At 46.2% G+C, this 72,089-nt stretch overlaps 2 protein-coding genes and 1 long non-coding RNA gene across 3 annotated transcripts; all 3 read left to right on the forward strand.

The window, feature by feature from the left end:
* Positions 1-18,183: 18,183 nt before the first annotated feature.
* On the forward strand, positions 18,184-19,516 carry LOC125534189. The gene is made up of 3 exons (XR_007294416.1): positions 18,184-18,517; positions 18,699-18,957; positions 19,330-19,516. It is a non-coding gene; the product is annotated as an uncharacterized LOC125534189 (long non-coding RNA).
* A 1,082-nt stretch (positions 19,517-20,598) lies between these two features.
* LOC125534190 (cyanidin 3-O-rutinoside 5-O-glucosyltransferase-like) lies at positions 20,599-22,510 on the forward strand. The gene has a single exon (XM_048697468.1). The coding sequence runs from the start codon at positions 20,638-20,640 to the stop codon at positions 22,123-22,125; it is 1,488 nt and encodes a 495-aa protein (XP_048553425.1). The 5' UTR covers positions 20,599-20,637; the 3' UTR covers positions 22,126-22,510.
* Positions 22,511-33,623: 11,113 nt separating this feature from the next.
* Positions 33,624-47,935, forward strand: LOC125534191 (anthocyanidin reductase ((2S)-flavan-3-ol-forming)-like). The gene is made up of 6 exons (XM_048697469.1): positions 33,624-33,780; positions 33,880-34,046; positions 34,157-34,357; positions 34,444-34,603; positions 34,689-34,902; positions 47,787-47,935. Exons 1-6 carry the CDS (start codon positions 33,624-33,626, stop codon positions 47,932-47,934), a joined length of 1,047 nt encoding a protein of 348 aa, XP_048553426.1. The 3' UTR covers position 47,935.
* Positions 47,936-72,089: the final 24,154 nt, after the last annotated feature.

The following is a 72,089-nucleotide window of genomic DNA, read 5'->3' on the forward strand; positions in this document are numbered from 1 at the left end:
AGAGATGCTCCCTTTATCGCCTAGCCGAACTATCGGGAATGTAGGGTTAAGCACAGGAGCCAGGCGACCCAGCTTGGCCAAAATCTTAAGTCAAATTGATGCATATTTATGGCTTTATAACGATAATTACGGAAGGCAACACTTGTATAATGAATACAAACACTGATGATATATGTTTATTTTGACTCCGTTGTGACCGTTTATCATTTGAAAGTGGCCCATCACTGGCTTCTACCCCTTTGTAGATGCTACGTAGGGTGTTTCCGCAATAACAAGGCAACCCTTAGCCGACGTGTCGGTGCCCGAAGGCGGTTGTGCTAGCAGAAACAAGGCAATTAGATATGCGGGCTTTATAACTTTCACTTACTCATAGGAGCTAAAAGTTGGGAGGCCAGTTACTAGCCCCCGGTTATTGTTCGGCGATAGTTGAGGTCAAGCCATAAACACTTCGGCCAATGTTATGAACAGACCGTCATTTAACACGGGGTGACCTCTATCGATCTTATAGTTTAATACAGTCATCGGATCGCTGACCAGTTTACGCTTATTGTGACAGTCAGTTTTCGGCTTTCTCCACGGAGGCGCTTAACCATGCTAGCTCGAAGCACAATCGCAGTGGTTATCCCTTTGCGCACCTAGCCGAACAAAGTGAAACATAGGAGGCAAGCACAGGAGCCAGGCAACCCAACTATTGACCGAATACACAATTCGAAACTGATGCATATAAAGCAATATTCGAGAACATTTTGCCGAGGACTCCTCGGAGTACCTTGGCTTTTGGTGGGTTCAGCTCAAGTCGCAGCCCCCCGTTGATATTGTCGATGCTTAAAAAGTGTCCGGCAGTATACTGCGGGATTTATGCTCGGACCCAACACTGAGGTGCAGGCAGCAAAAATGCCGAACTATGGGTCGAAAAAGATTTCCCAAGCTAGATTATTACACAGGGTACCCCGGTCAAGAGGATGTCCCGCCTCATAAAAGAAAAACACACAAATAGATCAAAAGTGCCATAAGCTAAAACTTTATGCAGAAACTTTACGTCCGAACTATGGTAAGTTTTTTTTGGTGCCAATCTGAAAATTGGTCTTAAAATTAGTTTGTGCTTCCGTCGTGCTTTAAAATGACACATCCGATCTCAAGACTACGAGTGGTTTAGCCTTCGGCTTCAACCTCCTATCCCTAAGGCGGAGTGCTTCTCAGGCCGGTTTAGCAAACTAAACTTGAGCGGCTTTAGAGAGAAACCAGGCTATCCGGCTATTGACCACATACTCGAATCGAGGAAGGAGTGATAGAAAAAGACTTTGCAACGAACAAGAAGAAAACACATTTATTATAAAACGGCTCATATAAATTTTAAGAGCCCTTAGTTAACATGGACAAAGGGAGTTTCTTTTAACAAACAACTCACGCGAGCATGGTCGAACCGTACACAAATTAAAAAATTTAAAACTTTGAGCATGAAAGTGACTTAGCTGATTAATGTGTTCGGCGTTGATGATGCGGGCCGAGCTTGCAGCGGGTCAAGGTCCCAGCCCCCAAGCCAATCCCGAGGTGTCCGAGCGAAGAGCTTGGCTTGATGAAGTGGCGATGCCGCACGGTCGATGTGACGAGCCGAAGCCCCTGGTCCAGCCGAGGTGACGAAAACCCTCATGACCGAGGTGCCGAAAAAAAGAAGTGTTCAACAATAAATGTTTGAACAAACAACTTTATTGTTTAACACAAGTATAATGTTTGGTCGAACCAAACAAGAATTAATAAAATGAAAGAAAAAACTGAGCATGGAGGCGACTTAGCTGGTTAGTGTACTCGGTATCCTTGACGAGGTCCGAGCTCGTGCCGGGACGAAGACGTAATCTGACCAACCAAGTCGATGTCCACCATGCCGACCTGCTTCGACACCTCGCCGGATTAGTATCTGGGTTTTCTTCGGAGTCGTCCTCCGGTACGATAGTGCGAGGGGTGAGCCCGGCCAGGGTTGACTCCTGGTGTTCAGACGCCGAAGTCGGGTCCAGACTTGAAGCTGGATTCGAGATAAGAGAGGTGAGTCTGGCCAGAATTGACTCCCGATCTTCGGACGCAGAGGTTGCATTCAGGCTTGAAGAAGCAATAGTGCGGTGATGCCGATGCAGGCCGGATCTTGTGACGCGGTCAATGCCCGCTTACTGAAGTGACCATGCAGCGATGTCTGGCGATGATATTGGTGACGATTTAGCCTTCACGATCCCGAACTCTTGTTCGGCTTGTCGAGATGATGATCCGATAAGGTTGGGCCCGGTCGATGAAGCCACGATCCGTCTGGCGCAGGTCGGCAGACGTGGAGTTAGGGCTGGTTTGACACCGGCATGACGGTGAAGATTACCTCCGAAAAGGAGCGAAATTTGTGAGCATGTGTTCGGAAATAAAACACAATACCCTAGAAAGAGATTCTTCCAAATGGTTGTCCAATATCTCGTTCATGAAAAGGGATGAACTCAGGTCGGATTCGTGTTCATGCAGAAAACAGATCCGAAAAATGATGCACTAATCGGAAGGTTCCGGGAGTTTGAATGTCGGATCAAGATGAAATTTTGAGAGGTGGCAGATATGGAAATTCCACAGAAGATGAATGGTTGGATCTTCCAAATAACCTTCGAGCTAGGCTTTGGAGACCACGCCCTAAACTCATTCAGATTCCCATCCAGACTCGACAGGCCTCCGGTATATCGTAGATCACCGGAGATTCCTCCATCGGAAGGCGACGGAATTTTACAGGGTCATTGTAGCCTCAATTTCGCACAAGTCCACCAAAGGAATCATCAAAGCGATGCTCGAGGAGGTGGTGGTAGCGGATACAAGTTTGCTATTCAGAAAAATAGCACGGTCGCCCGAGGGAAATGTTGACGTTGAGCCCCCGAGCTCCATGGTTGATTCCTCCATGATCATGATAGAGATCGGAGTTGATGTTGATGAAGGCCCTCGTCTGAACATGATGATTGGAGGCAGGGCACAGTCCTCGGTCAAGCCAAGGTGACCAGTCGAGCCGACGACGAAGATGCCGATGTCGCAGTTGATCTGCAGGCGAGCCATTGATCTTTTGCCGATCACACATCAGAACTCTCAATGAAAGCACCATTGTTGGTGTCAAAACCTGTAGATCTCGGGGTAGGGGGTCCCGATCTATGGATTCCTAGATCAATGGTAACAGGAACGAAGGAGACAATGTTTTACCCAGGTTCGGGCCCTCTTGATGGAGGTAAAACCCTACGTCCTGCTCTTATTTATATTGATGGAGTATCAAGTACAGAGTTAATCTACCTCGAGATCATATGTTGTGGTCTAAAACCTCAGGGTATGGTGAATAATGTCATAATGATCTATCGACTAGCCTGGCCTCGGCTTATATAATGTACTGGAGGCCTAGGATAACGAGAGTCCTAGTCGAAAACGTTGGCGAAGAGGAGTCCTTGTCTTGATCACCAAGCCTTGTGGAATCTTCCTCTTGTGCGGCATGGGCTGCCCGAAGTGGCCCATGAGTGAATCGCCATGGGGGTCCTCGGCCCGATCCAGCTGGTCGGGAGACGACGTGGTGAGTACCCCCTAGTCCAGGACACCATCAGATGCCACCATCATTCTTAAGGCCGTGGACAATCAGGAGACATGGATTTGGCATGCACATTTGGCGATGCAGAGATCTTGCAATGATGTTAATGTGCTCCAGCGGCCACCTCTTTTTGCCAAGGTAGTCAATGGAGAATCATCATCGGTGAAGTTCATAGAAAATGGCCGCACCATAACAAGGGCTACTACCTTGCGGACGAGACATATCCAAGGTGGTCTACTTTTGTGAAGCCAAAGTCCCCAAGGTAAGAAAGAACTCTACTTTCATAATGCTCAAGCAACCGCTAGGAAAGATGTGGAGAGGGCTTTTGCAATTTTGCAAGTCGAATTTGCTATTGTACGAGGACCGTCTAGGTTTTGGGATCAAGCGGTCCTCTGGTACATCATGGCGGCGTGCGTGATCATGCACAACATGATCCTTGGGAATAAGCGTGATGAAGATTTGGATTACACCTTTTATGAGCTCATGGGGAAACCCGTGAAGCCGAAGGGAGGATCAAATCTGATGCTTTGTTAAGACGTACCATGAGATTTGAGATGCCAATACGCATGATGGTCTTTGAAAGGATGTCATGGAGTGGTGGAAGTGGCATGGGGAACAACAACCCTAATTTCATCTTCTCTTGCGATGAGTAATTTGTGTGATGAACAATTTACGTGATGTGTGATGACCAATTTTTGTAATAACTTGAACAATTTGCGTGATGTGTGATGAAAAAATTATCTGTAGTGTCTGTGATTCATTTGAGATGAGTTTGGTATGAATATGTTCAATATGTCTGCAATTGTTGTGTCCAATATACATCACCTATTGGAGCAAAATGGTGCTCTATTTTATATCATCTGTTATAGCAAAAATCTTTCAGGTGACGTATAATTTATTTTTAATGATGTAAAACTATTTGTGTATTTAAGATATATCACCTGTTGAAGATGCTTTTATCCATTTATCTGTTATCAACTGAGCGTAACTTAGATGGTTATTAGGTTTCTTGTGATGGAACCAACCCACTAGAATTCAAATCCTACACAACATTGGTGGTCGCATTTTCCTGGATTATTTCTGATGTGCCGGCTCAATCTCTCGGATGTGCTCATAGGGGTAGGATGTGCATGAGTGATTTCATAACGGTGAGTGTATGAGCGTGTCTGCATCTATAGTGTGTTAAAAGTGTGTGTGTAGGGGGGGGTTATCATTTATGCCACTGCTTATGTCGCACTACTTAGTTTTGCCACTAGAAATTTAACTTCTCAAAAATGCCATCGGACACCATTACTATTAGCTCAAATCTCATTTGACATGTTATAATGAACAAAATACCTATGGACCAAGCTCTTCTTCTATCTCATTACAATAAAGTATGGGTCTCACTTGATCCCAACAGTGTTCTTATTTTTCTCTAAAATTATTCGCTTGCTTACTCTAGACAAGTGGGGCCCACACTTATAATTGTGAGATAGAGAGAGGTGACATGTGGGTCTAGTGGTATTTTTGACATGTGGGTCTAGGGGTCTAGACAATAACAATGTTAATGGCATTTTTGAGCAAACATCTAATGGAACGATGGCATTTTTGAGATATCTAATGGCATTTTTGAGGAACCATCTCAAGGAACAATGACATTTGTGATGAGTTGTAATCTCTAATTGCAAAACTGAGTAGTGGGAAACAACTAGTGACATAAATGATTAAAACCCTAAAAAATATGACTCTCATGAATCCAATGAACAGAGTGAAACAGTGAGAATCTCTACTATTAAAGGAGAATCAAACGTCGTGATGGTTCGACCTCCTATCCTATCGATACCCCTTCCCCCACCCTTCGCACGTTAAAAAATCAGGAAAACTACCCACTGCTTCGAAAAAATAGCACAGAGAAAGGAAAGAAAAACAAAGGCCATGACCCACCCACGAACACACGTCCCATCCTCCATCTCCCCTCACCCCAAAGAAAAGAGAAACAGCCCAACCAATCTCTCCGCTCACGAGAAATTCACTGTCGCTGCTCCCATCATCGTCCTCTCCTGGTTGTCATGGCTGCGGTCTTGGCCGTGGACGTCGCTGCCGGCCCCGCACTCCCATCTGCATGAGGATCATCTATTCTCTGTCTCAATCCCCTCCACCCCCCTCGATTCCAATCTAATCTCTCTCGAGAAACTTCACTCGACTCGGTCGTGGCGAAGATGGCCGACGGCTCGCCGTCTGGCTTTCTCGCTGTTGAGCCATGTTCCGCCTCCGCCCTCCATCCACTTGCTCCAAGACGTCTTCCGCGGCCATCAGCTTCCATGATTTGGGTGTGCGTCCTCTATGTGAATTCGACGGATCATCTTCATCGCAGGCGGCCATGGGGAGGACACATGTGGCGGAGCAGATGGGGTACGAGTGTTGGAAATATGCCCTAGAGGCAATAATAAAATGGTTATTATTATATTTCTTTGTTCATGATAATTGTCAATTGTTCATGCTATAATTGTGTTATCCGGAAATCGTAATACATGTGTGAATACATAGACCACAACACGTCCCTAGTGAGCCTCTAGTTAACTAGCTCGTTGATCAAAGGATAGTCATGGTTTCCTGACTATGCACATTAGATGTCATTGATAACAGGATCACATCATTAGGAGAATGATGTGATGGACAAGACCCAATCCTAAGCTTAGCTCAAATATCGTGTAGTTCGTTTGCTGTAGCTTTTCTGAATGTCAAGTATCATTTCCTTAGACCATGAGATTGTGCACCTCCCGGATACCGTAGGAGTGCCTTGGGTGTGCCAAACGTCACAACGTAACTGGGTGACTATAAAGGTACATTACAGGTATCTCTGAAAGTGTCTGTTGGGTTGGCACGAATCGAGACTGGGATTTGTCACTCCGTATGACGGAGAGGTATCTCTGGGCCCACTCGGTAATGCATCATCACAATGAGCTCAATGTGATCAAGTGGTTGATCACGGGATCATGCATTATGGTACGAGTAAAGTGACTTGCCGGTAACGAGACTGAACAAGGTATTGGGATACCGACGATCGAGTCTCGGACAAGTAACGTACCGATTGACAAAGGGAATTGTATATGGATTGATTGAATCCTCGACATCGTGGTTCATCCGATGAGATCATCATGGAGCATGTGGGAGCCAACATGGGTATCCAGATCCCGCTGTTGGTTATTGACCGGAGAGTCGTCTCGGTCATGTCTGCATGTCTCCCGAACCCGTAGGGTCTACACACTTAAGGTTCGGTGACGCTAGGGTTGTTAGGAAGACTTGTATATGTGATTACCGGATGTTGTTCTGAGTCCCAGATGAGATCCCGGACGTCACGAGGAGTTCCGGAATGGTCCGGAGGTAAGGATTTATATATGGGAAGTTGTCATATGGTCGCCGGAAAGTTTCGGGGCATATCGGTATTGTACCGGGGCCACCGGAGGGGTTTCGGGGGTCCACCTGGAGGGTCTACCTCTTCCGGAGGGCCTTATGGGCTGTATGGAGAAGGAAACCAGCCCAAGTGGGCTGGGGCGCCACCCCCCCTAGGGCCCATGCGCCTAGGGTTGGGGGAAACCCTAAGGGGGGCGCCCCCTTGCTTGGGGGGGCAAGCCCCCTCCCCTTGGCCGCTGCCCCCCTCTAGATCTCATCTAGAGGGGGGCGGCCCCCTTCCCCTTTCCCCTATAAATAGAGGGGTGAGGGGAGGGCTGCACACAACATCCAAGGCGCATCCCCTCCCCAACACCTCTCCTCCTCCATAAGAGCTTGGTGAAGCCCTGCCGGAGTACTGCAGCATCATCACCACCACGCCGTCGTGCTGCTGTTGGAGCCCTCTTCCTCAACCTCTCCCTCCTCCTTGCTGGATCAAGGCGCGGGAGACGTCCTCGCTCCGTACGTGTGTTGACCGCGGAGGTGCCGTCCGTTCGGCACTAGGATCTTCGGTGATTTGGATCACGTCGAGTACGACTCCATCCGCCCAGATTTTGAGAACAATGAAGTTGTGATGACAGAGAATGAGCCATCGTCTGCACAAGCATATGCAAAGAAGGAGAAGGCGGAGAAGGAAAAAGCTGCAAGGATGCCTACTCAAGAGGAGGCATCTGACTATTTCTTGAAGACCAAGCAAGAGCAGCTCAGTTACTTGATTGCATCCTCGCTGAGAATTGAGCAAAGTCTAGCCAACCTCACCAAAAATCAGCAGAGCCTAGAGAGGATCATGGAACAGAAGTTCTATGACTTGGATGTCAAGGTAACAGAAGTCCAGTCTGTAGTGGAGCAGCTCCAGGAGGACATGAACGAGAGGAGAGGCAGGACCACAACTCATGCTTTTTCTAGAGTGCCACGAGGTCCAAGGTCGTCTGCACTGCCAGTTGCTGACACCAGAGCCACAACGTCTGCACCAGCCACAGCCTCAGCTCCAGCGTCTACCTCAGCTCCAACTCCAGCGACTACTTCAGCATCTACAGAAGCCTTCGTCCTTGGAGTGATCCGGACTCCACCACCACCTGAAGATCAAGCCTGAGCGATGACTTAGCACTATGCATTTTCTAGGAACTTTTTGGTAACTTGTTGCCAAAGGGGGATAAGATGTATAGATCATAGGCTTCGAGAGAGAGAGAGTGTTGCTTTTCTCTCTTGTTTTATTTGGTGGTCTTTTCGAACCTTTTTCTGCTTTTGAGTGCTTGATACTATGTCAGTATTTGTGAGACATCGATGATCATGTGTTTGATCATAAGCTACACTTAATGTTTCCTTAATGCTTGCTTAAATATTATCATGCTACCTATCGCTTGTGATCATTCACTATTCTTGGTGATGAGTGCATGTATTTCATTCTTATCATTTTGAGCGCTCCACCAAGATGTATGTGACACGGAAGAGTAACCCATGACTCTAACTCTTTGTGCATTTGCAGTCCAAAGCAAATTTTATATATGCACAAATTTAGGGGGAGCTCTTACTTATCACATACTTCTCAAAGCGACGATATACTCATGCTTATTATCATTTGTCGAAGCTTTGATCTATATGTTGTCATCAATTACCAAAAAGGGGGAGATTGAAAGTGCAAATATCCCTAGGTGGTTTTGGTAATTCATAACAACATATAGCTCATTGAGCTAATACTATTCCAAGATGATTATTTCAGGAAAGCTCAATGATTGGCATGGCGTGGATGTGAAAGTGGAACCCTCAAAATGTTAAGGACAAAGGATTGGCTCAAGCTCAAAAGCTCAAGACTCTTCATTTTATATTTTAGTGATCCAAGATCACATTGAGTCCATAGGAAAAGCCAATACTATCAAGGAGGGATGAGGTGTTGCTTAATGAGCCTCTTGCTCCATGTGCTTAATGATATGCTCCAAAACCCTCAACTACTTTCCCATATCCACATTTGACCTAAACTCTAAGCCAAACTCGGTCCTACCGATTTTTCCTATCCGGCGCCACCGAGTTTCAATTGTCATTAGCCACTGCCAAACCCTAGCAATTTGGTCCTACCGATAAGGATCTCGGTCCCACCGAGATGGGGTTGCAAACTGTCTGTTTCCCTTTCGTAACTTTTCGGTCCCACCGAAAGAGCGAATCGGTCCCACCGAGATTGCAATGTAAACTCAGTGTTTCCCCTTTGTAACTTTTCGGTCTCACCGAAAGAGCAAATCGGTCCCACCGAGTTTGCCTGACCAACTCTCTGGTTAGCTAATTACCACCGAGTTTGTGTAATCGGTCTCACCGAGATTACGTTATGCCCAAAACCCTAACCGAATCGGTCCTACCGAGTTGCATGTCAGTCCCACCGAAATTCCTAACGGTCACTAGGTTTACTACTTCGGTCAGACCGAGTTTATTTATTCGGTCCCACCGAGATTGGAAATCTGTGTAACGGTTGGATTTTGAGTGGAGGCTATATATACCCCTCCACCTCCTTCTCATTCAGTGAGAGAGCCATTAGAACACACACATCATTCCTACTCATATGTTCTGAGAGAAAACCACCTACTCATGTGTTGAGTTCAAGACATTCCATTCCTACCATATGAATCTTGATCTCTAGCCTTCCCAAGTTGCTTTCCACTCAAATCTTCTTTCCACCAAATCCAAATCCTATGAGAGAGAGTTGAGTGTTGGGGAGACTATCATTTGAAGCACAAGAGCAAGGAGTTCATTACCTACACACCATTTGTTACTTCTTGGAGAGTGGTGTCTCCTAGATTGGCTAGGTGTCACTTGGGAGCCTCCGACAAGATTGTGGAGTTGAACCAAGGAGTTTGTAAGGGCAAGGAGATCGCCTACTTCGTGAAGATCTACCGCTAGTGAGGCAAGTCCTTCGTGGGCGTTGGCCATGGTGGGATAGACAAGGTTGCTTCTTCGTGGACCCTTTGTGGGTGGTTGCTTCTTCGTGGACCCTTCGTGGGTGGAGCCCTCCGTGGACTCGCGCAACCATTGCCCTTGGGTGGAGCCCTGTGTGGACTCGCGCAACCGTTACCCTTCGTGGGTTGAAGTCTCCATCAACGTGGATGTAGGATAGCACCACCTATCCGAACCACGGGAAAAACATCCGTGTCTCCAATAGCGTTTGAAATCTCCAAACCCTTCCCTTTACATTCTTGCAAGTTGCATGCTTTACTTTCCGCTGCCAATATACTCTTTGCATGCTTGCTTGAATTATGTGATGATTGCTTGACTTGTCCTAAAATAGCTAAAATCTGCCAAGAACTAAAATTGGGAAAAGGCTAAGTTTTTATTTGGTCAAGTAGTCTAATCACCCCCCCTCTAGACATACTTTCGATCCTACAACTCCTCTTTCCCTCGTTGCTATATGACTCCATAGATTGATCTTGGTGATGCATAGAAAATTTTAAAATTCTGCTATGTTCCCAACAGTGGCATCATGAGCTAGGTCTATGCGTAGTTACTATGCACGAGTAGAACACAAAGTAGTTGTGGGCGTCGATATTGTCAATTTGCTTGCCGTTACTAGTCTTATCTTGATTCGGCGGCATCGTGGGATGAAGCGGCCCGGACCAACCTTACACGTATGCTTACGTGAGACCGGTTCCACCGACTGACATGCACTAGTTGCATAAGGTGGCTGGCGGGTGTCTGTCTCTCCCACTTTAGTCGGTTCAGATTCGATGAACAGGGTCCTTATGAAGGGTAAATAGAAATTGGCAATTCACGTTTTGGTTTTGGCGTAGGTAAGAAACGTTCTTGCTAGAAAACCTATAGCAGCCACGTAAAAACTTGCAACAACAGTTAGAGGACGTCTAACTTGTTTTTGCAGCAAGTGTTTTGTGATGTGATATGGCCAAAGGTTGTGATGAATGATGAATGATATATGTGATGTATGATATTGATCATGTTCTTGTAATAGGAATCACGACTTGCATGTCGATGAGTATGACAACCGGCAGGAGCCATAGGAGTTGTCTTTATTTATTTATGACCTGCGTGTCAACATAAACGTCATGTAATTACTTTACTTTATTGCTAAAGCGTTAGCCATAGTAGTAGAAGTAATAGATGACAATACAACTTCAAGAAAACACGATGATGGAGATCATGGTGTCATGCCGGTGACAACGATGATCATGGAGCCCCGAAGATGGAGATCAAAGGAGCAAATGATATTGGCCATGTCATGTCACTATTTGATTGCATGTGATGTTTATCATGTTTTACATCTTATTTGCTTAGAACGACGGTAGCTTAAATAACATGATCCCTTGTAATAATTTCAAGAAAGTGTTCCCCCTAACTGTGCACCGTTGCGAAGGTTCGTTGTTTCGAAGCACCACGTGATGATCGGGTGTGATAGATTCTAACGTTCGAATACAACGGGTGTAAGACAGATTTACACACGCAATACACTTAGGTTGACTTGACGAGCCTAGCATGTACAGACATGGCCTCGGAACACAGAAGACCGAAAGGTCGAGCATGAGTCGTATAGAAGATACGATCAACATGAAGATGTTCACCGATGTTGACTAGTCCGTCTCACGTGATGATCGGACACGGCCTGGTTAACTCGGATCATGTTATACTTAGATGACTGGAGGGATGTCTATCTGAGTGGGAGTTCATTTAATAATTTGATTAGATGAACTTAATTATCATGAACTTAGTCTAAAATCTTTACAATATGTCTTGTAGATCAAATGGCCCACATTGTCCTCAACTTCAACGCGTTCCTAGAGAAAACCAAGCTGAAAGACGATGGCAGCAACTATACGGACTGGGTCCGGAACCTGAGGATCATCCTCATAGCTGCCAAAAAAGATTATGTCCTAGAAGCACCGCTAGGTGACGCACCCGTGCCACAGAACCAAGACGTTATGAACGCTTGGCAGACACGTGCTGATGATTACTCCCTCGTTCAGTGCGGCATGCTTTACAGCTTAGAACCCGGGGCTCCAAAAGCGTTTTGAGAGACACGGAGCATATGAGATGTTCGAAGAGCTGAAAATGGTTTTTCAAGCCCATGCCCGGGTCGAGAGATATGAAGTCTCCGACAAGTTCTTCAGCTGTAAGATGGAGGAAAATAGTTCTGTCAGTGAGCACATACTCAAAATGTCTGGGTTGCATAACCGCTTGACTCAGCTGGGAGTTAATCTCCCGGATGACGCGGTCATTGACAGAATCCTTCAGTCGCTTCCACCGAGCTACAAGAGCTTTGTGATGAACTTCAATATGCAAGGGATGGAAAAGACCATTCCTGAAGTATTTACAATGCTGAAATCAGCAGAGGTAGAAGTCAAAAAGGAACATCAAGTGTTGATGGTGAATAAAACCACTAAGTTCAAGAAAGGCAAGGGTAAGAAGAACTTCAAGAAGGACGGCAAGGGAGTTGCCGCGCCCGATAAGCAAGCTGCCGGGAAGAAGCCGAAGAATGGACCCAAGCCCAAGACTGAGTGTTTTTATTGCAAGGGAAGTGGTCACTGGAAGCGGAACTGCCCCAAATACTTAGCGGACAAGAAGGCCGGCATCACGAAAGGTATATGTGATATACATGTAATTGATGTGTACCTTACCAGTACTCATAGTAGCTCCTGGGTATTTGATACCGGTGCGGTTGCTCACATTTGTAACTCAAAGCAGGAGCTGTGGAATAAACGGAGACTGGCGAAGGACGAGGTGACGATGCGTGTCGGGAATGGTTCCAAGGTCGATGTGATCGCCGTGGGCACGCTACCTCTACATTTACCTACAGGATTAATTTTAAACCTCAATAATTGTTATTTAGTGCCAGCTTTGAGCATGAACATTGTATCAGGATCTCGTTTAATACGAGATGGCTACTCATTTAAATCCGAGAATAATGGTTGTTCTATTTATATGAGAGATATGTTTTATGGTCATGCTCCGATGGTGAATGGTTTATTCTTAATGAATCTCGAGCGTAATGCTACACATATTCATAGTGTGAATACCAAAAGATGTAAGGTTGATAATGATAGTCCCACATACTTGTGGCACTGCCGCCTTGGTCACATAGGTGTCAAACGCATGAAGAAGCTCCATGCAGATGGACTTTTAGAGTCTCTTGATTATGAATCATTTGACACGTGCGAACCATGCCTCATGGGTAAGATGACCAAGACTCCGTTCTCAGGAACAATGGAGCGAGCAACCAACTTATTGGAAATCATACATACTGATGTGTGCGGTCCAATGAGTGTTGAGGCTCGCGGTGGCTATCGTTATGTTCTCACCCTCACTGATGACTTGAGTAGATATGGGTATGTCTACTTAATGAAACACAAGTCTGAGACCTTTGAAAAGTTCAAGGAATTTCAGAGTGAGGTTGAGAATCAACGTGACAGGAAAATCAAGTTCCTACGATCAGATCGAGGAGGAGAATACTTGAGTCACGAGTTTGGCACACACTTAAGAAAATGTGGAATAGTTTCACAACTCACGCCGCCTGGAACACCTCAGCGTAATGGTGTGTCCGAACATCGTAATCGCACTCTATTAGATATGGTGCGATCTATGATGTCTCTTACCGATTTACCGCTATCATTTTGGGGCTATGCTTTAGAGACTGCCGCATTCACTTTAAATAGGGCTTCGTCGAAATCCGTTGAGACGACACCGTATGAATTATGGTTTGGGAAGAAACCTAAGCTGTCGTTTCTAAAAGTTTGGGGATGCGATGCTTATGTCAAGAAACTTCAACCTAAAAAGCTCGAACCCAAGTCAGAAAAATGCGTCTTCATAGGATACCCTAAAGAAACTGTTGGGTATACCTTCTACCTCAGATCCAAAGGCAAGATCTTTGTTGCCAAGAATGGGTCCTTTCTAGAGAAAGAGTTTCTCTCGAAAGAAATAAGTGGGAGGAAGGTAGAACTTGATGAAGTATTACCTCTTGAACCAGTAAGTGGCGCAGCTCAAGAAAATGTTCCTGAGGTGCCTGCACCGACTAGAGAGAAAGTTGATGATGATCATGAAACTTCAGATCAAGTTGCTACTGAACTTCGTAGGTCCACAAGGACACGTTCCGCACCAGAGTGGTACGGCAACCCTGTCTTGGAAATCATGTTGTTAGACAACGGTGAACCTTCGAACTATGAAGAAGCGATGGCGGGCCCAGATTCCGACAAATGGCTGGAAGCCATGAAATCCGAGATAGGATCCATGTATGAAAACGAAGTATGGACTTTGACTGACTTGCCCGTTGATCGGCGAGCCATAGAAAATAAATGGATCTTTAAGAAGAAGACAGACGCAGATGGTAATGTGACCATCTATAAAGCTCGGCTTGTCGCTAAGGGTTATCGACAAGTTCAAGGGGTTGACTACGATGAGACTTTCTCACCCGTAGCGAAGCTGAAGTCCATCTGAATCATGTTAGCAATTGCCGCATTCTATGATTATGAGATATGGCAAATGGATGTCAAAACGGCATTCCTTAATGGTTTCCTTAAGGAAGAATTGTATATGATGCAGCCGGAAGGTTTTGTCGATCCTAAGAATGCTAACAAGGTGTGCAAGCTCCAACGCTCGATTTATGGGCTGGTGCAAGCATCTCGGAGTTGGAACATTCGTTTTGATGAGATGATCAAAGCGTTTGGGTTTATGCAGACTTATGGAGAAGCCTGCATTTACAAGAAAGTGAGTGGGAGCTCTGTAGCATTTCTCATATTGTATGTGGATGACATACTGTTGATGGGAAATGATATAGAATTCTTGGAAAGCATAAAGGCCTACTTCAACAAGTGTTTTTCAATGAAGGACCTTGGAGAAGCTGCTTATATATTAGGCATCAAGATCCATAGAGATAGATCGAGACGCCTCATTGGTCTTTTACAGAGTACGTACCTTGACAAGATATTGAAGAAGTTCAATATGGATCAGTCAAAGAAGGGGTTCTTGCCTGTATTACAAGGTACGAGATTGAGCACGGCTCAATGCCCGACCACGGCAGAAGATAGAGAAAAGATGAGTGTCGTCCCCTATGCCTCGGCCATAGGGTCTATCATGTATGCTATGCTGTGTACCAGACCTGATGTAAACCTTGCCGTGAGTTTGGTAGGAAGGTACCAAAGTAATCCCGGCATGGAACACTGGACATCGGTCAAGAATATCCTGAAGTACCTGAAAAGGACTAAGGAAATGTTTCTCGTTTATGGAGGTGACGAAGAGCTCGTCGTAAAGGGTTACGTCGATGCTAGCTTTGACACAGATCTGGATGACTCTAAGTCACAAACCGGATATGTGTATATTTTGAATGGTGGGGCAGTAAGCTGGTGCAGTTGCAAGCAAAGCGTTGTGGCGAGATCTACATGTGAAGCGGAGTACATGGCAGCCTCGGAGGCAGCACAAGAAGCAGTCTGGGTGAAGGAGTTCATTACCGACCTAGGAGTCATACCCAATGCGTCGGGCCCCATGACCCTCTTCTGTGACAACACTGGAGCTATTGCCATTGCCAAGGAGCCCAGGTTTCACAGGAAGACCAGGCGTATCAAGCGTCGCTTCAACTCCATTCGTGAAAGTGTTCAAAATGTAGACATAGATATTTGTAAAGTACATACGGACTTGAATGTAGCAGATCCGTTGACTAAACCTCTTCTAGAGCAAAACATGATCAACACCAGAACTGCATGGGTGTTCGATTCATCACAATGTAACTAGAATATTGACTCTAGTGCAAGTGGGAGACTATTGGAAATATGCCCTAGAGGCAATAATAAAATGGTTATTATTATATTTCTTTGTTCATGATAATTGTCTATTTTTTATGCTATAATTGTGTTATCCGGAAATCGTAATACATGTGTGAATACATAGACCACAACACGTCCCTAGTGAGCCTCTAGTTGACTAGCTCGTTGATCAAAGGATAGTCATGGTTTCCTGACTATGGACATTAGATGTCATTGATAACGGGATCACATCATTAGGAGAATGATGTGATGGACAAGACCCAATCCTAAGCTTAGCTCAAAGATCATGTAGTTCGTTTGCTGTAGCTTTTCTGAATGTCAAGTATCATTTCCTTAGACCATGAGATTGTGCAACTCCCGGATACCGCATGAGTGCCTTGGGTGTGCCAAACGTCACAACGTAACTGGGTGACTATAAAGGTACATTACAGGTATCTCTGAAAGTGTCTATTGGGTTGGCACGAATCGAGACTGGGATTTGTCACTCCGTATGACGGAGAGGTATCTCTGGGCCCACTCGGTAATGCATCATCATAATGAGCTCAATGTGATCAAGTGGTTGATCACGGGATCATGCATTACGGTACGAGTAAAGTGACTTGCCGGTAACGAGACTGAACAAGGTATTGGGATACCGACGATCGAGTCTCGGACAAGTAACGTACCGATTGACAAAGGGAATTGTATACGGATTGATTGAATCCTCGACATCGTGGTTCATCCGATGAGATCATCGTGGAGCATGTGGGAGCCAACATGGGTATCCAGATCCCGCTGTTGGTTATTGACCGGAGAGTCGTCTCGGTCATGTCTGCATGTCTCCCGAACCCGTAGGGTCTACACACTTAAGGTTCGGTGAAGCTAGGGTTGTTAGGAAGACTTGTATATGTGATTACCGGATGTTGTTCGGAGTCCCGGATGAGATCCCGGACGTCACGAGGAGTTCCGGAATGGTCAGGAGGTAAAGATTTATATATGGGAAGTTGTCATATGGTCGCCGGAAAGTTTCGGGGGCATATCGGTATTGTACCGGGGCCACCGGAGGGGTTCCAGGGGTCCACCTCTTCCGGAGGGCCTTATGGGCTGTATGGAGAAGGGAACCAGCCCAAGTGGCTGGGGCACCACACCTCCCCTAGGGCCCATGCGCCTAGGGTTGGGGAAAACCCTAAGGGGGGGCGCCCCCTTACTTGGGGGGCAAGCCCCCCTCCCCTTGGCCGCCGCCCCCCCTCTAGATCTCATCTAGAGGGGGTCGGCCCCCTTCCCCTTTCCCTATAAATAGAGGGGTGAGGGGAGGGCTGCACACAACATTCAAGGCGCAGCCCCTCCCCTCCCCAACACCTCTCCTCCTTCATAAGAGCTTGGCGAAGCCTTGCCGGAGTACTGCAGCTTCATCACCACCACGCCGTCGTGCTGCTGTTGGAGCCCTCTTCCTCAACCTCTCCCTCCTCCTTGCTGGATCAAGGCGCGGGAGACGTCCTTACTCCGTACGTGTGTTGAACGCGGAGGTGCCGTCCGTTCGGCACTAGGATCTTCGGTGATTTGGATCACGTCGAGTACGACTCCATCAACCCCGTTCTCTTGAACGCTTCCGCTCGTGATCTACAAGGGTATGTAGATGCACTCCTCTCTCCCTCGTTGCTAGATGACTCCATAGATTGATCTTGGTGATGCGTAGAAAATTTTAAAATTCTGCTACGTTCCCCAACAACGAGGACCCGTAGAAGGCAAACAGCTCAGACTTAAGCCCTTTGCCCCCATCAGGACTCTGTCACAGGTGCGTGCATCTCGATCCTTTCCTTCGTTCTGGTCGGTTAATTAAGTGCCCGTGAACCAATATTCCTCTTGCCCGACGCTTTCGGCCGATGGCAAAACGAACACAGAGCAAACGTGGCTTGCCTTGGGATGGACTGAATCAGCTAACAACGTAGCTAGCTAGCTTTGCCTTGAGATGGATCCAGTCGATGGATTGATTGGTCGACTAGCAGGTGGATTATGTTGATGGACTAGCTAGCAACACACACACACACACACTGGCATGTAACGCTATTTGCTGTTTATACTTCTTCAACTCACGTTGATACAACCTAGGAGCTACATGTATCACCTGGCTAGGTAGAGTTACGATTACTGCTCAAAGAAAAGTAGAGTTATGATTTCTTTACTACTTGGACAAGCAATCGTTGGTGAACTCTAACAATCTGTGAGATCTGTGGGCAACCAAAAGAGAGAACTAGCAAGGCTGGTGAGTTCTCTTTCACTATTTTATGTAGATTCACCGTGCTAATTTAAGTAGTTCTAAGCTATCATGTAAATGTAACATAACTATTTTAAAGGTTATTGATATAATCCATGTTTTGCTTTTCCATTTTTAGCAAATAGAGTGGATTCTGAAGTCACATATTTGAATTAGCTTTTGGTCGGTCGACTTGAGTAGGAATTCCTTTTATTATCCCAGTTGTTATTTCTACCTTGCTCTGCTGTATAAGATACTCCATATAGGAGGTCAAGCTTGAAAAATGTATAATACCCGACTTGTCGAGACTCATGTTAATAAAGTTGTCATGATATTTTCCCTGCTTCAAAGTGCTCCCTGAGGTATTAGTTAACGGTAGTCTGTATTGATTTTTTTTGTACAGAATTTGACCATTTGTGCAGTCTTTGGTTCGTGATGGATCGACCTTATAAAGTCTTAATGATTACCCTTTCCAACAAGCAACAGTGGGGTTGTTCTGCTCAATCCTGCTATTTTTTAGTCCATTAATTTGTATGTGTTCTTCGCCTCAGAGATTTTATTAATTTCGTTTGGGTTCTAATTAGAGATGCATATAAATAACTTTGTTCTGGTTTTCATAAAAGTGATATGGCACACACCTAGAAGGTTATTGATTATACGTTGCAACCCATTTTATTAAGTTGGGTTTTCTTGACACCATTTTCTATTGCAGGCTACTGAATATATACAGTTCTTGCAAGAGAACGAACATAAGTGTATTTGGGTGAGGCACCAGATACAACATCTCACTTTTCGTTTTGGAAGTTATTTTTATTTAACTCCAAGAGGTCACCAGCTGAAGGTATGGTACATTCTGATCTTTTTGTTTGTCACTAAGCTTGACAACATCTCACCAACTATAGCAGTAATGTGATTCATTCTTTAGGTTGTGTTTGGCAATGAAATAGTAATTTGGCTGCTGAGGTATCAAGGTAAGGACAAAAATATTTCCCATTTTTTTATTTCTATGGTTGTCATAGTCTAATTTAAGCCCGTATTATTTTTGGTGATTGCGAAATGTATTCAATTGCATGTAGAAATAGAAGATAAATCTTGTTTCAAACTTTGAGTGTATACTGAAGTTACATGAAGCCTTCGGCACTCCTTTTTAGTTATTGCTGATTTAGTTCAAGTACTAAATCAACCACAACTAATATCGATCAGAGGGAGTATATTATGACCTCCTCTTAACTTGCCTTTAGTAACAAACATGCTAGTACCAAAATTAGTTCTAGGAGGATAGTACTAAAACTCTCGTGCCATTGAAAAACTGTTGAGAAATTTTAATTTAATGCATAGTGCAGGCGGAAAAAGTTTAATTCACCCCGAGAAGAGCCCTCCGAGAACAATTGTTTTGGACTTTTGTGGTACTCTCAAGTGAGGGGGCTTTTGTGGTCTTGCTAATATAGATAAACCATAACCATATTTTATATGATTCTCAACATCCTTGGAGCGAAAGACAGTAACTGCATAATGAAGTTTAAATCATATTCATTTATTTGTTTCAGTGATGAGTTTTTTTTTTGTTTGCTTCTTTGACCGGTTTGTAACCAGTCTTCTGGATCAGAGTAACTGAAAGTTGATGTGTAATATTAGGGTTGTGATTGCAATGTATCAAATGGGCTAATTTTTATATTTGACTCATCACATATAAAATTTGTATTTTTTTAAATCGGGAACAAATATAGTTTAAGTATTTTGAAGTGAGATGTGATTTTTCAGTTGTTTTCCACATGGTTTGTTTCAGCATGGGATAATGAATTGGTAAAAATCACTTTCCTTTGTTGGTACCAATACCAATGCCACCAAGTGCAGTCACATTGACGACAGTCAAATAGCCTTGCAGAATGGACAATGTTCAAAGATAGCAAGCATTATGTCGTGTCTAGATATGAGTGGAAAACGTGCTACATGTGTACTGCTACTACACCAGCCCAAGTACTTATGTACAGTTCCTCCTGAATTCAGACACTAAGAAGCTAAGCTTTTGCAAATGAATCTACTTATCCAAGAGGCTGGCAACAAGATCGGGTGTTCAATAACTAGAGGAGCAACACTCGATCGACAGGAAACTATGAGCATGCATATCATCAAGTTTGCCGGTTCTACATTTTAAACCTTAGACAACTACCTACTTTCTAATTTTCTTGCATGCAGCGAATTGACTTCCCAAAGAACTACATGGAAGGGATATATGTTTGATTTGTTTTGAATTGATTGCAAGAAATACATGTATGGCACATACAACTCTATTCTCAAAACATATACGAATGAAAATTTATTTGATTTTTTTAGCAATGTCTCATGTCTAAGTTTATTGTTCCGTGGCAACGCACGGGCACTCAGCTAGTATTAGGTAAGGAATAAACTCCTGATTTCCTGAAAACAAATGTACGGCTGACTTCCAAATGGGATGGCATACCGTCAGTGCCGACGTCACGTGTAGCTCTCACCCATTTGGAAGCAAGTTGTTGATGTTCGCCATTCGGCGGCTTCAAGGCCGGCACAGGGCAAAGATACGGCACAATGACACCAATATATAGGGCGCGTCAGAGGTTTCACATCACAAGCAGACACATCTTCATTTCACATCAAAGTTTCTCATCTCATCCATGGCCACGGACGCACAGCACCGGCAGCAACACAGCCGCAACGGCGGCGCGCGCACCGGCCACCACTTCCTCATCGTGGCCTACGGCATCCAGAGCCACCTCAACCCGTGCCGCGTCCTCGCGCACCGCCTCGCGCGCCTCCACGGCGTCGACGGCTCCGGGCCCGTCCTCGCCACCATCTCCGTCCCGGTGTTCGCTCACCGCCGCTTATTCCCTTCGTCCGGAGACGTCAACAACAACAAGGATGCCGCCACCGACGGCCTCGTCTCTTACGCTCCATACTCCAACGGCCTCGACGACGGCTCCATGGCCAGGGACGGCGAGGCGAGGGCGCGCAGCCGCCAGGCGACCTTTGAGAGCCTGTCGGCCGTCGTCGCCACCCTCGCCGCACGTGGCCGGCCCGTCACGTGCGTCGTTTGCAGCATGGTTCTCCCCGCGGCGCTGGACGTCGCGCGTGAGCACGCCATCCCGCTCGCCGTGTACTGGATCCAGCCGGCCACCGTGCTCACCGCGTACTACCACTACTTCCACGGCCACGGCGACCTCGTCGCGTCCCACGCCGCCGACCCCGCGTTCGAGGTGTCCCTGCCCGGCATGCCCCGCCCGCTCCGGATCCGCGACTTCCCGTCCTTCCTCGTCGACACCACGGGCAGCGAGCTGGCCAAGCTCATGAACGAAGCGGCCCGAGATGTGTTCGAGCGCTTGGGTGATCACGGCTGCACCAAGGTTCTCGTCAACACTTTCGACGAGCTGGAGCCGGCAGCGCTGGCGGCCATGAAGGAGCGCCTAGACGTGTTCGCCGTGGGGCCGGTGATCGGGCCCTCCTCCTCGGCCGAGCCGCGCATCCACCTGTTCAACCACGCCGGCGCCGACGAGAAGAGGTACATGGAGTGGCTGGGCGCGCAGGCGGCGAGGTCGGTGGTGTACGTTTCGTTCGGGAGCGTATGGACGTACACCGAAAAGCAGATGGAGGAGATTGCCAACGGGCTGCGCCGGTGCGGGCGGCCGTACCTGCTCGTCGTGCGCAACGATGGGCGGCAGGAGGACGTGAGCCGGAGCCTGGACGACGTCGTGCTAGAGGGGCTGGGCATGGTGGTGGAGTGGTGCGACCAGCCGAAGGTCCTGTCGCACCCGTCCGTGGGATGCTTTGTCACGCACTGCGGCTGGAACTCCGCGCTGGAGGCCATGTCGCTAGGCGTGCCGGTCGTCGCCGCGCCAAGCTTGTTCGACCAGCCGACGAACGCGTTCCTGATAGAGGAGGAGTGGGCTGCCGGCGTCAGAGGGGAGCGCAACAGCGAGGGCGTCTTCACTCGGGAGGAGCTCGCGAGGTGCGTGGAGCTGCTCATGGGTCATGGCCCAAGGGCCATTGAAATCAGGGAAAGAGTAGAGGCTCTGAAAGGGATGGCGCGAGAGGCCGCGGCTTCAGGCGGGCCGGCGGAGCGGAGCCTCCGAAGCTTTGTCATGGCGGCCGGTTCAAACATCGGATGAAGTTTGCACGACGATGCATTTCCAAATCGATTAAGTTGATGCATGCCAGCTGGAGTGCATGGAACAGCTAGCTCTCTCCGTCTCGATCGGGCGTCGTTTGCAGCCACTTAAGCTAGGTTTATTAGTCTTACCTGAATTATCCGTTAGCACGGCCGAACAACATTTGAATTGTGCCCGCCATACCAGAGAGGCGCACACTAAGGTCTAGCAGAAATTCGTATCAGTAGTATATTAAGAAGCATGCTACATAGACAATACTTTTGGTACGATTTTTTTGCGGCGATTTTGATCTTAAAGAGCCTATTTTTTTATTAAAAAAATCATACCAAGGCATTATTTATAAGTTGAAGCAATGTTTGGAATATGCACCAAGTCGTGAGAAAAATATCAATAAAAGATTATATTAAATATGTTTTAGGCCATCTTTGAATACGCTTGAAGATTAATAGAAAAATTGTCTATGTCTGAGCGAAATGACCCTAGTTCGTTGCATGCAACTCGACGCTCACATAGCATCTCTCACTTTCCCGTTCTTCTTTTATCCCCATTGATTACGCCCTTTATTCTCGCCTTTCTTTATTACTCCTATATGCCCATTAAAACCGATCATTCATACTCCCTCAAATTCATATAGCCCCCTCTAACATACTTCATACTAATAGTAATTATGTACATGCAATGACGTGTTAGGTAGGATATTAGTGGCACGTTATATTAGGTAAGGTATGTTTGTGGCACATTGATATTTGGTAAGATATTAATTGCTTTCTTCGCCGGAATAGTAAGATATTATTTACATGGCAGATTTCATGGGATATCGTTGAGTCTAAACATGTTTATAACCAATGCCAGTGGTGGGTAATTAGAGCGTTAAACGTGTTTGGTGCTCAACACTGGAGCGATTTGAACCACTAGATCACATGATTTGACGGTTAAGATGGTTTGGATGTGCCCCTTTGGGTCTTTTTATATTGGTATAGATAAGGGCTATATAAAATTTATATTGTGTGTTAGCATTTCTGAAAATACATCATTGCAATTAATTAGGTTATTAATTAAAGCTATACCCTAAACGGAATCTTAAAGTGGTTAGCAGGTACAAATAATAGCACGGTTGAAAACTACATATTTTTTTTATCCAACTACATATACAAATTATTTTAGTCTGAGTTACGGTTGCAAAATTATATCATAATCATGTTTAACATATTCTCTGTAAATAATAAAAGGCTATGGACCTAAACGGGCTGAGTGAACTAGAAAACACGGAATACTAAGCAGCGCCCAAGAGCGCAAGATAGTGGCTACCACAGTAGAGTCAAAGCCCAACAAAGAAAAGGCACTTAATGTGGGACCGCGGGTTACTTAAAGGAAAAAATCATGTTCGTTTTGTAAATCGTATGACGGACGTCGAACGGGCAGAAGCACTCCATACTTCATTAGTAGGTATAGATTGTCATATTTTTGGTCAAAGTTGCATCACATATTTGACTAGCAAAATATTCTTGCATGTCATAAAAAAATTACATTATTGAATTTGTATTTAAATATAATTTTCAATGATATATTTTTTATTACGTATAATTTATATTTTTTAGTTAAAATCATGGTTAAAAAAGCCTCAAAATAAGGAGGCGGCTAGTAAACTAAAACGAAGCTGGTAGACATTAACTGTGGGAGACTTGTATGAGATCTCAAATTAGGTAAGATCATGAGATCAACCCCTAAAATCATATTTAGATATTTTAGAAATATCTGAAATTATTTGACAACATCCATATGAGGTATGTCTACAACTCCGAAAAAATCAGCTCAAAAATCAGTGCACATGTAGAGATTCAAAAAAAGACAAATTCAAATGTGAAAAATGGCAGCTTTGGGTGAATAGTACTTTAACACTATATTCATATCTGATTTTGTCTTTTTTTGATTCTATTAATGTAAGTCGAATTAGGAGCTAAAACATTTTGATAGTCTGTACATCAAATATGATGTGTGTCCATAAATTTTTTGAGAATGTTCGAACACGTATTTATTTATTTTAAAAGCCAATCACACTAATGTGAGATCTCATAAAAGTCTCCCCGGTAACTGCTTATGTGGCTACAACTCAATGAACAAAGGACTTTTTCTAGGCAAACTAAGGACTTTGTTAAGTCTCAATCAGCTGTGATCAATTTGTAGTCCAGTCCATTTATACCATTCGTTCAGTTTTCGCATGCTTGCCTTTGTACTTTTTTAGAGAGCAACTAATCAAGGAGTACTCCTTCACGAGCCCCGTAAGGGTCACTTGGGGTGGGTTGGGAGCACGTCACTTGGCGTGCTCTCAGCCGTCGTCACTTATCGCGCTTTGGGCGCTCCCTTCAAAATTTCTTTCCATTTTTTCATACACGTTTTCGGCTTTTAGATAATAAAAAAATCATTTTTTTCGCTTTTCTCGGTTTTTTCTTAGGTTTTGAACAGCAAAAATTAGAAAACGTATTTCCTTTCGCGAGAGGCACGGTCTTGCCTCTCGGAAAAGGAGAAAAATGTGTTTTCCTTTTTTCGCGAGAGGCATGACCGTGCCTCTCGCAAAAACGCATCTTTTTTCCTACCAAGAGAGGCACGGATTTACTTTCGTGGAGGCACAGATTTGCTTCCGCCATGCTTCTCGGAAAGAAAAAAATACATTTTTTTTCCTTTCACGAGAGGCACGGATTTACTTCTCGTCGAGGCACGGATTTTCTTCTGCGGTGCTTCCCGCAAAAAGGGAAAAGAACATGTTTTTTTCCTACCACGAGAGACACGGATTTACTTCTCGTGTAGGCACAGATTTGATCGCTTCTGTGCTAGTGGACTTTTTTTTGACAGAATTTCTCCTCCTTTATTCAGATACGAGAACAGTGTTATCACTTACAAGTACTGAAAGCACCTCAGGAGGCGCTGAACCCAACCAACAACTAGGAGGGAAAAACTTAACTAGCCTAGCAAGTTCATGGGCTACTTTATTACTCTTTCTATTACAATGATCATAAATAACATGGTTGAAATCAGAGGCCATGAAGAAGCAATCGTCAATAATAGCAGATGCAACTGAAGAAGAATTGCCGTCTTTTAGGGCTTCTACTATCTCCAAACTATCCGAGTTTACCACGATCCTACTGCATCCGACAGTTCTTGCGAGGTTCAGCCCAAACCTGACGGCCAGAGCCTCTGCTGTGAAAGAATCAAAGCAAATGCCTATTTTTTCGTTCGCCGCTGCAATGAATTGTCCACTCTGATCGTGAATGATTGCCCCCACGGATCCTTCAAGTAGATCTTGATCAAACCCCGCATCAACATTTAATTTCATGTATCCCTTTGGTGGCTTTTCCCAACCTCCACACCGAAGTTTGGCTTTTGGTGAACATGCGATACTGAAATTTGCCGCTAGTCCGCGTACAGCTAGGGCGATCCGAGTGGATGTTTGAATTTCTTCACCATGGTATACTTTACGATGTTCGAACCACAAGTACCAAGCTGCGGTGACTACCATCTCTCTCATTTTTGGAAGCCCCAAGATATAGAATTCTGTATCTTCCACATGCAACAACTCGTGCATCACTTCCTCTCCAGACTTGTATTTTGTTCACTTTTTCTTTACTATCTCATACAACCCCAATTGTCTCCAAACCTCTACTGATCTTGGACATTCAAACAAGAAGTGGCGTATACTGTCAGGTTCCAACCTGCATTCTGGGCATTGGATTTTAACCTTCATGTGTTTAGAAGCTAGGACTGCCCGACATGGAAGAGCGGCATGTAGTACTCGCCATATGAAGATTTTAATTTTTGCTGGGCATTCTAAGCTCCATATCAAATTTCATTTCTCATCAGGTGATGAAGGGCCCGCATTAACTTGAGTCAGGTCACCAAACTGAAAATTCCATTCAATTTGATAGGCTGATCGCACTGAGAAAAGCCCATTCTTGATAGGGCTCCATGCAATAAAATCAGACATTTCATGTAAAGGTAAGGGTATAGCCAGAATCCTTTGAACATCCACATTCCAGAACGTTTGGTTCACCAACTGTACATCCCAATCTCCAGTCACTGGATCAATGAGATCACAAACTCGGGATATTAAGTTACTACCTCTGATAGTTAACACTTTTTTTGTTGGCGCTTGAGGAATCCACGAGTCCTCCCATATGTTCACCTTTTGACCATCTCTAATCCTCCAAATATATCCACGTCTCAACATGTGTACCCCAGCCATAATGCTCTGCCATGTAAAGGATGATTTTGGCTTTAAGGTGGCGTCCAATAAGTCTCTTTCTGGGTAATACTTAGCTTTCAGAATAGTTGCACATAATGAAACTGGGCTATCAATAAGACGCCAGGCTTGTTTTGCTAGAAGTGCAAGATTGAAGCAGTGGATGTCCCTAAATCCCATACCTCCATATTTCTTTGGTATGCACATCTTCCGCTACGCGAACCAATGCATCTTTCTATTCGTTGCATCATCACCCCCACCAAAACCGAGACATCGCATTTGTGATTCCTTTACAATTTTTTTAGGAATTTTGAAGACGGACATCGCGTAAGTTGGTATGGCTTGAGCCACTGATTTCAAGAGCACTTCCTTTCCTCTAGAAGATAGGCATATCTCCTTCCATCCCATTAATCTTTGAAACAATCGATCAATCAGGTATTGAAAATCATCACTTTTATCAACACCCAGATTGGATGGGAGACCCAAGTATCTATCATTCAAGGCCTCTGTCATGATATCCAGAATTGAGCAAACTTCGGCCTTAACATTAGTTTCTGTACTTGGACTGGAAAAAATACTCGATTTCTGCACACTGACAAGTTGGCCCGAAGCAGAACAATAGAGATCCAGGATTGATTTTAAGCAAGTTGCATTAGCTGCATTGGCCTTCATCAAAATAAGTGAATCGTCCGCAAACAAGAAACTTTTTACTACCGGTGCATCACGGCAGACTTTGACTCCCACCAAATCACCCTCCTGTTCAGCTCTTGATAGTAAGGCAGTCAGTCCTTCTGTACAGAGAAGGAAAAGGTACGGCGATAGTGGGTCCCCCTGACGGAGGCCTCTAGTTGGTCTGAATGCTTCTGTCTCCGTCGAGTTATACCTCACTCTATATTCAACCGAGGAGACACACAACATAATCATGTTCACCCAGTTTGCATGGAACCCGAGTTTTAGAAGAATAGCTTCCAAGAACACCCACTCAACTCGGTCATATGCTTTATGCATGTCAAGTTTGACAGCGCACCAACCATCTTTGCCTGTCTTCTTATGCTTTATTGTGTGCAAGCTCTCATAAGCAATAAGAACATTGTCCGTAATCAATCTTCCTGGGACGAAGGCACTTTGGGTTGGGCTAATTATTTCCGGCAAGAGATACTTCAGTCTCGTGGCAATCATCTTAGATATGACCTTATATACAACATTGCATAAGCTTATCAGCCTAAATTGCGAAACTTTTTCCGGAGCATTTACCTTGGGGATCATAACGATTGTGGTGTCATTCCAACCTTGAGGCATGATCTGAGAGTTTACTACATTCAACACCTCTGCAACAAGATCATCTCCTAGCATGGACCAAAATCGTTTGTAAAATATTGCATGTAACCCGTCTGGCCCTGGGGCCTTAAGGTCACCAATGGAAAATAACGCTTTCTTCACCTCTTCCTCTGTGTACGGGGACATCAACACATCATTCATAGCTAAGGTTACCTTAGATTACACCTGGTTCAAGACATTAGCATTCGGTATGGCAACCTGAGATGTGAACAACTCAGTAAAGTACCCTGAAATAATAGAGTTTATGTCATTCATATCCTCTCTCCACACACCTGTATCGTCAAGTAATCTCTTAATGCAATTCCTTTTCTTACGTGCCGAGGCAGCTTTATGGAAGAACGAAGTGTTCCGATCACCATGCAGCAACCAGTTTGCCCGTGCTCGCTGTAGCCAAACAATCTCCTCCTGATCCAGTAAGTTTTCTATCAAGATTTGAATCTCCTTCATTCTGTGTCTGGCTTCACTTGTGGGTTGTCTCCTCCTCAACTTTTCTAATTCTTTTTCCAGTTTATGAATTCTTCGCTTTGGGCCTTTTAATGTTTCTCGATCACACTGAAAAAGATCCTCTTTTATTGCTCGTGTACGTTCCGACAGTGACGGCCCAACTCCGGACAGATGGGCACGCTGCCAGGCCGTTGTGACAATCTCATTTATTGTCTCTTCGTTCAGCCACCTTGCTTCAAATCTCCTCTCGCCCTTTGGCTGCTGTGAAAGCACATCGGCAAAATAGTTTGTATCCAAGACTAGGGGTCGATGATCTGAGTGGGTATGGTGTTCATGAACAACAGCTGCAAAAGGAAAATTTTCAGCCCACTTCTCGGTACAAAGAGCTCTATCAAGGCGTTCCCTTATCACTCCTCGACTCCACGTAAATTGGTCCCCGATATACATAATTTCCTGCAATCCACACTCCTCTATACAATCTCTGAAACTTTGCATAAATTGTAAGGGCCTGATATTTCCACCATCATTTTCACTTGCTACTAATATCTCATTGAAATCTCCTATGATCATCCACGGTCCCTCGGTGTTGTTATGCAATGTCCTCAGATAAGTCCAGGATAGGTGCTTCAAATCCCAACTGGGTTCTCCATAAAACCCCGTCAAGCGCCAAGCCATAGCATTGCCATCCATCACAAAACCATCAATAAAGTTAGGCGATGAATAATTCAAAACCACTTCATTTGAGTTATTATAAAAGAGTACAAGCCCTCCAGACCGACCATCACTTTCTACGACATGTAATTGATCAAAACCTAACTTCTTCCTAATCTCATTTGCCTTATCTTTGTTCAGATGTGATTCAGACAAGAAAACCACATCCGCTTTCACACGCCCTTGCAGATGCAAGAGCTCGCGAACTGCCGTGGGCGAAAGCATCCCGCGGCAGTTCCATGCAAGGGTTTTCATTGCTCCCGGCGGTCCTCCGCCGAGGAGGCCGCCGATACAACATTGGGGTCATTTGCAATCGCTTCACCATCCACTCCTTTCAGCTTTTTCTTATTGGCATTTTTCTGTGGGGTCCCCATCGGATCAGTGCTAACAGAACCTCCCCCATCAAAGTTATCCACCTTGTTTGCTGTGTTGCCCACTGGTACAATAGCTCCAGCGTTCTCTTGTTGTATCGCTTCACTGTTACAAATCACAGTAGCACCCGACTCCTCTGCAGTACGTTTCCTTAGGACATTTACATGATCTGCCACCACAATCTGCCCTATGGTCTCACCCAAATCCGGATTTCCAGATTTCTTAGTCATCAGGGCTTCCTTGTTAGCAATTTCAGGTCCATGTGAACTAGTTTTTTCTCCCAGGTTACTGGCAGCTTGCTGGTTGTAGGCGCTGTTATAGCGCCAATTTGCGAACTCATGCATCCCACGTCCTCTTCCTCTTCCAAACTCGCCTGCCAAGTCATCCTCCTCATCACCATTCCATTTACCATTGGAAGGGCCGAAGGAACGTGTGTTTCTCCCTCGGCCACCATTACTTCGACCTCCACGACCACCTCCTCTTTCCCGTCTCGGAGCAAGGAGAAAATTCCCCCATTCAAATTTGCTTACATCGTGCTCTCTCGTGCCGCACTCCTCATACCAGTGCCCCATCAAGCCGCAAGCATGACAGAAGGTGGGTAGCTTTTCAAATTTCACCAAATATTTCTCTGTTTCTCCACCCTTTGTGATATCGACCACCCGGGTAAGTTTTTTGTTCACATCTAACCTAACTCTGATGTGAATAAATTCACCTGCAAAGCCATTAGGGAGTGTAACCTGAACCTCCTGAACCTCACCAATCCTTTGAGCTAGGTTTTCAAGTGCCTTCTCTCTTCTAAGCACACCATCAGGTAATTTATGGATTTGGCACCACGTCTCAAGCTTATCTAGTTTGACCTTCTCTGGATTGGTGAACCCATCGTATTCTGCCAGAATCACAGCGTGTCCTTTGAAGTCCCACGGCCCCTGATGTATAGCCTTATTCCAATCTCCAAGGCAGTTAAACTGAATCGAGAACAAATTTGCATCAATCCTTCTCCAAACCACATTCAAGGCAGGATTCCATGCAGCCCTCATATCTGCAATCAAAGCACTATGGCTGTAAGTTTTCGTTGTGAGCAAGCGCCCCAAGGCTAACCACTTAGGTTTGATTTCCTCGACATCAAGTTCTTCTTCCCAGATCAGATCGTCAGCCTCATCATCTTGCAGCGTCAACCTCTCCAGCAAGTTGCTTGTCTCTCCCACTCCTGCATCCTGTTTCTCCAAACTTTCCTGCGATTCCGACATGATCGGGTTGCCGGTGCTGACAGATCGAGAAACCCCTAGCCCCTAGCTTTTGTCGCCTCACCTCCAAGGCCGGGAAGAACCACAAGGGATCCCCTGGATCAGCCCGAGAGGGAGAGAGAGTTGAGCGGGGGGAGGAGGGGGACTGAAGGGCGGCGGAAGACTCGCCGGGCAAAACTCACGACAGCAGCGCCGTCGGAGGACTAGAGAACCCTAATCGTGAGAGACTAGGGGAAGAAAAAAGACTCAGCTTTTCAGCTTTGTTCGATTCCTTCTGTGCTAGTGAACTTTGTTGTGGTGCACTGGTCATGATAGTCGGTTGTTCGTTCAATTCGTCCTAACATGGGCCCTTTCGGCCATTGTCCGGCTTTCCTTGTTCAATTTTTCCATCTTACATCTTTTTTCTTAAAAGACGTAGAGATTTGTCGTGATATTTGATAAAAACGTGTTCGCATTTTGGAAACATTCATTTTATATTTGAAGCATTAATGTGCCATTGGGAAAATTTCAAGGTTATTTAAATATATATATATATTTCAGAAGAAAATGAGCACCAATGAGGCAACAAGACCACATCAAACTGTTAATGGCGCTCAGACCGAGCCAAAGTAGCTGAGCCAGAAACTTGAACTCCCACACACAAGCCACACAGGGCAACTAAGGCAGAGGAGAAGAGGAAACAACATATTCACGCTAAACTTACAAGGCTGAATTCATTTGTCACATGTTAGCTTGGTTCGGAGAGAATTGCATCGGTACATCATGCTCGGAGAGAATTGCCTTTTTCTCCAACGGATCATTTAACCAATTCAATTTGTAATAGCTGACCACACCTGACGTGTGGTTGGAGAGAATTGCATCTTTTAGGGCATGAACTATGGTGGTATGTGAACACACTGCCTCACGAAAAAAAGTAACTTGAGACATCTATATTAATTTTTTCTCCCCGGTGCAAGCTACCACTAGTGAGCATCATCAAGAAATGAAAAGTAAAGACTCTAATGCACATGCATCTCTACTCTTCACTCCATCATTTTCAGCTTTTTACACCGGATCATACTTTTTCTCTTGAAACACCCGCCTCCTGAAGAGGATCCGGCTTCTTCTTCATAATCTGTTTTTCCTGACATCCGATCCTACATGACATGTGAGCATCACCCTGAGGCTATGCATTGGCCATGCCCTTAGGCAGTTTGCAGCACTCGTCACGGCGGGACTCGTTACACACTGACTTTAAAGAGTCTTTTGGTTCCCTGCAGAAGAAAAAGGAGACGAGTGTATAGGTTGGTAGCACGTCACGTACAGGCTGATACATCATTATTACAGCAAAACTTTGGAGATATGGGACAACTTTTGCGCAAAGAAAAGGGATAGGAGATAAATGTATAGTTACCTCGTGCTCATATATAGTCCTCGACATCCTTTAGTTGCAGGTCTCACGGCCCCAACGATTCCTTGTCGAATGTGGAGTCGTGCGTGCTCACAGTCGCACTGGTAAATATCTGTACCTATCGACCGATTTGCGTGGCTGGAGTTGAACGCGCGTGATGCACGTGCAGGTGGGAGCATATATATACAGTTACATCGGAGCCGCGTGCACCACTCACAAGAGCAGAATTACTACCTCGTTGGCTTGAGTTGCCAAAGAACTGTAGTAGTGAGTAGCTGAGCTAGTGACAGGGAGGATATGGCGCCCGCGGAAGGGAATGCGAGTAGGAAGACGGCGTGCGTCGATGCTATGCCGATCCCCCCTCCCCCCCCCCCCCCCCCCCCCCCCCCTTGGGCGACTCGGGGGCGACTAGGGTTTCCCCGGCGCCTCTACCCCCTCCAGCCCCTCCTCCCCTTGCTGCCGATGAAGGTGGCGGCGAGGCTCCCCGTCGCTTCGTCCTTTGGCGAAGGACCCTGGACGCCGGGGCGGCGGGCCCGGACGGCGAGGCGGCGCCACCTTAGCGGTAGGTGGCGGGCGCGGGATGCAGCGGACGGCCTCCTCGGCAGCTTGGGCAGCGAGGAGCCGGCAGGAGGTGGTCGTGGTGTGGGCTTCTTCCACTCCAGATCTGAAGGTCGTGCTTCTCTCCCCCTCTGCTCCACTCCCCCCTCTGGCGGTGTTCGATCTGTGGCTTTCGCTATCAGATCCGGTGCTGGCGGGGTGATGGTGGTATATGACTGCGTCTGGGGTAATCCCATGGCCGGTTCTTCGGCCACGGCGGCCACGGCGCGTGCGCGCGTGGTTTTCCTCCCTGGAGGCGCCGTTGAGGACCTGTTTCTTTCCACCCCCATCCCAGATCCCGGGTGAAAGCCCAAAACCCGTCCCGGGTGGGGCGACGGCGTCGCCATGCGCGTCGTTCTCTCCTTGGAGACGCCGCCTGGGGCTCTCTGGTTCTTCGGAAGAGTGGTTGTGAGGTTGGAGAGCGCTCGTTGGCGGCGAGCCCAAGGAGTGATTTTTTTTGTGTAGGGTGTGTGTTCCTGCAGGTGTATGCCTTGACGGAGTAATGCTCTGCGGCGCCAAGGTCGTGGTGTGTCATGGTGGCTCTGCTCCTGAGCCGGGTTGGAGGGGGATAGGGTTCCTCTTCCCGTTGACAGCCCCACGACGCGCACCGCGGAAGTCTCTTCCCTTGTGCGGACACTGGAGCGGCACCTGGTGCTTCCAACTTTCTTTCCTGGTGCTTTGCATTGCTTCTTCGACGATCCTCCCGGCAGCTTTCCTTCTGTTTCTCGGTGTCCAAGGAAGGTGGCAGTGCAGCGGATGTGGTGTGTCTTTGGTGTGGCGAGGACCGATAGTTTACTTGCTCTGGTGTGTCGGCCGGCGCCTGCTCTAGCTCTCGGGTGAGCTCCCAACGATCTGATGGTGCGGCGCCTTCGAGCCTAGGCGAGAGGATAGGGTTCCTCTTCGGCGTTGGAAGACAGGTGCTCGTTTTGTCCGATGCTCCATGGTCAGGCGACCCCCGGTGCCTCCATGCTACTGACTGAACCTCGATGCTTCTTTGTTCTCCTGTCTTTGGTTCCGGGGTGCAGCGGGCTTCGACATTACTTGCAGGACTTTCTCGTGTATTTTCTTGGTGTGCAGTAGTGTGCGTTGCGTTGTAAGCTGTTCAGTCAGCTTCCATGTATCTTTCGGTCGCTCATGCTTGGTGGCCTTGTGTAATCCTGGCCGGTTGATGGCTTTGTTAATTCAAAACTGGGCTCTACTTGAGCCTTCGTTCCAAAAAAAAAAGACGGCGTGCGTCACCGGAGGGAGTGGGTATATCGCGTCGGCGCTGGTGAAGATGCTGCTGGAGAAGGGGTACGCCGTGAAGACCACCGTCAGGAACCCCGGTATAATTGCTTGCTCTAGATCTTCATTTACCTCTTGTGAAATCGTCAGAACTTACTGAATGAAATGGTCATATGCGTCGTGGTGTGTTGGATTCTCAGATGACACGGAGAAGACCGCGCATCTCAAGGCCTTGGAAGCGCTCGGACCCTTGGAGGTCTTCCGCGCCGATCTGAACGAAGAGGGCAGCTTCGACGATGCTGTCGCCGGCTGCGACTACGCCTTCCTCGTCGCCGCTCCGGTGACCCTCTTGCCGGAGAACCCTGAGGTAAGCAACCACCACCACACTACAGTTTTAACTTCACTGAGGTTATGGTTAACCCACTATCGAGTATTGAGTATTGGCAATGTTTGCTTTCCTTTCATGTGTGGTGTCAGGAAGAAGTGATCCAGCCAGCGATTCAGGGAACCCTGAACGTGATGAGGTCGTGCGTGAAGGCGGGGACGGTGAAGCGCGTGGTCCTCACATCGTCCACGGCCGCCATCTCCAGCCGGCCGCTGCAAGGTGAAGGCCATGTCCTGGATGAGGAATCCTGGTCCGATGTCGAGTACCTCAGGGCCAACAAGATCGGTACCTGGGTGCGTACACATCTATCGTCTATGCATGCATCTTCAGTCAAGTTGAAAGTAGCATAAAAAAGTTTGGAATGACGCCGTAAGTGCAGGCGTACCCTGCGTCGAAGGTGCTCGCGGAGAAGGCAGCGATGGCGTTCGCGGAGGAGAAGGGCCTCAGCCTGGTCACCGTGTGCCCCGTCGTCGTCGTCGGCAGGGCCCCGGCGACAAAGGTGACGACCAGCGTCCCCGAGATCCTCTCCTTGCTATCCGGTACGTGAGGCCTCAAACTGAAACGCGCGCACAAAAATTATGCAGTGATGCATCCGTGGAGACGGTGTGTGATGGATGATTTCAGGCGACGACGACATGGTCGACAGACTGGAACTCATCGAGCAGGCGTCGGGGTCGATCCCGTTGGTCCACATCGAGGAGGTGTGCCGCGCCGAGATATTCACCGCCGAGGAGGCCACGTCGGGGCGGTACATCGTGTGCACCCTCAACACCTCCGGCGTGGCGCTCGCCCACTTCCTGGCGGCCAAGTACCCGCAGTACGAAATCAACACAGATCAGTAAGTACACGACGTGTTACATAAAAGCTGGAGTACTAGTTGTGCGAGAAATGCTACATACTCGGGCTGCTCTTTACGGAATCAACGGAGAGGCTGAGCTGGGTTTTTTTATAATCAGAAATGATGAATCCCGAAAGTTTGGATTTTAAGCATGACAACCTAAACGTTTTTCATGGCAACTTTAATTCATGCGAGGTTGGCAAACATGGCAATTTTCTGAAAAAAAAACAAATTAAGGCAAAGTTGCCATGTCTTAACAACTAAACTTGTCATCTCGCATCAACTAAATTTGCCATGAAAAAACATTCGGGATGACATGCTTAACATCCGAATGTTCGGGATTTATTGAGGTCCTTTTTAATTGGGTAGAAATCTGATGAAGGGCCCACCCCAAGTGAGAATCAGGGGGGCGATGAGATTAGTTATCGTCCCGTAAAACCTCCGTAGTTGGGCCGTGCATCTAGAATTATCATTAATTGTGCGATGCACTTGACCACCAATAACGCTAGACCTACAAAGAAGTATAAAGATTTACTTGACCTTTCAAACTAATTCTCTCTCACCCCCTTATTTTAAGTGGAGTGGGTGATAACCCACAAGTATAGGGGATCGCAACAGCTTTCAAGGGTAGAGTATTTAACCCAAATTTATTGATTCGACACAAGGGGAGTCAAAGAATATTCTCAAGTATTAGCAGCTGAGTTGTGAATTCAACCACACCTGGAAACTTAGTATCTGCAGCAAAGTGTTTAATAGCAAAGTAATATGATAGTGGGGGTAGCGGCAACAAAAGTAAAGACAGCAAAAGTAATGTTTTTGGTATTTTGTAGTGATTGTAACAGTAGCAGCGGGAAAGTAAATAAGCGTAAACCAGTATATGAAAAACTCGTAGGCACCGGATCAGTGATAGATAATTATGCCGGATGCGGTTCAACATGTAACAGTCGTAACATAGGGTGACACAGAACTAGCTCCGATTCATCAATGTAATGTAGGCATGTATTCCGTATATAGTCATACATGCTTATGGAAAAGAACTTGCATGACACATTTTGTCCTACCCTCCCGTGGCAGCGGGGTCCTTTTGGAAACTAAGGGATATTAAGGCCTCTTTTTAATAGAGAACCGGAACAAAGCATTAGCATATAGTGAATACATGAACTCCTCAAACTATGGTCATCACCGGGATTGGTCCCGATTATTGTCACTTCGGGGTTGCCGGATCATAACTAAAAGTGCAACTATCCCTAGGTGGTTTTGGTAATTCATAACAACATATAGCTCATTGAGCTAATGCTATTCCAAGATGATTATTTTAGAAAAGCTCAATGATTGGCATGGCATGGATGTGAAAGTGGAACCCTCAAAATGTTAAGGACAAAGGATTGGCTCAAACTCAAAAGCTCAAGACTCTTCATTTTATATTTTAGTGATCCAAGATCACATTGAGTCCATAGAAAAAGCCAATACTATCAAGGAGGGATGAGGTGTTGCTTAATGAGCCTCCTGCTTCATGTGCTTAATGATATGCTCCAAAACCCTCAACTACTTTCCCATATCCACATATGACCAAAACTCTAAGCCAAACTCGGTCCTACCGATTTTTCCTATCCGGCGCCACCGAGTTTCAATTGTCATTAGCCACTGCCAAACCCTAGCAATTCGGTCCTACCGATAAGGTTCTCGGTCTCACCGAGATGGGATTGCAAACTCTCTGTTTCCCTTTCGTAACTTTTCGGTCCCACCGAAAGAGCGAATCGGTCCCACCGAGATTGCAATGTAAACTCAGTGTTTCCCTTTTGTAACTTTTCGGTCTCACCGAGTTCCACTCGGTCCCACCGAAAGAGCAAATCGGTCCCACCGAGTTTGCCTGACCAACTCTCTGGTTAGCTAATTACCAAACTCGGTCTCACCGAGTTTGTGTAATCGGTCTCACCGAGATTACGTTATGCCCAAACCTTAACCGAATCGGTCCTACCGAGTTGCATGTCAGTCCCACCGAGATTCCTAACGGTCACTAGGTTTACTATTTCGGTCCGACCGAGTTTTATGATTCGGTCCCACCGAGATTGGAAAACTGTGTAACGGTTGGATTTTGTGTGGAGGCTATATATACCCCTCCACCTCCTTCTCATTTGAAGAGAGAGCCATCAGAACACACACATCATTCCAACTCATTTGTTCTGAGAGAGAACCACCTACTCATGTGTTGAGACCAAGACATTCCATTCCTACCATATGAATCTTGATCTCTAGCCTTCCCCAGTTGCTTTCCACTCAAATCTTCTTTCCACCAAATCCAAATCCTATGAGAGAGAGTTGAGTGTTGGGGAGACTATCATTTGAAGCACAAGAGCAAGGAGTTCATTACCTACACACCATTTGTTACTTCTTGGAGAGTGGTGTCTCCTAGATTGGCAAGGTGTCACTTGGGAGCCTCCGACAAGATTGTGGAGTTGAACCAAGGAGTTTGTAAGGGCAAGGAGATCGCCTACTTCGTGAAGATCTACCGCTAGTGAGGCAAGTCCTTCGTGGGCGTTGGCCATGGTGGGATAGACAAGGTTGCTTCTTCGTGGACCCTTTGTGGGTGGTTGCTTCTTCGTGGACCCTTCGTGGGTGGAGCCCTCCGTGGACTCGCGCAACCATTATCGGTCTCACCGAGTTTGTGTAATCGGTCTCACCGAGATTACGTTATGCCCTAACCCTAACCATATCGGTCCTACCGAGTTGCATGTCAGTCCCACCGAAAATCTCTAACGGTCACTAGGTTTACTATTTCGGTCCGACCGAGTTTGTTGATTCGGTCCCACCGAGATTGGTAAATTGTGTGTAACGGTTGGATTTTGTGTGGAGGCTATATATACCCCTCCACCTCCTCTTCACTCGTGGAGAGAGCCATCAGAACACATCTACACTTCCAACTCATATGTTCTAAGAGAGAACCACCTACTCATGTGTTGAGGCCAAGATATTCCATTCCTACCACATGAATCTTGATCTCTAGCCTTTCCCTAGTTGCTTTCCACTCAAATCTTCTTTCCACCAAATCGAAATCCTGTGAGAGAGAATTGAGTGTTGGGGAGACTATCATTTGAAGCACAAGAGCAAGGAGTTCATCATCAACACACCATTTGTTACTTCTTGGAGAGTGGTGTCTCCTAGATTGGCTAGGTGTCACTTGGGAGCCTCCGACAAGATTGTGGAGTTGAACCAAGGAGTTTGTAAGGGCAAGGAGATCGCCTACTTCGTGAAGATCTACCGCTAGTGAGGCAAGTCCTTCGTGGGCGATGGCCATGGTGGGATAGACAAGGTTGCTTCTTCATGGACCCTTTGTGGGTGGTTGCTTCTTCGTGGACCCTTCGTGGGTGGAGCCCTTCGTGGACTCGCGCAACCGTTGCCCTTGGGTGGAGCCCTGTGTGGACTCGCGTAACCGTTACCCTTCGTGGGTTGAAGTCTCCATCAACGTGGATGTTGGACAGCACCACCTATCCGAACCACGGGAAAAACATCCGTGTCTCCAATAGCGTTTGAATTCTCCAAACCCTTCCCTTTATATTCTTGCAAGTTGCATGCTTTACTTTCCGCTGCCAATATACTCTTTGCATGCTTGCTTGAATTATGTGATGATTGCTTGACTTGTTCCAAAATAGCTAAAATCTGCCAAGAACTAAAATTGGGAAAAGGTTAAATTTTTATTTGGTCAAGTAGTCTAATCACCCCCCCTCTAGACATACTTTCGATCCTACAAGTGGTATCTGAGCTTTGGTCTCCAATTGCTTGATCTCCATAGCTTTTGGTGGTCATAGCCTTGGTTTCACAACCTAGGAGAGTATGGCGTCTAGCGAGGGAAATTATCACCGTAGAGGTCCTTACTTTGATGGTACTAATTTTGCTAGTTGGAAGCATAAAATGAAAATGCATATTCTTGGACATAACCCCGCCGTTTGGGCTATTGTGTGTGTTGGTTTGCAAGGTGACTTCTTTGACGGGAGAGAACCAAACCGTGAAGCTACCGCGGATGAGTTGAAGATGTTGCAATACAATGCTCAAGCTTGTGATATTCTCTTCAACGGATTGTGCCCCGAAGAATTCAACAAAATCAGCCGCCTTGAGAATGCAAAGGAAATTTGGGACACTTTGATTGAATGCACGAAGGTACCGACTCCGTCAAGGAATCCAAGTTGGATGTGCTTCAAAGCCAACTTGACAAGTTCAAGATGAAGGATGGTGAAGGTGTCGCCGAAATGTACTCTAGGCTTGCTCTCATCACAAATGAGATTGCCGGCTTAGGAAGTGAAGAAATGACCGATAAATTCATCATCAAGAAGATTCTAAGAGCCTTGGATGGAAAATATGATACCGTGTGCACATTGATCCAAATGATGCCCAATTACAAAGATCTCAAGCCAACGGAGGTGATTGGAAGAATTGTTGCTCATGAGATGTCACTTAAGGATAAAGAGGAACTTGACAACAAATCAAGTGGTGCCTACAAAGTCTCATGTGAAGCCCCCACATCATCAAGTGAGAAACAAGACTTCAATGAAGAATTGAGCTTAATGGTGAAGAACTTCAACAAGTTCTACAAGAGTAGAAGCAAAGATAGAAGTTCCAAGTCAAGGTCCTACAATGACAAAAGATCTTCTAGTCGAGAGCGAAACTGTTACAATTGTGGAAGACCCGGACACTATTCCAATGAGTGTACGGCTCCCTACAAGAGAAGAGAAGATTCTCCAAGAAGAAGAAGCAAAGGATCACCGCCAAGAGAGAGAAGGAGTAGAGATGATCGTTATGAATGAAGACACTCACGGAGAAGCAAGGATTCGGAAAGGAAGGAAAAATCATCAAGGAGCTACACAAGACGAAGACATCAAGCTCATGTTGGTGAATGGGTATCCGGCTCCGACTCCGACAGCCACTCCGAGAGAAGTTATCACTCCGACTCCGAAGATACTCAAGATGAAGGTGTTGCCGGTCTAGCACTTGTGTCAACCAACTCCTATGACATATTTGACTCACCAAATGAAGGAATTGGAAGATAATTCATGGCCAAAGGTCCTAAGGTAACACACCCCGAGTATGTTGATTTCAATAGTGATGAAGATGACTTGTTAGGTGATGAGTTGATTGGTGACAACTCTAGTGATGAATACTATGATGAGAGACCAATTAATCATGCTAATCAAGATAAAACGAATGACAATGATAAGGAGAAGATTGAGGCTCTAACTAAAGAACTAAAAACTCTTAAGTTAGCTCATGACACTATCTTCGAAGATCATCGAGAACTTTTAAGAGCTCATGAGAAGTTATGCTTTGAAAAGCTCAATCTTGAGCAAGAGCATGAGTTCTTAAAGGCAATCAATGATGATCTCCGTAAGAAAAGTTCTTCTTACATTGCCAAGCGTTTACTCTTATCCACTTACATGCCTCAAGTCAAATCTAACAAGAAAGATTCCTCCTCTAGTAGTAACAATGATCATGCTAAATCCAATATTGTTGCTTCTAGTAGTTCTCTTGATTCCACTAATGATTCTCTTAGCCAAGTTACACTTGAGCAAGAAAATAGCTTATTGAAGGGAATTATAGAGAAATGAGTGTACAAAAGCCTTGCCGGGAGTAAGCAATTCGAGGAAATTGTGCGCAAGCAAGGAATGCACTGGAAGAAGTATACTTCTTTCAAGGGGACACAAGCTCAAGATGATCTTCCACCACAAGACTACGAGCAAAAAGGCAAGGACAAGCTTCAAGAGGAAATTGATGCATTTGAAGAAGCTCCAAAAACCTTAGTCAAGTGGATTCCCAAGACCACTTCAAGTTCCACCTCATCAAGTAAGACTACAACTCCAAGGATTCCCATCAAGATGATGTGGATCCAAAGGAAGAAGAACTAGAGAGTTCTCGAGGGTGACTCCGCCAACATACTTCACTCTTATCATTTTGGCAAGAACAAGTGCAATCAACTTCCACATCTTGCACTAGTTCAAGGAGTCACAAACCCTCTTGTTGGTAAGACAAGGGACAAGGTAACCTAAAGTTTTCATGGACATCATCTTGTGTGTGCATCACTCTATGTCTATGGATATCCTTGTTTGTTCCTTGTGGGACTAACCCATGTAGGTATTGAAAGTGCAATTCACTCAAATGGATAGCTCCAAGAGATCTACATCAACATTGAGCATCCACATCTTCAATATCTACATGAAGTCATCATCGACAAACCCCAAGGTTAGTTCATCCCTCTTAGGGGGGATATCACATCTAGGGGGAGCTTTACTCTAAGACTTGAGCTAAAGCAACTCTAAAGATGTGAACAAAACAATGCTTTATGTAAAAGTGGTAACCCCACTTGAGCTTAAACGATGAGTATGACCTACGATCAAGTGTTCTCACTTGACTCCTAAGTCAATATACTCATATATAGATGACCTAGTCATCGCAAATTGCTTGATAGATGCTAGAATTGGTTGTGCATGCTTTTCCACATATTTCATTTGCTATCTTATTGTGTGAGCATGCCGATTGCATATTTTACTTATTCGAGGACATCCACTTGTTGTTTTGATTGTTTGGATTTTTCTTCTTTTGCCAAGTGGATGGACAAGAATGCCTAAGAACCTCCTCTAGCTATCTATGCTTTTCTCGTCTCAAACTCTATTCATGCTGCATCACAAAATTTGATCAAGTCAGATTCGAACCACTCTGTGTGAGGAGCGCTCGGAGTCCCCGATTCGTCATAGACTTAAACTTCCAAAACCTCTTTATGAATCTCGGTCTGACCGATACTCCATTTCGGTCCTACCGAGTTCATTAAGTTGATCTAGGTTTTCGATCTCGGTGCAACCGATTTGAACTTTTCGGTCACACCGAGTTGCAATAACTGCAAACAGTTTTGCATCTCGGTGCCACCGAGTCGTTCCACTCGGTCACACCGACAGGGTCGGGCTATATATAGTGACGGGCAGAATTTTGGAAATTTCTCCGAAACCTCCTCGCCCACGCGATAGCCTGCTCTGCCTTCGTGGTCTCCGGATCGTCTCCTCGCCGCCAGCAGCCTCCAGTCGCTGGTCTTCGCCGCCGTCAACGGATTTCTGCCCCGCCGTTGCCGCCTTAGCAAGTCCACGCCGAACTAGGGTATGGACTTGATCATTGTGCTATTCCTCAATCTGATTCCTAGCACATTGTGATCATCATGAATCTTGCCACGATTGATAAACTTCTATCCAGTCAAAACGCTCGTAGATTAGGCTTAATTCGAAAATTTTAGGGTTAGGTTTCCGCCGAAACCATCTCGGACCCACCGAGTTGAAAAACTCGCTCCCACCGATCTGGCTTTTGCCATTGCACAAGTTAAACTCGGTCTGACCGAGAATAACTTATCGGTGCGACCGATTTTGGAATTCTGTGAAACCCTAGCAGTCTCGGTGCCACCGAACTGTGACTCGGTCTGACCGAGTTCACCAGTTCTGGTGCCAAAACTGCTTCGGTGTCACCGAGTTTGAAAATCGGTAGATCCGAGATGCTTTCTGTGGAAAACTAAAACTAAGTTTTTGAATTAATCTTTTGCAAAAATCCCTGCTTTTTGTGATGCTTATCCACTCTATCTCTTCTATAATCTATTCACAGGGTCAGCAGTCAGTTTGCAACATGTCTGATCAAAGTGACAGCCAGAACCTCTCAGAGCAGCAAGTTGTGATGAGTGAGGGCACTAGCCCCTCAAGTTCTTCTGATGATGGCAGCAGGAGCACACCCAGCAATTTGCCTAAGGCTACCACACGTCAAAGGAAGAAGAGAACGTCTGATTCTGAGGATGAAGACTATGTGGCAGAGGAAGAGGCCACTTCCAAAAGGGTTGAGCCAGCTCAAGGCTCAAAGCCAGGCCTGGAAGTCAAGAGGCCAGCAGGGAGGCAGCCAATGTCAAAGGCTAGAGCCTCAACTGAGAAGCCTGCACCTGCTCCCATTGAGCCCATTGCAGCTGAGGGAAAGAAGTGGAAAGAGAGAGTAAAGAAGACTGTAGCCAAAGTGCTTGGGAGAGCCTCCATCATGGTAGAAGAGGAGGAGGAAGAAGAGGTTGCTGCACCAGCACCCAAGGCAGCCAAACTTATGGGAGATGCCATAAGGTCAGGGGGAGCTGCATCCAAGCCCAAGGAAGCTCCTAAGGCTGCATCTAAGCCTAAGACAGCTCCAAAGAGAAACACAAGGAGTATACCTGCTACAGAAAAGAACAAGGCCCCAGTGCCTGAAGCTATTGAAGAAGAGGAAGAGAGTGTCCTTCGCAAGCTCAAGCCCAAGATCCAAGACCACAACGATGCTCATCCTGTAGCTGAGGACATGAAGCTCAGAAGAGACTCAGGGCTCAGGAAATGGAGAGAAGCAGATCCATATGCTTCTAGGAGAAGGACTGCCGTGGATTACAGATTTCACACAAAGGAGCAACAAGACTTTTATGAGACTGTTTTGCTTGACAAGAAGCCAATTGTTTGTGACATGAGATGGGTCGACTGGACATACATCAAGGAGAATGAAGAGCACTATCCAGGAGTTCAGGACAGCTTCAGAGCGTGTGGAGTAGAGGACTTTGTTGGGCAGAAGCTCACAAAGTGGAACGAGGAACTCATCATGCAGTTCTACTCCACAGCTCACTTTTATCCGGATGGCAAGATTACATGGATGTCTGAGGGTACAAGGTACCAATCTACAGTGGCTGAGTGGGCACAGATCATCAATGCCCCAGAAGAGCAAGATGAGGACTTGGACATCTATGCCAAGAAGAAAATGGACCATAACTCCATGTCCAACATGTACAAGGAAATCCCCAATGAAGCTCTTGACACATTCAAATTTGGCTCAGTGCACTATCTGCTCTCAGGATTGCCTACTATCAATTGGATACTAAGGCACACTCTGTTGCCTAAGTCTGGAGATCATAAGATGATCAGAGGTCACGCGATCAACCTGCTTCATGTCTTTGACGTGCCTCAGAAATTCGAGGTCATGAGTCTCATTGTGGAAACCATTAAGAGGACAGCTGCAGATCAGAAGAGGAGCTGTGGATATGCCCCTCAGATTCAGGAGCTCATCAACTCCAAGATGGGCACAGGCATATATCTGTTGGATAAGGAACACCTGCCCATCCGTCCAGATTTTGAGAACAATGAAGTTGTGATGACAGAGAATGAGCCATCGTCTGCACAAGCTTATGCAAAGAAGGAGAAGGCGAAGAAGGAAAAAGCTGCCAGGATGCCTACTCAACAGGAGGCATCTGAGTACTTCTTGAAGACCAAACAAGAGCAGCTCAGTTACTTGATTGCATCCTTGCTGAGAATTGAGCAAAGTCTAGCCAACCTCACTAAGAACCAGTAGAGCCTAGAGAGGATCATGGAACAGAAGTTTTATGACTTGGATGTCAAGGTAATAGAAGTCCAGTCTGTAGTGGAGCAGCTCCAGGAGGACATGAATGAGAGGAGAGGCAGGACCACAACTCATGCTTTTTCTAGAGTGCCACGAGGTCCGAGGTCGTCTGCACTGCCAGTTGCTGACACCAGAGCTACAACGTCTGCACCAGCCACAGCCTCAGCTCCAGCGTCTACTTCAGCTCCAACTCCAGCGACTACTTCAGCATCTACAGAGGCCTTCGTCCTTGGAGTGATCCGGACTCCACCACCACCTGAAGATCAAGCCTGAGCGACGACTTAGCGCTATGCATTTTCTAGGAACTTTTTGGTAACTTGTTGCCAAAGGGGGAGAAGATGTATAGATCAGAGGCTTCGAGAGAGAGAGTGTGTTGCTTTTCTCTCTTGTTTTATTTGGTGGTTTCTTCGAACTTTGTTTGCTTTTGTGTGTGAGATACTACGTCCTTATGTTTGTGAGACATCGATGATCATGTGTTTGATCATAAGCTACACTTAATGTTTGCTTAATGCTTGCTTAAATATTATCATGCTACCTATCGCTTGTGATCATTCACTATTCTTGGTGATGAGTGCATGTATTTCATTCTTATCATTTTGAGCGCTCCACCAAGATGTATGTGACACGGAAGAGTAACCCATGACTCTAACTCTTTGTGCATTTGCAGTCCAAAGCAAATTTTATATATGCACAAATTTAGGGGGAGCTCTTACTTATCACATACTTCTCAAAGCGACGATATACTTCATGCTTATTATCATTTGTCGAAGCTTTGATCTATATGTTGTCATCAATTACCAAAAAGGGGGAGATTGAAAGTGCAACTATCCCTAGGTGGTTTTGGTAATTCATAACAACATATAGCTCATTGAGCTAATACTATTCCAAGATGATTATTTCAGGAAAGCTCAATGATTGGCATGGCGTGGATGTGAAAGTGGAACCCTCAAAATGTTAAGGACAAAGGATTGGCTCAAGCTCAAAAGCTCAAGACTCTTCATTTTATATTTTAGTGATCCAAGATCACATTGAGTCCATAGGAAAAGCCAATACTATCAAGGAGGGATGAGGTGTTGCTTAATGAGCCTCTTGCTCCATGTGCTTAATGATATGCTCCAAAACCCTCAACTACTTTCCCATATCCACATTTGACCTAAACTCTAAGCCAAACTCGGTCCTACCGATTTTTCCTATCCGGCGCCACCGAGTTTCAATTGTCATTAGCCACTGCCAAACCCTAGCAATTTGGTCCTACCGATAAGGATCTCGGTTCCACCGAGATGGGGTTGCAAACTGTCTGTTTCCCTTTCGTAACTTTTCGGTCCCACCGAAAGAGCGAATCGGTCCCACCGAGATTGCAATGTAAACTCAGTGTTTCCCCTTTGTAACTTTTCGGTCTCACCGAAAGAGCAAATCGGTCCCACCGAGTTTGCCTGACCAACTCTCTGGTTAGCTAATTACCACCGAGTTTGTGTAATCGGTCTCACCGAGATTACGTTATGCCCAAAACCCTAACCGAATCGGTCCTACCGAGTTGCATGTCAGTCCCACTGAAATTCCTAACGGTCACTAGGTTTACTACTTCGGTCAGACCGAGTTTATTTATTCGGTCCCACCACCGAGATTGGAAAACTGTGTAACGGTTGGATTTTGTGTGGAGGCTATATATACCCCTCCACCTCCTTCTCATTTGAGAGAGCCATCAGAACACACACATCATTCCAACTCATATGTTCTGAGAGAGAACCACACCTACTCATGTGTTGAGACCAAGATATTCCATTCCTACCATATGAATCTTGATCTCTAGCCTTCCCAAGTTGCTTTCCACTCAAATCTTCTTTCCACCAAATCCAAATCCTATGAGAGAGAGTTGAGTGTTGGGGAGACTATCATTTGAAGCACAAGAGCAAGGAGTTCATTACCTACACACCATTTTTTACTTCCTGGAGAGTGGTGTCTCCTAGATTGGCTAGGTGTCACTTGGGAGCCTCCGACAAGATTGTGGAGTTGAACCAAGGAGTTTGTAAGGGCAAGGAGATCGCCTACTTCGTGAAGATCTACCGCTAGTGAGGCAAGTCCTTCGTGGGCGATGGCCATGGTGGGATAGACAAGGTTGCTTCTTCGTGGACCCTTTGTGGGTGGTTGCTTCTTCGTGGACCCTTCGTGGGTGGAGCCCTTCGTGGACTCGCGCAACTATTGCCCTTGGGTGGAGCCCTGTGTGGACTCACGCAACCGTTACCCTTCGTGGGTTGAAGTCTCCATCAACGTGGATGTAGGATAGCACCACCTATCCGAACCACGGGAAAAACATCCGTGTCTCCAATAGCGTTTGAATTCTCCAAACCCTTCCCTTTATATTCTTGCAAGTTGCATGCTTTACTTTCCGCTGCCAATATACTCTTTGCGTGCTTGCTTGAATTATGTGATGATTGCTTGACTTGTTCCAAAATAGCTAAAATCTGCCAAGAACTAAAATTGGGAAAAGGTTAAATTTTTATTCGGTCAAGTAGTCTAATCACCCCCCCTCTAGACATAGTTTCGATCCTACAATAACACATAGTAGGTGACTATAGACTTGCAAGATAGGACCAAGAACTCACATATATTCATGAAAACATAATAGGTTCACATCTGAAATCATGACACTCGGGCCCTAGTGACAAGCATTAAGCGTAGCAAAGTCATAGCAACATCAATCTCAGAACATAATGGATACTAGGGATCAAACCCTAAGAAAACTAACTCGATTACATGATAATCTCATCCAACCCATCACCGTCCAGCAAGTCTACGATGGAATTACTCACGCACGGCGGTGAGCATCTTGAAATTGGTGATGGAGGATGGTTGATGATGACGACGGCGACGAATCCCCCTCTCCGGAGCCCCGAACGGACTCCAGATCATCCCTCTCGAGAGGTTTTAGGGCTTGGCGGCGGCTCCATATCGTAAAACGCGATGATTTATTCTCTCTGATTTTTTTCTCTCCGAAAGCAAATATATAGAGTTGGAGTTCGCGTCGGAGGGTTTCCAGGGGGCCCACGAGGTAGGGGGCGCGCCCTAGGGGGGGCGCCACGCGCCCCTCACCCTCGTGAGAAGGGTGTGGGCCCCCTGGTCTTCATCTTTGGCGAGGATTTTTTATTGTTTTTTCTAAGATGTTCCGTGGAGTTTCAGGTCATTCCGAGAATATTTGTTTTCTGCACATAAAACAACACCATGGCAATTCTGCTGAAAACAGCGTCAGTCCGGGTTAGTTCCATTCAAATCATACAAGTTAGAGTCCAAAACAAGGACAAAAGTGTTTGGAAAAGTAGATACGACGGAGACGTATCAGTGGGCTCCTTAATCCCACCATTACCAATCACAATCCTCTACTCAGTTTGTAGTAAAATCTTTATTAAGCAAAACCTTTATAGATGTAGCATTACTCCTTGATCACTGACGATGCATGGGCTTGTGTTTGCTTGCAGTATTGGTGGTCTTCTGGAGAAGCCCAAGGTGTGCATTTGGTCGGACAAGATCGTCAAGGAAGGGTTCGAGTACAAGTACACTAACCTCGACGAGATATACGACGACGTCGTCGTGTACGGGAGGGCCTTGGGAGTCCTTCCATACTGACATGATGGGTCTATCCATTGTGTCATCTTAGAACAAAACGATGGATGTGCTTGCAAAATAAATCCTCTACGGCGTCCTGGCCGAGGGGAGGCTAATTTTCTCTCTTTTCTTTCAGATGTGTTGTTCTTCACTGTCTCGGTTATGACTGTGACATTGGTTTGTGTAGTAGTTGTCTCAACATGGTGGCCTTACCTCCAACATGATCGAGATGTGGGGTTTGTGTCACCTCGATTTGGGGTTCCAGATTATGTTATCTGGTTAACCAGGGACTTATCTTCAGCTCCTTTGTACTCGGATGGATCTATGAACTCACTTGTCCTAGACATTAAGGTGCCATTATCTCAACGCTCGTCTTGGTCCATAATTTGAATTCCGGATACAACATGCCTTATATTACTTTCTTTCGTGATATAAAATCATAGATTATAGCTATTTAAAACTTCTTAACTAAGTCAACATAAAAGCATTGCATAAGGATAATATAAGTGTCATGACAATTCCATAGTCCATACAAGAGAAAAGATGCCATATGATAAATTTCTTCTCTCATTCTTACAAGCCTTCATTTAAAATTTAGTGATTTTCCTCAGTCATGTTTGGTTTTGTAGGACAATTTATAGCCTACAATTGTAACTCATTTGTACATTCTATACATGATTAGAGCTCATAATTTTCATCCTACATGGCAACAAACCACTAAGATGAACGTCCACACAGACATGGTCAAGCCCACTATTTATCATAGGAAAATGCTAATGTGATGCATTAGGGGTTTCATAGTCTTCAGTCTACCTTGGCTCAGCCACTATTAGGAAAAGGGCTATATATGATATGGCCACTAATGGTGCACCAGACATGTGGTGCGTCACTACTATATAGTAATGGCGCACCATGAGTCGGTGCGCCATTAGTGTGGTAGACACTAATGGAGCACCAGACCCACGGTGCGCCATTAGTAACAATTTTTTTCCAAAAATTCTAATGGCGCACCAGGGAGTAGTGCGCCATTACTAGTTTAACTAGTAATGGCGCACCTCCTACACAGTGCACCACTACTATTTTTTGTTGCAAAACTATTAATGGCGCACCTCAACCTGGTGCACCATTAGTAACAAGGGTTACTAATGGCGCATTTGTCTGTGGTGCACCATTAGTAACATGGGACCAGCTAGATATTTTGGACAGCCACACCTACACACTCACTTTCCCCACTTCATTCTCTCCACCTCCTCCTCCAAGCTTGTGTCGGCTGCCTCCTCCTCCTCACCTCATTTGCATCATAGATTCATCAAAATTAAGTGGTTAAATTACCTTTTTTGATAGGTAAGTAAGGGGAAAGCTATCTTTATGTTGTAGATCTACTTTTTTTTCTCCCTAGCTCGCTCCAACAACGTGCACATGCACTTTTTATGGCCTTGCTAGATCTATGTATGTTTGTGGTGTTGCATATATGTTTGTGTTTGCAGGTACCGGTATTTGAAATGCGATAGTTGCCAATATTTTGCCGGAATGTTGATTCATTTCCGTTTCAGCGAGAATTTTGGCACTAGGGAAAGTCATGCCAAATTTTTTTTCTTGGTTCTAAAATATTGTTTTGCTCTACCCCGCAGGCGACCATGGTCCGCACGATGACCGAAGGCATCGTGAATAGGTTTTTGAGCTCCGCGAAGGCCAAGATGCTTCAAAAGAACGAGACGGAGATAAGATGTCCGTGTCGAAGATGCAAGCTGAAGAGCCTTATTGCGGACCCGAATTCCGGGCAGGTGTGGGACCACCTGCTCTTGCGTGGTTTCATGGATGGCTATCGGTGGCAAGGTGATGAGGATGACTATGAAGTTGTCCATGGGGGCCGGGCAAGAAATGAGGAAGGGCAGCAAGACAACCACCGCGGCGAGGGTGGGCGAGAAGACGAAGAATCTCCAGGACATGATCACGACGGTGATGTTGTACACAGTCATCATGTAGAAGATGTCGGACATGATGATGAGGAAGAACAAGACGAAGGGCATGATCATGAAGATGAAGATGCCGGAGCAGACGACGATGGAGGCTGGGTGCAAGACCCTCATATTCAAGAGCTGCTTCCCAAGCAGACGGATAACACAAGAGCTGCCGCCCGAGAGAAAGCCAAGCTGGATCAACTGGAGATAGACGCGGTTACTCCATTGTATGAAGGATGCAGGCCCGAGGATACCCGCCTGAAAGTAACGCTCATGGCTCTAGAGATGAAGGTAAAACACAAAATGACCGACGCATGCTTCGACGAGAACATGTCATTCTGGTACGAACGTCTTCCCAAGGGGAACAAGTGCCCGACCAGTTTCGAGGAGGCGAAGAAAATCGTGTGTCCTCTGGATTTACCGCACGTGAAATACCATGTGTGCATGAACAATTTCATCATTTATTGGGACGAGCACGCGGAGTCTACCATATGTCCAGTGTGCGGCGTCACTCGATACAAGAAGAGGAAGAAAGCTCCTCGAAAAGTGGTGTGGTACTTTCTGATCACACCTCGTCTATAGCGGTATTTCGCGGAGTCTAAGGTAGCAAAGCTCCTGCGTTGGCACGCCGATAGGGAGGAGAAGAAGCGGGAAGATGACGGAAATGATCCGGAGATAAATAAAAATGACAAGATGCTGAGTCACCCTAAGGATGCGAGCCAGTGGCAAGCGTTGAACTTCGAAGATCCAAAATTTGGGAACGATCCAAGGAACATCGTGCTGGGCGCGAGCACCGATGGAGTCAATCCGTTTGGCAGCCAGAGAAGCACACATAGCACCTGGCCTGTGTTTGTGTGGATGTACAACCTTCCCCCCTGGTTGTGCATGAAGAGGAGGTACATTCACATGAGTATGCTAATTGAAGGGCTGAAACAACCAGGGAACGATATCAATCTGTATCTGGGGCTGCTGAAAGAGGAGCTAGACACGCTGTGGAAAATGCCAGCCAATACGTGGGATGCCGCAGAGAAAGAATATTTCCCTATGAGAGCCGCACTGCTCACGACGGTGCACGACTATCTCGGTTACGGATATCTCGTGGGGCAGGTGGTCCACAGATTTTCTGGATGCGTCAGGTGCATGGATGACACAATGTATCGCCAGCTAGATAGAGATCCTGGGTCTTCGAAAACCGTGTTCATGGGACATCGAAGGTGGCTTCGCGACGATGACCCATGGAGAAAACACAAGGATCTGTTCGATGGTGAAACCGAACCCTGAAGACGCCCGCGTACGAGGAGCGGTGAGGAAATAGATGAGCTGTTGAAAAATTGGAAAGATTGCCCACTGCCGGGAAAGAAGCAAAAGGCGCCAGAGCCGGGAAAGAAGCGAAAGGCGCTAGAGCCACTGCTGAAGGTATGGAAAACGAGGTCTGTTTTCTAGGACTTGCCGTACTGGAAGATCCACCGTGTCCCTCACAGCCTTGATGTCATGCATATCACGAAGAACGTGTGCGAGAGTCTGCTTGGTACCCTGCTCAACATGCCAGAGAGGACCAAAGATGGGCCGAAAGCAAGGGCAGACTTGAAATGAATGGGCATCAGGGAGGAGCTTCACGCTAATGATGATGATGATGATGCGAAGCAAGACACAGAAAGTCGTCGCAAAGGCAAAAAGGCCAAGAAGACCAGAAATGACTACCCTCCCGCGTGCTTCACTCTAAGTCAGGAGGAGATCGAGCAGTTTTTCACCTGCCTCGTAGGAGTAAAACTTCCTTATGGTTACGCGGGGAAGCAGATACCTAGACCCAGCGAAGCAAAAGTTCAGCGGGATGAAGTCTCACAACTGTCATGTGCTGATGACGCAGATACTTCAAGTTGCAATCCGTGGGATCATGGACGCGCACGTCCGTGAAACGCTATTTGGCCTATGCAACTTTTTCGACGTCATCTCTCAGAAGTCGGTTGGCGTGAGGCAACTCAGAAGGCTACAGGAAGAGATCGTGGTGATACTATGCGAGCTTGAGATGTACTTCCCGCCCGCATTCTTCGACGTTATGGTGCATCTGCTGGTCCATATCGTGGAGGATATCATCCAACTCGGGCCGATGTTCCTGCACAGCATGATGCCGTTCGAAAGGATGAATGGTGTCATCAAAGGATACGTTCGCAACATGTCACGTCCAGAGGGAAGCATAGCCAGGGGCTTTCTGACCGAAGAGTGCATCTCCTACTACATGAATTATCTAGGCATCGAGTATCCCGTTGGTCTGCCCATCAACAGGCACCTCGGCAGGCTCGCTGGATGGGGTCACCGTGAGGGTCGCCGCGAAATGCATGTCGACTTTGAGGGTCGACTCGCCGACTTTGAAAGAGCAAACCTAGTCGCGCTACAACACATAGACGTGGTCGATCCTTGGGTGGTAGAGCACAAAACCTTTATTGAGAAGACGTACAATGACCGAGGCCAACAAAGAACGGACGGAGATATAATCAAAGAGCACAACTCATGTTTCACGCGTTGGTTCAAGCAGAAGCTTCTGCCGTACCCTTTACATGAGGATTCTTCCGCGGAAAACAACTCATATTCGCCTTGTCATAGGGCGCCGAGCACAACTGATGACCTATGAGGCGTATGATATCAACGGCTACACATTCTACACCGAGGACAAGGACATGAAGAGCGATGGTTATCAGAACTTCGGGGTAACGATGGAATCCTACACCGGTAACGACAAGGACAGATACTACGGAAGGATCGAGGAGATCTGGGAGCTGAGCTACGCTGGAGAGAAGGTCCCGATGTTCCGTGTCAGATGGGCTGACAGTGTCCTGGACTAGGGGGTACTCACCACGTCGTCTCCCGATCTATTAGATTGGGCTGAGGACCCCCGTGGTCGTATACTCATGGGCCAGTTCGGACGGCTACCGCATACAAGGAAGATTCCACAAGACTTGGTGATCAAGACAAGGACTTCTCCCCACCGGCGTATTCGGCTAGGACTCTTGTTATCCTAGGCCTCCGGTGCATTATATAAACCGAGGCCAGGCTAGTCGATAGAGACACAATATATATAACATACACATCAACAATCATACCATAGGCTAGCTTCTAGGGTTTAGCCTCCTTGATCTCGTGGTAGATTCTACTCTTGTACTACCCATATCATCAATATTAATCAAGCAGGACATAGGGTTTTACCTCCATCAAGAGGGCCCGAACCTGGGTAAAACATTGTGTCCCTCGTCTCCTGTTACCATCCGCCTAGACGCACAGTTCGGGGCCCCCTACCCGAGATCCGCCGGTTTTGACACCGACATTGGTGCTCTCGTTGAGAGTTCCGCTGTGTGATCGACAAAAGGATCGATGGCTCGCCTGCAGATCAACTGCGACTTCGGCGTCTTCGTCACCAGTTTGACTGGTCACCTTGGTTCGACCAAGAATTGCACCTCATGTTCGGATCACCATGATCGGACGAGGGCCTTCATCAAACATCAACTCCGATCTCTATCAAGATCACGGAGGAATTATCTATGGAGCTCGGGGGCTCAACGTCAACATTGCCCTCAAGCGACCATGTTGTTTTTCTTTGGAAGATCCAACCGTTGATCAGCTGAGAAATTCCTATATCTACCACCTCACAAAATTTCGGCTCGATCCGACCGTCCAAACTCTGGGAACCTTCCGATTAGTGCATCACTTTTCGGATCTGTTTTCTGCGCGAAAACGAATCCGGCCCGAGTTCATCTTTTTTATGAACAGGATTTCGGACATCCCTTTTGAAGGAAGTTTTGTATGGGGTATTGTGTTTTGTTCCCGAACGCATCCCACTAACTGTAAGATCTTTTGAACATGATCTTCAACATCATGCTGGTGTCAAACCAGTCCGGCAATATTACTCCACGGCTGCCGACCTGCGCTAGACACGGCGTCACTTTGTTGAGCCGAGCTTAACTTCTTCGGATCATCATCTCGGCAAGCCGAACAAGAGCCCGGCATCGCGAAGGATAAATCCTCACCAACATCGCCGCCCCACGGATTACACGGGGCGGGCATACCAGCATCGCCGCACAGTCGCTTCATCAAGCCGGCATCGACCACGTCACGACCTGCATCGACAGGGCCGCACTATTGCTTCTTCAAGCTGGTGTCCATCATGCCGACCTACTTCGACTCATCGGCTGACATCGAGGCTTCGACAACTCGGCTGGACCGGGGGCTTCGCCATCTCTTCATCAACCTACTCCGGACACTTCGGTGTCACTAGCCGACCAGCTCCGTCACGTTAGCTGGGCCGAGGGCTTTGCCTCGGCGAGTCAACCTTTACCAGCATTGCCATGCCATCGTTTTATCGCCCATCCGGAAATGGGTGTGTGGAGTGGGTCCCAATTTTAGGAATCACCTTCCTTCGGATTGCTACAACAAATAAACCAGGTGCTATTAATCCTAGTATTTTTTGCTTGTTTGGGTTCATTTTTCCCAAGGAATTATTACTCTGGTTTGTCCGTCATATGTACACAGGTCTATCAAATGGTGGCTGCATTAACGACAGTCGCATGGTGGTTAGGTCAGTTTTCGTACATAGTCCGGCGAACGCCGCACTCGGAGCTCAGACCGACCTGCGAATTCAGGCTTTGCCACGCCTTTACCGCATCACGCCGACGCCCTGCATCGACTTGACTTCGGCGCCAGGCCATATTTCTTTTATTACTCACTTTGCATAAATTATTTATTATGCAACGATTTTTTTAATTATCATTATTACTATTATCTCCGGTTTGCCCTATTTTTTGTGCACAGGAAAATGATCCGGGGACTTTGGCGTCACTCTGCCAGTCTGCATTGATCGTGCTATGTCACCACTTCGACGTGTCAAGCTCTCCGCTCCGCCACCTCGGGACCGGCTTGAGGGATGGAACCTTGCCCCGCATCAAGCTCGGACCGCATCATCAATACCGAACACATTAACCAGCTAAGTCGCTTTCATGCTCAAAGCTTTAATTTCTAACTTGCGTTCGGTTCGACCAAGCATTATACTTTTTTGGAAAAAAGTTGCTTCTAAAAAATTTCCTTGTCCAAGCTTTGTTTGTGACGCATAAATTCAAATACCCCGTTTACTTGGGGGCTTCCTTTATGAAGCTTTTCCTGTTGCATATGATTATACTTGTACGGCTTCGTTCCTTGTTCGTGTATTACGCCATAATATGCACCGCATTGACTTAAGCGATTTGCAAGCTGGATTGCCTCGCTCCTGTGTTTACCCCTACGTTCCTGATTGTTCGGCTAGGGAGTAAAGGGAGCACCTCTGCGATTGTCACGATCGGGTCACCCGAGCCGGACCTCAGACTGGGTGAAGCCGAAAGCTAGCGCTCTTATAGTTATTCAATGATGGTCGGCACACAACGGAATCATGAGTACAAAAAATCTATTGCTCAAGTCTCATAATAACAATGAGCACCGAAGAAAGGTATCGATGGGGGTACTATTTTCTTCGAAGATGCTTCTTACTCTTCGCAGTAATATAGCATAAGTTCCCTGAGCACGCTTTGTCTATTACAGCCTTATGGCCTGATTGCCTAGTTATTGGAAACACCGTCGATATTCTTGACCGATGGAGTACATAACACTTTTCGGTCCTTAACCGAAGAGGGAGAAGCCGACGGTCGGTTAAGACGCGTTTAAAGTTCGGTTGAACATAGATATGATATAAGTACTTCGGTACATGCAATCATTCTTCTACCCAAGTCACTTGGGGGCTCTTAAGTTTATTTGAGCCGTTTTATAATAAGTGTTCTTCTTCTCAGTCGTTGCAAAGTTCTATTATTATTATTTATCACTCCTTTTTTCGACGCGAGTGTGCGGTCACTAGCCGAGGAGCCTAATTTCTCTCTCAAAGCCGCTAGAGTTTAGTTTGCTAAACTGGCCTAATGAGAAGTACTCCGCCCTCGGGATAGGAGGTTGAAGCCGTAGGCTGACCCGCTCGAAGTCTTGAGATAGGATGTGTCATGTTAAAGGCGACAGAAGCACTTCTTTTTTCTAAGACCTATTTTCGGATTGGCACCGAACACTTGATCTTGTTCGGACGTCATGTTTTTACTGACGTTTCTTGGTTTTCCAAGCTTTTTGGCACTTTTAAACTATTTGTGCTTTTCCAGCATTAGTCTCGCAGTGCAACGCCGGACACCTTTAGGGATTCGTCAAAAACATTCTCAGATATTGCTATATATGCATCGGTTTCGAATTGTGTCTTCGGTCAATAGTTGGGTTGCCCGGCTCCTGCACTTGCTTCCTACGTTCCGTTTTGTTCGGCTAGGCATGCAAAGGGAGAACCACTGCGATTGTGCTTCCAGCTCACATGGTTAAGCACCTTAGTGGAGAAAGCCGAAAATTGACTATCACAATAAGCGTAAACTGGTCAGCGATCCGATGACTATGATGGGCCATTCATAACATTGGCCGAAGTGTTTACGGCTTGACCTCGACTGTCGCCGAACACTACCGGGGGCTATTAACTGGCCTCCCAAACTAAATCCTTGATATTTTGCTCTTACATTCGAGCTGAGGTTTCATGATCATGCTTAGCATGACAACCCAAAGAAAGGAACCGATAGCGGGCCTATTTTCTTTGGAATACATTTCTTCTGTTAAACAGTAATATAACATATCTCTCTGCGTACCTTTGTTTATAAAACCGTGTGGCCAGATTGCCTTGTTTGTCGTAAATCTTTGCCCTCATAAAGGCTTTATAAAGTAGGACAAACACTCCTCGGCTACTGACCAAGGAGGTGGAAGCCGATGGTCGGTCAACAAAGTTTTGTACAATGCGGATCCGAGCATTAATGACGTAAAGTACTTGGATACATAGAGTCATTACACATAATTTGTGATTTTACTATGGATATTGATCCTTAATTCGGCCACCCGTGCCCGCATTAAGGCTCGGGGGCTACTGGGCTTCGGGCTTATTATTTACAAATATTAAAGGGGCACATCGATCCCCTGATCTAGTGTTGCCACCCGACCAGTGTCTCGGGGGCTACTGCATTGCTTGTCCAATGCAGAAAATTTTATGTGCAATATAGTTTCCGAGGAGATTTTGATCCTCGGGTTGGTCGGCCGCACCCAACCTGAGTCTTGAGGACTGAGCACGCCGCTTTTGTGTCCCGAAGTATTCTGCCGAGCTAGGACTTGATCCTCAGGCCAATTTTGCAAATCAACCTGAGTCTCAGCGGCTACTGGGATCAGCGGTCTTATGTCATCCTTCATGTGCATCTCGGGTTTTAGACCGATACACACCTTGAGGGCTACTGGCTATATATCTTGACAGAGAATAAATTGCACCAATAAAAAATATTGACAAAAAATCGGCCCATAGTTGGGGTGGTGCACCACCTTGGAAGCAGTCCGGCATAAAGCTCGGGCGCTAGTGGCTGGCTCCATAGAGGGCATTTCCGGCATTAAGCTCGGCTAAACTCCTTCAACTTTTTTGAACCAAGGTGATATGACACCTCGAATATAGTCCGGCATTGGAGCCTGCACACAGTCCGGCGTTGGAGCTCGGATATATTTCGGCATTGGAGCTCGGATATACAGTCCGGCGTTGGAGCTCGGATACATAGTCCGGCGTTAGAGCTGGGAAGCGGTCCGGCGTTGGTGCTCGGCTGCAAAAGATACCTCGAATGCAATCCGGCATTGGAGCTCGGACGCAAGAGGACCCTGCCTCCCGAGAACAACTTCAAACCCGAGGTGTGGCATAAAAATAAACAAGGCATTGATAAAGGCCGGAAACTTAAAGGGGCTCCTCGGATACCCGACGTGTAAACTCGTCGAATGCATTTCGGCGATCATCAAGATCGAAGATAAAGAAGATTTGTTGAACCAGTTTTCAAGACTGGCAACCAAAGATGAAGAACAGTTCGGAAGAACCGAGGAGTGTCCCTAACTTGAAGACCGGTTCAGGGGGCTGCTGACGGTGTCCTGGACTAGGGGGTACTCACCACGTCGTCTCCCGATCTATTAGATTGGGCCGAGGACCCCGTGGTCGTATACTCATGGGCCAGTTCGTACGGCTACCGCATACAAGGAAGATTCCACAAGACTTGGTGATCAAGACAAGGACTTCTCCCCACCGGTGTATTCAGCTAGGACTCTTGTTATCCTAGGCCTCCGGTGCATTATATAAACCGAGGCCAAGCTAGTCGATAGAGACATAATATATACAACATACACATCAACAATCATACCATAGGCTAGCTTCTAGGGTTTAGCCTCCTTGATCTCGTGGTAGATCTACTCTTGTACTACCTGTTGGGGAACGTTGCAGAAAACAAAAAATTTCCTACGGTTTCACCAAGATCCATCTATGAGTTCATCTAGCAACGAGTGATCGGATTGCATCTACATACCTTTGTAGATCACGCGCGGAAGCGTTCAAAGAACGGGGATGAGGAAGTCGTACTCGACGTGATCCAAATCACCGGAGATCCTAGCGCCGAACGGACGGCACCTCCGTGTTCAACACACGTACGGTCAGCGTGACGTCTCCTCCTTCTTGATCCAGCAAGGGGGAAGGAGAGGTTGATGAAGATCCAGCAGCACGATGGCGTGGTGGTGGATGCAACAGTCACCGCAGCAGGGCTTCGCCGTTCTCTACGGAGGAGGAGGAGGTGTTGGAGGGGAGAGGGAGGCGCCAGGGGCATGGGGTATGAAGCCCTTCCTCCCCCACTATATATAGGGGGCCTAGGGGGGCGGCGGCCCTAGGAGATGCAATCTCCTAGGGGGGCGGCGGCCAAGGGGGGTAGAGTGCCCCCCAAGGCAAGTGGGGAGCCCCCCCCACCCTAGGGTTTCAACCCTAGGCGCAAGGGGTGGGCCTTGGGGGGTGCACCAGCCCACTATGGGCTGGTTCCCCTCCCCACTTCAGCCCATAGGGCCCTCCGGGATGGGTGGCCCCACCCGGTGGACCCCCGGGACCCATCCGGTGGTCCCGGTACAATATCGGTGACCCCCGAATCTTTCCCGATGGCCGAAACCTCACTTCCTATATATAATTCTTTACCTCCGAACCATTCCGGAACTCCTCGTGACGTCCGGGATCTCATCCGGGACTCCGAACAACTTTCGGGTTACTGCATATTCATATCTCTACAACCCTAGCGTCACCGAACCTTAAGTGTGTAGACCCTACGGGTTCGGGAGACATGTAGACATGACCGAGATGGCTCTCCGGTCAATAACCAACAGCGGGATTTGGATACCCATGTTGGCTCCCACATGCTCCTCGATGATCTCATCGGATGAACCACGATGTCGAGGATTCAAGCAACCCCGTATGCAATTCCCTTTGTCAATCGGTACGTTACTTGCCCGAGATTCGATCGTCGGTATCCCAATACCTCGTTCAATCTTGTTACCGGCAAGTCACTTTACTCATACCGTAATGCATGATCCCATGACCAGACACTTGGTCACTTTGAGCTCATTATGATGATGCATTACCGAGTGGGCCCAGAGATACCTCTCCGTCATATGGAGTGACAAATCCCAGTCTTGATCCGTGTCAACCCAACAGACACTTTTGGAGATACCCGTAGTATACCTTTATAGTCACCCAGTTACGTTGCGACGTTTGGTACACCCAAAGCACTCCTACGGTATCCGGGAGTTACACGATCTCATGGTCTAAGGAAAAGATACTTGACATTGGAAAACTCTAGCAAACGAACTATACGATCTTGTGCTATGTTTAGGATTGGGTCTTGTCCATCACATCATTCTCCTAATGATGTGATCTCGTTATCAATGACATCCAATGTCCATAGTCAGGAAACCATGACTATCTGTTGATCAACGAGCTAGTCAACTAGAGGCTTACTAGGGACACGTTGGTGTCTATGTATTCACACATGTATTACGATTTCCGGATAACACAATTATAGCATGAATAAAAGACAATTATCATGAACAAGGAAATATAATAATAATTCTTTTATTATTGCCTCTAGGGCATATTTCCAACACTACCCATATCAAGAGGGCCCGAACCTGGGTAAAACATTGTGTCCCTCGTCTCCTGTTACCATCCGCCTAGACGCACAGTTCAGGACCCCCTACCCGAGATCCGCCGGTTCTGACACCGACATGGGCCAAGAGCGTCCTAAAAGAAGACCAGTATTTCACCACCATGGTTATACCCGAAGCCAAATCCAAGACCGCGAGCGCAAACGTCACCGCGAAAAATGAGCCATGGGTACTGGCTTCCCAAGTGGACCAATGCTTCTTCATTACCGACCCGTCAAAGCCCAATCGTGTTGTCGTGAGGAGAGGCAAAAGGAAGATTATTGAAATGGATGGAGTCACCAATGAGCAAGACTTCGACAAGTACGGCGACCCGAAGATGGAACATGACGACGACGATGAAGTAGCAGCAGCATACACCACAAGAAGAAGCAGGACCACCCTACCTAAAGGACGTCCGTTCCATAGAAGAACTCCGTTTGCGAAAAAGAAGGGCAAGAAGATTGTGAACAAATAGCTAGCTAAGATCAATTGTATTTAAATCGTAGTCTTCATTTCTCAATTGTATTACATGGACACTTTTTGAACTCATGAATATTTTTAAATTTCATGGGCATTTTTTGAATTCATGAATATTTTTAAAATTTGATCTCTATCCCCCTCCATCTCGATCCCCCCGCACCCTCCCCCCTCCACCGCCGCCGCCGACCCACCGCACCCTCCCCGGCCCGCTCCACCGCCGTCGAGCACCCCCTGCACCCTCCCTCGCTCCACCGCCGCCGATGACCCACCGCCGCCGAGCACCCCCCGCACCCTCCCCCGCTCCACCGTCGCCGAGCACCCCCATTTGATGATATTTTCAAATAACAAATTTGATAATATTTTTTAATAATTATTACTGTTTTTATAAAAAAAATTATTACTGTTTTTATAAAAAAATTATTACTGTTTTTATAAAAAAATTATTACTGTTTTTATAAAAAATATTAAAAAATAGCAACAAAAAAATAATAATAAACATACTAATGGCGCACCGCTCGGGGGTGCGCCATTGCTATCTAAAAAAACATTCTAATGGCGCACCGCTCGGGGGTGCGCCATTAGTAATCTTCCCCCCTAGCTCTAACTCGCCCGACCCCTTCCTCCCTCCCTCTCGCTAGATCCACTTCCTCCCCATTCTCTGCCCCGACCCCCGACCCACGACGATGCCGCCCCCGCCGCCCCCGCGCCCCCACCACTGCAGCTCCCCGCATCGCCGACAGCCTCTCCACGACCAACCGAGGCATCCCTGCATCCTCCCCGTGTCGCCGCCGTCGCCGACAGCCTCCCCGCGTCGGCCCCTGCCCTGCGCCACCTCTACCTCAGCCCGGGCACGGGGTGCAGGACGACGACCGCGACCGCCGACCTCCCCACGACCAACCGAGGCATCGCGAGGGCCATTGTGCCTCGTGTCCGTCCAGGGTGCTCAGGATTCCCGAGGGCCATTGTGAGCTCGTCGTTCTCTGTCCGAAACGAACGTCCCTTGCTGCGCTGCTTTGATATAGTGCTTAAGCCTCTTGACTGGTATTTCCATTTGCTCGTCCGTCCAAATGCACTTCCCTGATACAGGGTCCAAATTTCTGCCAGCCCCGAAGAACCAAGTCCGGCAACGGTCTGGCCAGTTAATTGTCTCTGGTTCGATCCCTTTATCAACCAGATCATTCTCAGCCTTGGCCCACTTAGGCCGGGCTACGAGGTAGCCACCTGACCCCGTGCGATGGTGATGCTTCTTCTTCGCAGCATTTTGCTTGTTTGTCGCCGACTCTTCTTACTCTTTTCCGATGTCTTGTGGGCCACAAATGTGGGCCGGTGATCTTTGATCTTCTCATATCTGCCCTTGAATTCTGGTGTCTCTTTTTTATCGACAAACTTATTCAGCTCTTTCTTCCACCTCCTGAATAGGTCTGCCATCCTCTTAAGAGCAAAAGACTTGATTAATTGCTCTTTAACTGGCTTCTCCGGATCATCCTCTGGCGGTAGGGTGAAATTTGACTTCAGCTCAGTCCAAAGATCATTTTTCTGCATATCATTGACATAAGACACCTCAGGGTCTTCTGTAGCCGGCTTTAACCATTGCTGGATGCTGATCGGGATCTTGTCCCTAACCAGAACTCCGCACTGAGCAACAAATGCGTTCTTTGTCCGGATGGGTTCAATCGGTTGGCCGTCGGGCGTGATTGCTATGATCTCAAACCTTTCATCCGAGCTCAACTTTTTCTTTGGGCCTCGTCTCTTTACCGAAGTTGTGCTCGATCCGGAGGGCTAGAAAAAAGAACAAAGACTTAATTAATATGTGTACATACCAAAACAATGAATGCATCAATTGGCTAGTCAGCACAGGCTTAACTAATATATATACCTGGCCGGACTCGGTTCGGTCACCGGAGCCGTCATCAAGGTCTCCTTCTTGCACCGGCATTGGGTCACCGGAGCCGTCCTCACAGTCTCCTTCTTGCACCGGCATTGGGTCACCGGAGCCATCATAATCATAGCCAGCTGCTTCCACACCATCGGTGTCGTTGAGAAACAATGAGCAGACGGCATCACTTCCTCGTGCGATTATGTCCCCCAACAACTCTTCTTGTACTTCGTCTCGGGCGGTGTCCATAGTTTCTACAAATATTTACAACATGGCAATTATTATTCAAACATGACAGATGGATATATGAGTGGCAAACGTAGAACTAATATTAATTAGTGGCCTCGACGCTGCTTCTCTAGGGTTTGGGGTGGCCTCGACAACGCTTCAAGGGTTTGGGGTATATCGACAACGATGACATACGTACATGGGAAAATAATATTATCGGGGAGGGGTATATCGACCCCCCCACGTGTTGAAGTTATCGGAAGGGGGTATATTGACCCCCCTCGTGTTGAAGTTATCGGGAGGGGGTGTATATCGACCCCCCCCCATGTGTTGAAGTTATCGGGAGGGGGTATATCGACCCCCCCCCCTCGTGTTGAAGTTATCGGGAGGGGGTATATCAACCCCCCCCCCCATGTGTTGAAGTTATCGGGAGTTTATATCGACATGACATACGTACATGGGAAAATAATATTATCGGGGAGGGGGTATATCGACCCCCCCCTCATGTTGAAATTATCGGGAGGGGTCACTACTAGGGAAAACCCTAGTAGTAGCGCGAGATAATTGCTAGTAGTAGCGTGGGGGGCTACGCTACTGCTAGGGCGCTACAGCTAACTTTTAGCAGTAGCGCGGGTGGTACCCGCGCTACTGCTACTTCTAGTAGTAGTAGCGTTATTGCCACCCGCGCTGCTACTACTTAGTTGTAGCACGGGTCAGCGCCCCGTGCTACTACTAACTAATTCAGAATTAAAAAAATTAATTGCAGCCATGGCGGCTGCTTCTGCTTGGCGTCATCGTCCTCTCCATTCATGGCTACTACTAGTCCTGGAGGGGATGAAGTTGTTCGTGGTGATGGTGCTTCCCCACCCAACTTGTGCCCGCAGCACTCGTCTACTGCTGCTACAAAAGAAGAGAAAATTATTAGAAAGGGAAGAGAGAGATAGAGAGCAGTAGGAGGAGTAACTCACCGGTGGCCGCCGGAGTTGGTGCCGATGCCCGAAACCCTAGATGGAGCTCGGGGACCTGCTGCTGCTTGTCGTGGGACCCTTGACCCGGCGAGGAGGTGCAAGTGGTTGTGTCCATGCATGGATCTGGCCGCCGCCATGTGGACGACGCTCTGCTGGTTTCCCTCTCCTTCCAACAGCGGAGAAGGAGGAGGATGGAGGGGGAGGGGAGGGGTTTGCGAGAGGAGGTCGCCGGATTTGTGAGTGGCGCCGAGGTGCGAGGCCGGCAGTGGTGCTGGGCGAGGAAGGGAATGGCGAGTGGGAGGAGAAGGGGAATCAGAAGAGTGTGGGTTTGGATTTGGGCCTCCGCGTGTAGGGGAAAGGGAGAGGAGGTGGAGGGGGAGGACGGGTGGGGAAAAGGTGGTGGGTGCGGATTAGCAGTAGCGCGGTACGTAAAACGCGCTGCTGCTAACTGGGACCAAAAGTGTGCCCGATTTGAAAATTAGCAGCAGCGACCTCAAAAAAATCGCGCTACTGCTACAGCTATAGCAGTAGCGCGGCTCGCGGCACCGTGCTGCTGCTAAATGGAGTTGGGTGGGCACTGTCGGTCGATATTTGTAGCAGCGCGGGTTACACCGAGCGCGCTACTGCTAAGCACTTGTCAGTAGCGGGTTTTCTACACCCGCGCTACTGCTAATTAGCAGCAGTGCTCCTTTTTGAGCCGCGCTGCTGCTAAGATTCTGTGTATAGGGTTTTCCCTAGTAGTGGGTATATATCGACGACGACAGACCCGATAAAACATAAGAAAACAAAGAAGAAATAAAAAGAGGAGAAGAAGAAAGGAATAGTTATTTTCCCTTCTTCTCCTCTATTCATTTCTTCTTCTCCTCTTCTTTTTCTTCTTTTTTCTTCTTCTTATTTATTTCTCCTCGTCTTCCTCTCCCCTCTTCTTCTCCTTTCTTCCTCTTCTTATTTCCTTTTTCCTCTCATTCTTTTTCTTCTTCTTCCTTCTTAAAAATACATGAAGTAGTATTGCTTTTTTTTTAAAAATAATGTTCAAATAGAAATTTTAGAAAAAAAGTAAAGGTTTTGCCTAATAAATTGTTCATATGAATATACAAATATTTGCATAATTACAATAATCAATATCACCAAAAAATCTATGAACAGAAAAAATACTATTTTTTCTAAAAATCTATCTTTTGCATATATACATTAACATATGTATATACACAGAGAACATATATACATACATATATACATTTTTATAAAAATGCAAAAAACAAAAAATCTAAAATAAACAGATATACACACATACATATACTCATACATATACATATAATCAGGAAAAAAACATATATATATATATATATATTTGCAAAAAAACAGGGAGAAGAGGGGGGCGGTGCCGGCCCTGACCAAAGCGAGGCAGAGGCGACGGCAGCGCGGGGCAGCTGGGGCGCAGCGAGGCAGAGGCGGGGCGGCGACGGCATCGGGGCGGCGCGAGGAGGTGACCACGACGGCGCGGGGTGGCGCGCGGCGACGGCGTCGGGGCGGCGCGGGGTGGCGACGGTGTCTGGGCGGTGCGGGACGGCGTCGGAGGCAGGGCGACGGTGAGGCGCAGAGGGGCAACCTGGCGGCATCGTCGGGGCGAGATCTAAGAACTGAACAAAAAAATTCACAAGTGCTGTATATATAGATGGAGCATTGGTCCCGGTTCGTGGCACAAACCGGGACCAATGCCCCCTTTAGTCCCGGTTGGTGCCACCAACCGGGACCAAAGGCCTCTTTTCAGCAGCCCAAAGGGCAGGAAGCGGCGGCCTTTGGTCCCGGTTGGTGGCACCAACCGGGACTAAAGGGAACATTGGTCCCGGTTTGTGCCACGAACCGGGACCAATGCCCCCCTTTAGTCCCGGTTGGTGCCACCAACCGGGACCAATGGCCTTGCGCTGGCGCGGTGGTGGGAGTTTAGTCCCACCTCGCTAGTTGAGAGCGGCCAACACCTGTTTATAAGCTCCGCTGCCTCTTCCCTCTCGAACTCCTCTGAACTGCAGGCCTATGGGCCTAATCTGACACCTCTCTTCTTGTGGGCCTATTGGGCCTTCTGCGGGCCTGAATCCTGGCGCAGGTTGGGTTTCTAGTCGTATTCAGGCCGTGGTGGCCTAATAGGTGGCGGGGTTTTTTATTGCTTTATTTATTTTATTTTGTTTCTACTTACAACAAAATACTTATTGTTGTTATTTTTTTCCAGTTTTTTTGTTTTGTTTTCTGCATTATTTATTTTCTTTTGTTTTTTGCTTTATTTTTTAATTCTTTTTGCTTTTAGTTTTAGAAAAATTATAAACTTTCTGTTAGTGCCATTAGTTTTCAAATTTGAAAACACTTTTTTAGTTTTTTTGCTTTTTTGTTGCTTTATTTATTTTATTTTGTTTCTACTTACAACAAAATACTTATTGTTGTTATTTTTGTTTTTTTCCAGTTTTTTGTTTTGTTTTCTGCATTATTTATTTTCTTTTGTATTTTGCTTTATTTTTTTTAATTATTTTTGCTTTTAGGTCAGCAAAATTATAAACTTTCTGTTAGTGCCATTAGTTTTAGAAAAATTATAAATTTTCTGTTAGTGCCATTAGTTTTCAAATTTGAAAACACTTTTTTAGTTTTTTTGTTTTCTTTGTTGCATTATTTATTTTATTTTGTTTCTACTTACAACAAAATACTTATTGTTGCTTTTTTTCCATTTTTTTGTTTTGTTTTCTGCATTATTTATTTTCTTTTGTATTTTGATTTATTTTTTTTAATTCTTTTTGCTTTTAGGTCAGCAAAATTATAAACTTTCTGTTAGTGCCATTAGTTTTAGAAAAATTATAAACTTTCTGTTAGTGCCATTAGTTTTCAAATTTGAATAGTTAAAATTTGAATTGTTTAAAATTTGTGTGAATCACAAGTTTGTGATTAACTTTACTAAAAATGAACATAGATGCACCTATAGAGAAAATTCGACCTAAATTCATAATCAATTTCTATGAATTTCAGAGAAATTCATTATGAATTTAGGTCAAATTCCCTGTATAGGGGCATCTATTTTCACTTTGAGAGGAGCTCAACAAGGCAGAGAGAGACGGGCTTATAAACCGGTGTGAGCGCCCTTCGGTTGGCGAGGTGGAACTAAACTCTGAGCGCAACGAGGACCAACCCTTTAGTCCCGGTTTGTAGCACAAACCGGGACTAATGGTCATGGGCCAGGGGCGAGCCCTATTTTTTCCATTTTTTTGTTTTGTTTTCTGCATTATTTATTTTCTTTTGTTTTTTGCTTTATTTTTTTAATTCTTTTTTTTAGTTTTAGAAAAATTATAAAATTTCTGTTAGTGCCATTAGTTTTCAAATTTGAAAACACTTTTTTGTTTTTTTATTTTCTTTGTTGCTTTATTTATTTTATTTTGTTTCTGCTTACAACAAAATACTTATTGTTGCTATTTTTATTTTTTTCCAGTTTTTTTGTTTTGTTTTCTGTATTATTTATTTTCTTTTGTTTTTTGCTTTATTTTTTAATTCTTTTTGCTTTTAGGTCAGCAAAATTATAAACTTTCTGTTAGTGCCATTAGTTTTAGAAAAATTATAAACTTTTTGTTAGTGCCATTAGTTTTCAAATTTGAATTCTTTGAAATTTGTGTGAATCACAAGTTTGTGATTAACTTTACTAAAAAATGAACATAGATGCATCTATAGAGAAAATTCGACCTAAATTCATAGTTTTCAAATGAACTCTGAAAAAGTTGGCATAGCATGTGCATGTACAAAACGGACAATGGTATCGTACTCGTCTGTTACAAAGTTGGCATGGTATCATCATAATAGTTGCGGGAGAAAGTCTTCACTTTTTCTTCGCTTGTGTCATTTGCTTATTGCGCCGTAACCATGGATAATCTTCATCGTTTATCAGGATGCTTGGGTCAGCCTTGACTTTGAAGGGAGGAATTTCATGAAACTTTTCATAATCTTCAGACATGTCTGTCTTGCCCTCCACTCTCAGGATGTCCCTTTTTCCTGAAAGAACTATGTGGCGCTTTGGCTCATCGTATGATGTATTCGCTTCCTTATCTTTTCTTTTTCTCGGTCTGGTAGACATGTCCTTCACATAGATAACCTGTGCCACATCATTGGCTAGGACGAACGGTTCGTCAGCGTACCCAAGATTTTTCAGATCCACTGTTGTCATTCTGTACTGTGGGTCTACCTGTACCCCGCCTCCTGATAGATTGACCCATTTGCACTTAAACAAAGGGACCTTAAAATCATGTCCATAGTCAAGTTACCATATGTCCACTATGTAACCATAATATGTGTCCTTTCCCCTCTCGGTTGTTGCATCAAAGCGGACACCGCTGTTTTGGTTGGTGTTCTTTTGATCTTGGTCAATCGTGTATAATGTATTCCCATTTATCTCGTATCCTTTGTAAATCAATACAGTCAAAGATGGTCCCCTGGACAACAAGTACAACTCATCACAAACAATGTTGTCACCTCTGAGACGTGCTTCCAACCAACTGCTGAAAGTCCTGATGTGTTCACATGTAATCCAGTCGTCGCACTGCTCCGGGTGTTTGGAGCGCAAACTGTTCTTGTGTTCATCGACATACGGGGTCACCAATGTAGAGTTCTGTAAAACTGTATAGTGTGCTTGAGACCAAGAATATCCGTCCCTGCATATTATTGAGTCACTTCCAAGAGTGCCTTTTCCAGTCAGTCTCCCCTCATACTGCGATTTAGGGAGACCTATCTTCTTAAGGCCAGGAATGAAGTCAACACAAAAACCGATGATATCCTCTGTTTGATGGCCCATATTGTGTAGAAATACGGGCCCCAGAATGACAATCTCGCCGACTAGATGAACTACGACGTGCGTCATGATATTGAAGAAGGATGGTGGGAACAGCAGCTCGAAACTAACAAGACATTGCGCCACATCACTCCTTAGCCTTGGTACGATTTCTAGATCGATCACCTTCTGAGAGACTGCATTGAGGAATGCACATAGCTTCACAATGGCTAATCGGACATTTTCCGGTAGAAGCCCCCTCAATGCAACCGGAAGCAGTTGCGTCATAATCACGTGGCAGTCATGAGACTTTAGGTTCTGGAACTTTTTCTCTGGCATATTTTTTATTCCCTTTATATTCGACAAGAAGCCAGTCGGGACCTTCATACTGAGCAGGCATTCAAAGAAGATTTCTTTCTCTTCTTTCGTAAGAGCGTAGCTGGCAGGACCTTCATACTGCTTCGAAGGCATGCCGTCTTTTTCATGCAAATGTTGCAGGTCCTCCCGTGCCTCAGGTGTATCTTTTGTCTTTCCATACACGCCCAAGAAGCCTAGCAGGTTCACGCAAAGGTTCTTCGTCACGTGCATCACATTGATTGAAGAGCGGACCTCTAGGTCTTTCCAGTAGGGTAGGTCCCAAAATATAGATTTCTTCTTCCACATGGGTGCGTGTCCCTCAGCGTCATTCAGAACAGCTAGTGCACCGAGACCCTTTCCAAAGATTATGTGTAAATCATTGACCATAGCAAGTACGTGATCACCGGTACGCATTGCAAGCTTCTTCCAGTGATCTGCCTCACCTTTGAAATGCTTGCCTTTCTTTCGACATTGATGGTTGGTCGGAAGAAATCGACGATGGCCCAGGTACACATTCTTCCTGCATTTGTCCAGGTATATACTTTCAGTGTCATCTAAACAGTGCGTGCATGCGTGGTATCCTTTCTTTGTCTGTCCTGAAAGGTTACTGAGAGCGGGCCAATCGTTGATGGTCACGAACAGCAAAGCCTTTAGGTTAAATTCCTCCTGTCTGTGCTCATCCCACATACGTACACCGTTTCCATTCCACAGCTGTAAAAGTTCTTCAACTAATGGCCTTAGGTACACATCAATGTCATTGTCGGGTTGCTTAGGGCCTTGGATGAGAACTGGCATCATAATGAACTTCCGCTTCATGCACATCCAAGGAGGAAGGTTATACATGCATAGAGTCACGGGCCAAGTGCTGTGATTGCTGCTCTACTCCCTGAAAGGATTAATGCCATCCGCGCTTAAAGCAAACCATAGTTCCTTGGGTCCTTCGCAAACTCATCCCAGTACTTTCTCTCGATTTTTCTCCACTGTGACCCGTCAGCGGGTGCTCTCAACTTCCCGCTTTCTTACGGTCCTCACTGTGCCATCGCATCAACTTGGCATGCTCTCCGTTTCTGAATAGATGTTTCAACCGTGGTATTATAGGAGCATACCACATCACCTTCGCAGGAACCCTCTTCCTAGGGGGCTCGCCGTCAACATCACTAGGGTCATCTCGTATGATCTTATATCGCAATGCACCACATACCGGGCATGCGTTCAGATCCTTGTATGCACCGCGGTAGAGGATGCAGTCATTAGGTCATGCATGTATCTTCTCCACCTCCAATCCTAGAGGGCATACGACCTTCTTTGTTGCGTATGTACTGTCGGGCAATTCGTTATCCTTTGGAAGCTTCTTCTTCAATATTTTCAGTAGCTTCTCAAATCCTTTGTCAGGCACAACATTCTCTGCCTTCCACTGCAGCAATTCCAGTACGGTACCGAGCTTTGTGTTGCCATCTTCGCAATTGGGGTACAACCCTTTTTTGTGATCCTTTAACATGCGATCGAACTTCAGCTTCTCCTTTTGACTTTCGCATTGCGTCCTTGCATCGACAATGACCCGGCGGAGATCATCATCATTGGGCACATCGTCTGGTTCCTCTTGATCTTCAGCAGCTTCACCCGTTGCAGCATCATTGGGCACATCGTCTGGTTCCTCTTGATCTTCACCAGCTCCCCTCGTTGCAGCATCACCGTATTCAGGGGGCACATAGTTGTCATCGTACTCTTCTTCTTCGCCGTCTTCGATCATAACCCCTATTTCTCCGTGCCTCGTCCAAACATTATAGTGTGGCATGAAACCCTTGTAAAGCAGGTGGGAGTGAAGGATTTTCCGGTTAGAGTAAGACATCGTATTCCCACATTCAGTGCATGGACAACACATAAAACCATTCTGCTTGTTTGCCTCAGCCGCATCGAGAAACTCATGCACGCCCTTAATGTACTCGGAGGTGTGTCTGTCACCGTACATCCATTGCCGGTTCATCTGCGTGCATTATATATAATTAAGTGTCCAAATTAATAGAAGTTCATCATCACATTAAAACCAAAGTAGATACATAGTTCTCATCTAACAACATATAGCTCTCTAGAGCATCTAATTAATTAAACCATACATTGAAACTATGTAAAACATTTCAATGCGAAAACAAATGCGATCATAATCGCAACCAAGGTAACAATTGATCCAACGGCATAATGATACCAAGCCTCGGTATGAATGGCATATTTTCTAATCTTTCTCATCTTCAAGCGCATTGCATCCATCTTGATCTTGTGATCATCGACGACATCTGCAACATGCAACTCCAATATCATCTTCTCCTCCTCGATTTTTTTTATTTTTTCCTTCAAGAAATTGTTTTCTTCTTCAACTAAATTTAACCTCTCGACAATAGGGTCGGTTGGAATTTCCGGTTCACATACATCCTAGATAAATAAAATCTATGTCACGTTGGTCGGCATAATTTTCATAAACAATAAATGAACCAATAGTTATAAAGATAATATATATACCACATCCGAATCATAGACAGGACGAGGGCCGACGGGGGCGGATACCAAAACCATCGCACTATATAAGATGAAATAATAAAAGTAAGAAAATAATACAAGTATCTATGTAAACATACAAGTAAGAATATTTTTTCCTTTCAGAAAGAAGATAAGAACAAGAGGCTCACCACGGTGGTGCCGGCGATGAGCTCGGCGTGGGTGATCGACGGCGGTGAAGACGGGGACGGGGCGTGATGGACCACTAAACCTAGACAAATATTGAGGAAAATGGAGCTTGGAGGTCGAGCTTGGAGAGGAGAAAGCTTAAGTAGTGTGGCTCGGGCATTCCATCGAACACCTTGTGTGCATAGGAGGTGAGCTAGAGCACCACCAAGCCCTCTCCCCCTGGCCAGAAAAAACAGAGCAGTGTGCTCTGCTCTTACACGAGGGGGTATATATAGGCACCTCATTGGTCCCGGTTGGTGGCATGAACTGGGACTAAAGGGGAGCCTTTGGTCCCGGTTCAAGCCACCAACCGGGACCAATGGTGGTGGGCCAGGAGCGAGGTCCATTGGTCCCGGTTCGTCCCACCAACCGGGACCAAAAGGTCCAGACGAACCGGGACCAATGGCCCACGTGGCCCGGCCGGCCCCCTGGGATCACGAACCGGGTCCAATGCCCCCATTGGTCCCAATTCTAGACTGAACCGGGACTAATGGGCTGACCCGGCCTGGACCTTTGCCCCCTTTTCTACTAATGGTTGTAACTAAACTTTAATGAACTTGTATGTCTCTTTGGTTTGGACAGTCGTTCAACTTAGATGTAATCGATGCTATTAATGTCTTGCTTTTCTCTTCCGATCCTTTTGTTGCATACTTATATATTGCTTATGTATTGTCTGTGAATTGCTACTAATGTTTTGTTTGGCTAGTGCATAGAGATGTCGTCGTATGTCGTGCACAAGG

Source organism: Triticum urartu, chromosome 2 (genome assembly GCF_003073215.2).
Source record: "Triticum urartu cultivar G1812 chromosome 2, Tu2.1, whole genome shotgun sequence".
Lineage (NCBI taxonomy): Eukaryota > Viridiplantae > Streptophyta > Magnoliopsida > Poales > Poaceae > Triticum > Triticum urartu.

Excerpts from the sequence above, each read along its gene's own strand:
- LOC125534190 (XM_048697468.1), top strand. The coding sequence starts at position 20,638 with ATGGCCACGGACGCACAGCACCGGCAGCAACACAGCCGCAACGGCGGC.
- LOC125534191 (XM_048697469.1), top strand. The coding sequence starts at position 33,624 with ATGGCTTTGTTAATTCAAAACTGGGCTCTACTTGAGCCTTCGTTCCAA. Across the intron at positions 34,047-34,156 it reads TCTTGCCGGAGAACCCTGAG|GAAGAAGTGATCCAGCCAGC; the intron begins GTAAGCAACCAC and ends GTGTGGTGTCAG. Across the intron at positions 34,358-34,443 it reads CCAACAAGATCGGTACCTGG|GCGTACCCTGCGTCGAAGGT; the intron begins GTGCGTACACAT and ends CCGTAAGTGCAG.